This window comes from Salmo trutta, unplaced genomic scaffold (genome assembly GCF_901001165.1).
Source record: "Salmo trutta unplaced genomic scaffold, fSalTru1.1, whole genome shotgun sequence".
NCBI classification, from domain to species: Eukaryota; Metazoa; Chordata; class Actinopteri; order Salmoniformes; family Salmonidae; genus Salmo; species Salmo trutta.
Genome location: NW_021822872.1, coordinates 28,802 through 99,928, shown reverse-complemented (window position 1 = coordinate 99,928; position 71,127 = coordinate 28,802). Strand labels below are relative to the sequence as shown.

Below are 71,127 nucleotides of genomic sequence, written 5' to 3'. Positions count from 1 at the left end.
TATTATGTTGTCACTATGTTGTCACTATGTTGTCACTATGTTGTTATTATGTTGTTATTATGTTGTCACTATGTTGTCATTATGTTGTAACTATGTTGTTATTATGTTGTCACTATGTTGTCACTATGTTGTCAGTATGTTGTTATTATGTTGTCACTATGTTGTTATTATGTTGTCATTATGTTGTCATTATGTTGTCACTATGTTGTAACTATGTTGTCACTATGTTGTAACTATGTTGTCACTATGTTGTTATTATGTTGTTACTATGTTGTCAGTATGTTGTAACTATGTAGTTATTATGTTGTCACTATGTTGTCAGTATGTTGTAACTATGTAGTTATTATGTTGTCACTATGTTGTAACTATGTAGTTATTATGTTGTCACTATGTTGTCACTATGTTGTCACTATGTTGTTATTATGTTGTCACTATGTTGTCACTATGTTGTCATTATGTTGTAACTATGTTGTTATTATGTTGTAACTATGTTGTCAGTATGTTGTAACTATGTTGTCAGTATGTTGTTATTATGTTGTCACTATGTTGTCACTATGTTGTCACTATGTTGTTATTATGTTGTCACTATGTTGTCACTATGTTGTCACTATGTTGTTATTATGTTGTAACTATGTTGTTATTATGTTGTCATTATGTTGTTATTATGTTGTCACTATGTTGTCACTATGTTGTCACTATGTTGTTATTATGTTGTCACTATGTTGTCACTATGTTGTCATTATGTTGTCACTATGTTGTTATTATGTTGTTATTATGTTGTCACTATGTTGTCATTATGTTGTCATTATGTTGTCACTATGTTGTCATTATGTTGTTATTATGTTGTCATTATGTTGTTATTATGTTGTCACTATGTTGTTATTATGTTGTCATTATGTTGTCACTATGTTGTCATTATGTTGTCACTATGTTGTCACTATGTTGTCATTATGTTGTCACTATGTTGTCACTATGTTGTAACTATGTTGTAACTATGTTGTCACTATGTTGTTAATATGTTGTCACTACGCTGTCACTACGCTGTCACTATCTAAAGGCAGAGGCTGAACCGTGTGACTGACCTCTTTCAGCTGGTCGGTGCTCCCGCAGGAGGCCGACCTCTTGTGGCTCCCCCGCCTCCTCTCATCCGCCCAGGCCCTGGGGGTCTGACACCACAGAGAGAGACAGGTGAGACGCATACAAACCACACACACTCATACACACACTCACCTGAGTGGCCTTGTCCCTCATGCAGGGAGTGTGGTGGGCGTGGCTTCCGTCCTGAGGCCGGGGACCAATCAGGTAAGAGCCAGGGAGCGTGCCCAGTAGGGGCCACAGCTGGGAGGAGCCAGAGGATGTGGGAGGAGCTGAATCAGCTGCTCTCTGCAGAAAGACAGGAGGAGAAGAAGAGAGGGGGAATATAAGAACATTTCATTCTAACAAATTAGCAAAGAGTTGTTTGTAAACAGCCCTTGTGTAAGTAAACAAACATTAGCTATGTCAACAGAAAGCCTATCTACCCAGGGCCCAGAGCGACCCTATGAGCATCTGTTGGCTGGGGATAGGGTCTGGGCCAGATAGACAAATGGTTTGACCCTCTGTCTGTCTGTCCAATCCCTAACCATCCACAGGCCTATGGTAAAGCTCATTCTACTGTGAGATGCTCAGACTGAGGCAGGTGCCCCACTGATGTACACCATCAATACAATACACACTAACCATCAAACCCAGCCATATAAACCCTTAGCCATCATACAGACCATCCAATCCCAGCCATATAAACCCTTACCCATCATACAGACCATCCAGCCCAGCCATATAAACCCTTAGCCATCATACAGACCATCCAACCAGCCATATAAACCCTTAGCCATCATACAGACCATCCAACCAGCCATATAAACCCTAACCCATCATACAGACCATCCAACCCAGCCATATAAACCCTAACCCATCATACAGACCATCAAACCCAGCCATATAAACCCTTAGCCATCATACAGACCATCCAACCCAGCCATATAAACCCTTAGCCATCATACAGACCCTCCAACCCAGCCATATAAACCCTTAGCCATCATACAGACCATCCAACCAGCCATATAAACCCTTAGCCATCATACAGACCATCCAACCAGCCATATAAACCCTTAGCCATCATACAGACCATCCAACCCAGCCATATAAACCCTTAGCCATCATACAGACCATCCAACCCGCCATATAAACCCTTAGCCATCATACAGACCCTCCAACCCAGCCATATAAACCCTTAGCCATCATACAGACCATCCAACCCAGCCATATAAACCCTTAGCCATCATACAGACCATCCAACCCAGCCATATAAACCCTTAGCCATTATACAGACCATCCAACCCAGCCATATAAACCCTTAGCCATCATACAGACCATCCAACCCAGCCATATAAACCCTTAGCCATCATACAGACCATCCAACCCAGCCATATAAACCCTTACCCATCATACAGACCATCCAACCCAGCCATATAAACCCTTAGCCATCATACATACCATCCAACCCAGCCATATAAACCCTTAGCCATCATACAGACCATCCAACCCAGACATATAAACCCTTAGCCATCATACAGACCATCTAACCCAGCCGTATAAACCCTAACCCATCATACAGACCATCCAACCAGACATATAAACCCTTAGCCATCATACAGACCATCCAACCAGCCATATAAACCCTTAGCCATCATACAGACCATCCAAACAGCCATATAAACCCTTAGTCATCATACAGACCATCCAACCCAGCCATATAAACCCTTAGCCATCATACAGACCATCCAACCCAGCTATATAAACCCTTAGCCATCATACAGACCATCCAACCCAGCCATATAAACCCTTAGCCATCATACAGACCATCCAACCCAGCCATATAAACCCTTAGCCATCATACAGACCAAATAACCCAGCCGTATAAACCCTAACCCATCATACAGACCATCCAACCAGCCATATAAACCCTTAGCCATCATACAGACCATCCAACCCAGCCATATAAACCCTTAGCCATCATACAGATCATCCAGCCCAGCCATATAAAACCCTTAGCCATCATACAGACCATCCAACCCAGCCATATAAACCCTTAGCCATCATACAGACCATCCAACCCAGCCATATAAACCCTTAGCCATCATACAGACCCTCCAACCCAGCCATATAAACCCTTAGCCATCATACAGACCATCCAACCCAGCCATATAAACCCTTAGCCATCATACAGACCATCCAACCAGCCATATAAACCCTTAGCCATCATACAGACCATCCAACCCAGCCGTATAAACCCTAACCCATCATACAGACCATCCAACCCAGCCATATAAACCCTAACCCATCATACAGACCATCCAACCAGCCATATAAACCCTTAGCCATCATACAGACCATCCAGCCCAGCCATATAAACCCTTACCCATCATACAGACCATCCAACCCAGCCATATAAACCCTAACCCATCATACAGACCATCCAACCAGCCATATAAACCCTTAGCCATCATACAGACCATCCAGCCCAGCCATATAAACCCTTAGCCATCATACAGACCATCCAACCAGCCATATAAACCCTTAGCCATCATACAGACCATCCAACCCAGCCATATAAACCCTAACCCATCATACAGACCATCCAACCCAGCCATATAAACCCTTTGCCATCATACAGACCCTCCAACCCAGCCATATAAACCCTTAGCCATCATACAGACCATCCAACCCAGCCATATAAACCCTTAGCCATCATACAGACCATCCAACCCAGCCATATAAACCCTTAGCCATCATACAGACCATCCAACCAGCCATATAAACCCTTAGCCATCATACAGACCATCCAACCCAGCCATATAAACCCTTAGCCATCATACAGACCATCCAACCAGCCATATAAACCCTAACCCATCATACAGACCATCCAACCAGCCATATAAACCCTTAGCCATCATACAGACCATCCAACCAGCCATATAAACCCTTAGCCATCATACAGACCATCCAACCCAGCCATATTAACCCTTACCCATCATACAGACCATCCAACCCAGCCATATAAACCCTTAGCCATCATACAGACCATCCAACCCAGCCATATAAACCCTTAGCCATCATACAGACCATCCAACCCAGCCATATAAACCCTTAGCCATCATACAGACCATCCAACCCAGCCATATAAACCCTTAGCCATCATACAGACCATCCAACCAGCCATAAAACCCTAACCCATCATACAGACCATCCAACCCAGCCTCTCTACCCCCTGTCCCCAGATATCCTCCTGTCCCCAGATATCCTCCTGTCCCCAGATATCCTCCTGTCCCCAGATATCCCCTGTCCCCAGATATCCCCCTGTCCCCAGATATCCCCCTGTCCCCAGATATCCTCCTGTCCCCAGATATCCTCCTGTCCCCAGATATCCCCTGTCCCCAGATATCCTCCTGTCCCCAGATATCCTCCTGTCCCCAGATATCCCCCTGTCCCCAGATATCCTCCTGTCCCCAGATATCCTCCTGTCCCCAGATATCCTCCTGTCCCCAGATATCCTCCTGTCTCCTCTACCCCCTGTCCCCAGATATCCTCCTGTCCCCAGATATCCTCCTGTCCCCAGATATCCCCCTGTCCCCAGATATCTTCCTGTCTCCTCTACCACCCCGTCCCCAGATATCCCCCTGTCCCCAGATATCCTCCTGTCCCCAATATCCTCCTGTCCCCAGATATCCTCCTGTCCCCAGATATCCCCTGTCCCCAGATATCCTCCTGTCTCCCTACCCCTGTCCCCAGATATCCCCTGTCCCCAGATATTCTCCTGTCCCCAGACCCCTCTACCCCCTGTCCCTCTACCCCCTGTCCCCTCTACCCCCTGTCTCCTCTACCCCCTGTCTCCTCTACCCCCTGTCCCCAGATATCCTTCTGTCCCTCTACCCCCTGTCCCCTCTACCCCTGTCCCCAGATATCCCCCTGTCCCCTCTACCCCCTGTCCCTCTACCCCCTGTCCCCTCTACCCCCTGTCCCTCTACCCCCTGTCCCCTCTACCCTGTTTAGATGAAGAAACAAGCTGGGTCTGCTATGATTGTCATGCTGCTCAGATGAACCCGAACACAAGAGAGAGAGAGCTGGTCCAGCAGAGAAGCTATATTTGGCAGTAGAGCCCTCCCTTTCCCTCAGAACCAAGCATCACTGTTGCTATGGGACTAGGGCACTTCATACTGCATATCTGGATCCAAACACAAACCAGATGCCAACAATGTGCTCTCTCTTTCTCTCTCTCCCCTCTTTCTCCCCCTCTCTCTCTCTGCAGGACCACACTCTTAAACATGGGACAACAACATGATACAGTAGTCATCACTATTAAGAACACACAGCCATGATCAAGAGAAGATAAATGATAAATGTATGATCAATGCCGAGCCGTGCATTCATTACCGGTAGTATTATCCGGTTGATAATCCGGTCCAGTGATTGGCTCACCTGTGAAGAGGCCTTGTGATGGAGGGTACGTGCCCAGCAGCGAGGCGAGAGATGAGACCTGCCGCTAATCTGGAGACGAGACTGGGGGGGATCAGGGGAGAGGAACCGGGAGAGGAACCGGGAGAGGGACCGGGAGAGGAACCGGGAGAGGGACCGGGAGAGGAACCGGGAGAGGGCGACAGCGGAGCAGAGATGTCGGAGACGGAGACGATAGACACAAACAAGCAGTAATGAACAGATGGCTCGTGGATGCGCATAGAGAGGTTGCTATGGGCGTTGCTGTAGCCTGCCGTCCTGAAACGCGCGGTGTTGTTGATCGATGAGCAGTCCGTTTTTGTCGTGATGGTGAAATATATCATCCGATGAAAATGATGTAAATATTTCAGATAGCGAGGATCCACGTTGCAGATTAGCGCGGAGAATATCAGGGAAATAACAGGGCTGGAAGATCCTTTGCTTTGCAGAGCGGAGAGAGACCGTCACAGCGGATCCCGTGCGTGGCTTTTGTCGTAGCGAGTCACCGCGCGGCTCGTGCTGATGCTGCAGTTGCTAGGGCGCGTGGTGCAGATGATCTGCACCGACCAAGGCGCGCGTGTGCGGGGCGAGATTTACCGTATAAATAACAGTGCGGTGGTTTCCATGCGGACTGGGGCTGCGTTTCAGACCGTCTATAAAACCCACCGGTCTATACGGGTTTAACAGTCACGGAAACGGATTATTTTCCGTTACAGAACAAAAACAATGCCTGAAATCAAATAGACTTTGAGGCAGTTGTCAGCAACACACAATATAACGTGTAAAGTCCATGATCCAGGGTCAGGCTCACTTGGGGAGACGATTTCTCATAGTGATGTTTTTGAAGCTCTATGTGCCTTAGAGTTGTGAAGTGTATGACAGCAGTGTAGCGATAGTAGTATGTATGTAATAACGCGTAGTTTTATCCCTCCATCGCATACATCTGTCCCATAGGGATTTCACCAGAGGACAGGAACAAAAGGAAAAACACTGTTACGTTTTAAACCAAGTTTGACGAGAGGTTGTGAAAGGTCATGAAATTACCTTTCAAATGATATATAATATAACCCGACGGTGAAAGCACCAGCTACAACGAGCCTAGTGTTTAAACATCGCCCATATTGTGCCTTTGGCATTAGAAGGTTGGAAGGTTAACCACAGAATTCCATGTAATGTGTTTGGATTGTAACTTCCGCGATAGAGGCACCACGTTAAAACAAGCACAGCTGTGTGTTTGGATTGTAACTTCCGCGATAGAGGCACCACGTTAAAACAAGCACAGCTGTGTGCTGGGATTGTAACTTCCGCGATAGAGGCACCACGTTAAAACAAGCACAGCTGTGTGTTTGGATTGTAACTTCCGCGATAGAGGCACCACGTTAAAACAAGCACAGCTGTGTGTTTGGATTGTAACTTCCGCGATAGAGGCACCACGTTAAAACAAGCACAGCTGTGTGTTTGGATTGTAACTTCCGCGATAGAGGCACCACGTTAAAACAAGCACAGCTGTGTGCTGGGATTGTAACTTCCGCGATAGAGGCACCACGTTAAAACAAGCACAGCTGTGTGTTTGGATTGTAACTTCCGCGATAGAGGCACCACGTTAAAACAAGCACAGCTGTGTGTTTGGATTGTAACTTCCGCGATAGAGGCACCACGTTAAAACAAGCACAGCTGTGTGTTTGGATTGTAACTTCCGCGATAGAGGCACCACGTTAAAACAAGCACCTGTGTGCTGGGATTGTAACTTCCGCGATAGAGGCACCACGTTCAAACAAGCACAGCTGTGTGTTTGGATTGTAACTTCCACGATAGAGGCACCACGTTAAAACAAGCACAGCTAGAACAGGGTTTAGATTTGCAGATACAGGGTCATCACGGAATCCACTCGTTAATGCCCAGTTCATGTGCTACTCAGAAACTAGGAACCTCCGAGTTGGAATGAATAGTTATTTGTGTAGAGCTTCCTATTGGTTAACTCTGATACTTCCCAAGTGGGAAACTGGGGATCACACTGGATATCTGTATCTACATTGTTCAGGATATCTGACGTTTGATTAGATATGAGGAATAGACAGACATGCTCCAGATACACACGTCCTTCATTTCATACGGATTACAACCCAGCTACGAGCTGTCCAGTGGCAAGAGCCTACCAGACTAGCTAAATATCAAATCAAATGTATTTATATAGCCCTTCTTACATCAGCTGATATCTCAAAGTGCTGTACAGAAACCCAGCCTAAAACCCCAAACAGCTAGCAATGCAGGTGTAGAAGCACAGTGGCTAGGAAAAACTCCCTAGAAAGGCCAGAACCTAGGAAGAAACCTAGAGAGGAACCAGGCTATGAGGGGTGGCCAGTCCTCTTCTGGCTGTGCCGGGTGGAGATTAGAAACCTAGAGAGGAACCAGGCTATGAGGGGTGGCCAGTCCTCTTCTGGCTGTGCCGGGTGGAGATTATAACAGAACATGGCCAAGATGTTCAAATGTTCATAAATGACCAGCAGGGTCAAATAATAATAATCACAGTGAACAGGTCAGGGTTCCATAGCTGGGGACACGCAGGGCCTGGGTTAGCCTCCACATCACCCGGGGAACAGAGGATGAGGGTACGGCTAAAGGCTAACAAAAGACCTGCCTTGTTGTTTGTGTTGTTAAGGCAGAGCATCGGTTTATTATAGACAGACTTCTCCCCATTTTAGCGACTACTGCATCAACATGTTTTGACCAAGACAGTTTACAATCTAGTGTTACTCCAAGCAGTTTAGTCATCTCCACTTGCTCAATAAATGAAGGAGCTGAGTTGGCTAAGGTGCCCCAAAGCTTTTCATTCTTTATATAATTAATCTTTGTTCCATAGTGGAGTCTTTTATTTAGTTTAGTCACATGGTTTCTCAATTTGCAGTACGTTTACCAATCGGTTGTGCAGCCAGACCTATATGCCATTCCTTTTGCCTCATCCCTCTCAACCATAAAATGTTTCAATCCCTCATCAATCCACGGGGATTTAACCGTTTTTACAGTCATTTTCTTAATGGGTGCTTATTAGTAACTGGAATCAATTTCATAAATGTGTCCAGTGCAGCGTCTGGTTGCTCCTCATTACACACCACAGACCAGCACATATTCTTCACATCATCAACATATGAACTTATTGTATGACCTCTTATACACTATATTAGGCCCAGCCTTTGGAACTTTGGTTTTCCTAGATATGGCTACTATATTGTGATCACTACATCCTATGGATTTGGATACTGCTTTAAAGCAAATATCTGCAGAGTTAGTAAATATGTGATCAATACATGTTGATGATTTCATTCCTGTGCTTTTTGTAACTACCCTGGTAGGTTGACTGATATCCAGGTTGCAGGCTCTGGTTACAGTTTGAAGTGTTTTCCTGAGTGGGGCAGCTTGATGAGAGCCAGTCAATATTTAAATCACCCAGAAAATATACTTCTCTGTTGATATCACATACATTATCAAGCATTTCCAAGGGTTTAGGGCTAACCCTCCAAGGGGTTAGGATTGGGGCTAACCCTCCAAGGGGTTAGGATTGGGGCTAACCCTCCAAGGGGTTAGGATTGGGGCTAACCCTCCAAGGGGTTAGGATTGGGGCTAACCCTCCAAGGGGTTAGGATTGGGGCTAACGCTCTAAGGGGTTAGGGTTAAGGTTGGGACTAACGCTCCAAGTGGTTAGGATTAGGATTAACCGTCCAAGGGGTTAGGATTAACTCTCCAAGGGGTTAGGGTTAAGGGCTAACCCTCCAAGGGGTTAGGGCTAACCCTCCAAGGTGTTAGGATTGGGGCTAACCCTCCAAGGGGTTAGGGCTAACCTTTCAAGGTGTTAGGTTTGGGGCTAACCCTCCAAGGGGTTAAGGGCTAACCCTCCAAGGGGTTAAGGGCTAACCCTCCAAGGTGTTAGGTTAAGGGCTAACCCTCCAAGGGGTTAGGATTGGGGCTAACCCTCCAAGGGGTTAATATTGGGGCTAACCCTCCAAGGGGTTAAGGTTAAGGGCTAACCCTCCAAGGGGTTAGGGCTAACCTTTCAAGGTGTTAGATTTGGGGCTAACCCTCCAAGGGGTTAGGGCTAACCCTCCAAGGTGTTAAGTTTGGGGCTAACCCTCCAAGGGGTTAAGGTTAAGGGCTAACCCTCCAAGGTGTTAAGTTTGGGGCTAACCCTCCAAGGGGTTAAGGTTGGGGCTAACCCTCCAAGGGGTTAGGATTGGGGCTAACCCTCCAAGGGGTTAGGGCTAACCTTTCAAGGTGTTAGGTTTGGGGCTAACTCTCCAAGGGGTTAGGATTAACTCTCCAAGGAGTTAGGATTAACTCTCCAAGTGGTTAGGGTTAGGATTAACTCTCTAAGGGGTTAGGGTTAGTATTAACTCTCCAAGGGGTTAGGGTTAGGATTAACTCTCCAAGGGGTTAGGGTTAGGATTAACTCTCCAAGGGGTTAGGATTAACTCTCCAAGGAGTTAGGATTAGGATTAACTCTCCAAGGGGTTAGGGTTAGGATTAACTCTCCAAGGGGTTAGGGTTAGGATTAACTCTCCAAGGGGTTAGGATTAACTCTCCAAGGGGTTAGGGTTAGGATTAACCCTCCAAGGGGTTAGGATTAACTCTCCAAGGGGTTAGGGTTAACCTTCCAAGGAGTTAGGGTTAGGATTAACTCTCCAAGGGGTTAGGATTAACTCTCCAAGAGGTTAGGATTAACTCTCCAAGGGGTTAGGATTAACTCTCCAAGGGGTTAGGGTTAACTCTCCAAGGGGTTAGGGTTAACCTTCCAAGGAGTTAGGGTTAGGATTAACTCTCCAAGGGGTTAGGATTAACTCTCCAAGAGGTTAGGATTAACTCTCCAAGGGGTTAGGGTTAACCTTCCAAGGAGTTAGGGTTAGGATTAACTCTCCAAGGGGTTAGGATTAACTCTCCAAGAGGTTAGGATTAACTCTCCAAGGGGTTAGGATTAACTCTCCAAGGGGTTAGGGTTAACCCTCCAAGGGGTTAGGATTAACCCTCCAAGGGGTTAGGATTAACTCTCCAAGGGGTTAGGGTTAACCCTCCAAGAGGTACTATAGACACACACATCAAACGTTCAATGTATAATTTGTCCATTATGTGAGACATTCTAGTTGTGCAAATGTAATGTTCATAATGCTGTAACCGCCCTGGCTAGCTACCACCTTCTAACAGGGGAAGGGAGAGGAGATACCTAATCACCTTCTAACAGGGGAAGGGAGAGGAGATACCTAATCACCTTCTAACAGGGAAATAATTTATTTTATGATCATTTATTACCTATATAACTATAACTATACCACTATAACTATACCACTATAACTATACCACTGTGTTTATACATTTATTACCACTATAACTATACCACTATAACTATACCACTATATCTATACCACTATAACTATACCACTATAACTATACCACTATATCTATACCACTATAACTATACCACTATATCTATACCACTATAACTATATAACTATAACTATACCACTATAACTATACCACTATATCTATACCACTATAACTATACCACTATATCTATACCACTATATCTATACCACTATATCTATACCACTATAACTATACCACTATATCTATACCACTATAACTATAACTATATAACTATAACTATACCACTATAACTATACCACTATATCTATACCACTATATCTATACCACTATAACTATACCACTATATCTATACCACTATATCTATACCACTATAACTATACCACTATAACTATATAACTATAACTATACCACTATAACTATACCACTATATCTATACCACTATAACTATACCACTATAACTATACCACTATATCTATACCACTATATCTATACCACTATAACTATACCACTATAACTATACCACTATAACTATACCACTATATCTATACCACTATAACTATACCACTATAACTATACCACTGTGTTTATACATTTATTACCTATATAACTATACCACTATAACTATACCACTATAACTATACCACTATATCTATACCACTATAACTATACCACTATAACTATACCACTATAACTATACCACTATATCTATACCACTATAACTATACCACTATAACTATACCACTATATCTATACCACTATAACTATACCACTATAACTATACCACTGGGTTTATACATTTATTACCTATATAACTATTCCACTATAACTATTCCACTATAACTATACCACTATAACTATACCACTATAACTATACCACTATAACTATACCACTATTCCACTATATCTATACCACTATAACTATACCACTATATCTATACCACTATATCTATACCACTATAACTATACCACTATAACTATACCACTATAACTATACCACTATATCTATACCACTATAACTATACCACTATAACTATACCACTGTGTTTATACATTTATTACCTATATAACTATACCACTATAACTATACCACTATAACTATACCACTATATCTATACCACTATAACTATACCACTATAACTATACCACTATAACTATACCACTATATCTATACCACTATTACTATACCACTATAACTATACCACTATAACTATACCACTATAACTATACTACTATAACTATACCACTATAACTATACCACTGGGTTTATACATTTATTACCTATATAACTATACCACTATAACTATACCACTGCTATAACTATACCACCATAACTATACCACTATAACTATACCACTGGGTTTATACATTTATTACCTATATAACTATACCACTATAACTATACCACTATAACTATACCACTATAACTATATAACTATATATACCACTATATCTATACCACTATAACTATACCACTGTAACTATACCACTACAACTATACCACTATAACTATACCACTATAACTATACCACTATAACTATACCACTATATCTATACCACTATAACTATACCACTATAACTATACCACTATAACTATACCACTATAACTATATAACTATAACTATACCACTATACCTATACCACTATAACTATACCACTGGGTTTATACATTTATCACCTATATAACTATACCACTATAACTATACAGGGTTAGGGTTACCAGGCATTACCACTATAACTATACCACTATAACTATACCACTGGAAGTTAGGGTTACCAGGTATTGTGAGGGTTAGGGTTACCAGGTATTGTGTGGCTTAGGGTTACCAGGTATTAACTGTGAGGGTTAGGGTTACCAGGTAGTGGTTGGTGTGAGGGTTAGGGTTACCAGGTATTACCGAACCCTGAGTTCTTAATAAATACACCATTGTGTTTTGATACATTTATTAAAATGTTTTTGTTTTGTGTCAAACCTGTAGTGTTCATCATATTAACAGAGGTCAGAGTTCACCCTTACAGAGAATAGCAGAGGTCAGAGTTCACCCTTACAGAGGTCAGAGTTCACCCTTACAGAGCATAGCAGAGGTCAGAGTTCAACCTTACAGAGAATAGTAGAGGTCAGAGTTCACCCTTACAGAGAATAGTAGAGGTCAGAGTTCACCCTTACAGAGAATAGCAGAGGTCAGAGTTCACCCTTACAGAGAATAGCAGAGGTCACCCTTACAGAGGTCAGAGTTCACCCTTACAGAACACTGAAACTGACAGTCCCTGACACACACTTCAGGGCCTGCATGGCACACACACACACACACACACATCCACATGGTACAGATTCACAAGACAGGGTAAAAACAGTTCCAGCATGATTCAGAAGGTTTGCTTTAAAAGACAGAGTTGGATTCCGAGCAGACAGAATTGTGGGAATCGGAGTTTCTCTGCTGAAAGAGTGAGGTGTTCGTCCATTTCTGAACAGATCCATCCTGCTTCTTTTGATGTTGTCCCAGAATCCCAGTGTTCTCTGGCGATTAATCCCTCGGTCCTGTCTGGCGATTAATCCCCCGGTCCTGTCTGGCGATTAGTCCCCCGGTCCTGTCTGGCGATTAGTCCCTCGGTCCTGTCTGGCGATTAGTCCCTCGGTCCTGTCTGGCGATTAGTCCCTCGGTCCTGTCTGGCGATTAGTCCCTCGGTCCTGTCTGGCGATTAGTCCCTCGGTCCTGTCTGGCGATTAGTCCCTCGGTCCTGTCTGGCGATTAGTCCCTCTGTCCTGTCTGGCGATTAGTCCCCGTCCTGTCTGGTGATTGTAGTCCCCCCAGTCCTGTCTGGTGATTGTAGTCCCCCCCAGACCTGTCTGGTGATTGTAGTCCCCCCCTGTCTGGTGATTGTAGTCCCCCCAGTCCTGTCTGGTGATTGTAGTCCCCCCCAGTCCTGTCTGGTGATTGTAGTCCCCCCCAGTCCTGTCTGGTGATTGTAGTCCCCCCAGTCCTGTCTGGTGATTGTAGTCCCCCCAGTCCTGTCTGGTGATTGTAGTCCCCCAGTCCTGTCTGGTGATTGTAGTCCCCCCAGTCCTGTCTGGTGATTGTAGTCCCCCCAGTCCTGTCTGGTGATTGTTGTCCCCCCCAGTCCTGTCTGGTGATTGTTGTCCCCCCCAGTCCTGTCTGGTGATTGTAGTCCCCCCAGTGCTGTCTGGTGATTGTAGTCCCAGTCCTGTCTGGTGATTGTAGTCCCAGTCCTGTCTGGTGATTGTATCCTCCATCCCTGTCTGGTGATTGTAGTCCCCCCAGTCCTGTCTGGTGATGTAGTATCCCCCAGTCCTGTCCTGTGATTGTAGTCCCCCAGTCCTGTCTGGTGATTAATAGTCTGTCCGGTCTGGTGATTGTTAGTCCAGTCCTGTACTGGTGATTGTATCGTCCCAGTCCTGTCTGGTGATTGTAGTCCCCCCAGTCCTGTCTGTGATTGTAGTCTCCCCAGTCCCTGTCTGGTGATTGTAGTCCACCCCCAGTCCTGTCTGTGTGATTGTAGTCGCCCCCAGTCCTGTCTGGGGATTGTAGTCCAGTCCTGTCTGGTGATTGTAGTCCCCCCAGTCCTGTACTGGTGATTGTAGTCCCAGTCCTGTCTGGTGATTGTAGTCCCCCAGTCCTGTCTGTGATTGTAGTCCCCCCAGTCCTGTCTGGTGATTGTAGTCCCCCCAGTCCTGTCTGGTGATTGTAGTCCCAGTCCTGTCTGGTGATTGTAGTATCCCCAGTCTTGTCTGGTGATTGATTTGAGGAGAGGGTTGTTGTCCGATAGATTCCTCTACTAAATAGACTGTTTACAGACTGAATAAAATATTGACTTGGTGTCCATTTATAAGTGCAACACAGAGATTATATTAAAAAATGAAACAAGAAAACAACAGAAGTGTTAAAAACATATGAAAGCACCTAAAAGCTGCATCCTATTGCACAATTTAAATCATGATACAAAAAAGGGGGGGAAACATAATCAAATACACAAACGAACAGAGAATGAAAAAAGTGGATAATTGAGTCTTTAAGACCATAGTTTCATTTCTGAAGCAAACTCCTTCTGTTGCTGAAAGACAGAAAATACAATGATTGTTTAACGTTCCCAGAGCAGCCTCCCTCATGGTCTCAGACTGGGATTAACTGGAGTAGACGACTAAACCCCAATAAACACACAGACTAATGGAACGACTAAACCCCAGTAAACACAGACAAATGGAACGACTAAACCCCAGTAAACACACAGACAAATGGAAACACGACTAAACCCCAGTAAACACACAGACAAATGGAACGACTAAACCCCAGTAAACACACAGACAAATGGAACAACTAAACCCCACTAAACACACAGACAAATGGAACGACTAAACCCCAGTAAACACACAGACAAATGGAAACACGACTAAACCCCAGTAAACACACAGACAAATGGAACGACTAAACCCAGTAAACACACAGACAAATGGAAACACGACTAAACCCCAATAAACACACAGACAAATGGAACGACTAAACCCCTGTAAACACACCAAAATGGAACGACTAAACCCCAGTAAACACACAGACAAATGGAAACACGACTAAACCCCAGTAAACACAGACAAATGGAACGACTAAACCCCAGTAAACACACAGACAAATGGAAACACGACTAAACCCCAGTAAACACACAGACAAATGGAAACACGACTAAACCCCAGTAAACACACAGACAAATGGAACGACTAAACCCCAGTAAACACACAGACAAATAGAAGGACGACTAAACCCCAGTAAACACACAGACAAATGGAACGACTAAACCCCAGTAAACACACAGACAAATAGAAGGACGACTAAACCCCAGTAAACACACAGACAAATGGAAACACGACTAAACCCCAGTAAACACAGACAAATGGAACAACTAAACCCCAATAAACACACAGACAAATGGAACGACTAAACCCCAGTAAACACACAGACAAATGGAACGACTAAACCCCAATAAACACACAGACAAATAGAACGACTAAACCCCAGTAAACACACAGACAAATGGAACGACTAAACCCAGTAAACACACAGACAAATGGAAACACGACTAAACCCCAATAAACACACAGACAAATGGAACGACTAAACCCCTGTAAACACAGACAAATGGAACGACTAAACCCCAGTAAACACACAGACAAATGGAAACACGACTAAACCCCAGTAAACACAGACAAATGGAACGACTAAACCCCAGTAAACACACAGACAAATGGAAACACGACTAAACCCCAGTAAACACACAGACAAATGGAAACACGACTAAACCCCAGTAAACACACAGACAAATGGAACGACTAAACCCCAGTAAACACACAGACAAATAGAAGGACGACTAAACCCCAGTAAACACACAGACAAATGGAAACACGACTAAACCCCAGTAAACACAGACAAATGGAACAACTAAACCCCAATAAACACACAGACAAATGGAACGACTAAACCCCAGTAAACACACAGACAAATGGAACGACTAAACCCCAATAAACACACAGACAAATAGAACGACTAAACCCCAGTAAACACACAGACAAATGGAACGACTAAACCCCAGTAAACACACAGACAAATAGAACGACGACTAAACCCCAGTAAACACACAGACAAATAGAACGACGACTAAACCCCAGTAAACACACAGACAAATAGAACGACGACTAAACCCCAGTAAACACACAGACAAATGGAACGAATAAACCCCAGTAAACACACAGACAAATGGAACGACGACTAAACCCCCGTAAACACACAGACAAATGGAACGACGACTAAACCCCAGTAAACACACAGACAAATGGAACGACGACTAAACCCCAGTAAACACACAGACAAATGGAACGACTAAACCCCAGTAAACACACAGACAAATGGAACGGCTAAACCCCAGTAAACACACAGACAAATGGAAACACGACTAAACCCCAGTAAACACACAGACAAATGGAACGACTAAACCCCAGTAAACACACAGACAAATGGAAACACGACTAAACCCCAGTAAACACACAGACAAATGGAACGACTAAACCCCAGTAAACACACAGACTAATGGAACCACGACTAAACACCAGTAAACACACAGACAAATGGAACGACGACTAAACCCCAGTAAACACACAGACAAATGGAACGACTAAACCCCAGTAAACACACAGACAAATGGAACCAGGAGGAAGGGACGGCTGCATAGCTGGATTCAATTTAAAGCGAATGTCATCAAAAGACGCAAAGCGAGAGACAGAAACTGGACTGGACACAACCGACTGCTGTTACAACACTCTGGATCGCTTCCTGCTGCCGTTACCCCGGAAACACTTCGCTTTCTGTTGTCATAACAACACGACTGTCTGTGTTGTCCCTCCGAAAGGTCAGAGTTCAGAGGCGGGTGTCGCTGGGTTCAGAGGTCAGATAGACAGCGGAGCTGGACTTGGGTCGGGCCTGACCTTCTCCCCTGTTGTTGTTCACCTCTGACCCCCTGGTATCCGTGGAGATGACCCAGGTGGCTGGTCGCCAGCGCTTCAGGGAGTACGGAGTCTTCACACGCTTCTTAATCTTCTCCCCTGTTCCCTGGTTCTGGACCAACACCTCCCCTGGAACACAAACACAGGGTTAAGGTCAGGCCGTGAGGGTTAAGGTTCAGGCGTGAGGGTTAGGGTCAAGCCGAGAGGGTTTAGGGCGTGAGGGTTAGGTCAGGCCGAGAGGGTTCAGGTCGGACCGTGAGGGTAAGGTCAGGCCGTGAGGGTTAAGGTCAGGCCGAGAGGGTTAGGGTCAGCCGAGAGGTTAGGGTCAGGCCGTGAGGGTGAAGGTCAGGCCGTGAGGTTGGGTCAGGCCGAGAGGGTTAGTGTCAAGCCGAGAGGGTTAGGGTCAGACCGTGAGGTTAGGTCAGGCCGTGAGGGTTAGGTCAGGCCGGAGGGTTAGGGTCAGGCCGTGAGGGTTAGGGTCAGACGTGAGGGTTAGGTCAGGCCGTGGAGGGTTAGGGTCAGGCCGTGAGGGTTAGGGTCAGGCCGTGAGGGTTAGGGTCAGGACCGTGAGGGTTTAGGGTCAGGCCGTGAGGGTTTAGGGTCAGACCGTGAGGGTTAGGGTCAGACCGTGAGGGTTAGGGTCAGGGCCGTGAGGGTTAGGGTCAGGCCCGTGAGGGTTAGGGTCAGGCCGTGAGGGTTAGGGTCAGGCCGTGAGGGTTAGGGTCAGGCCGTGAGGGTTAGGGTCAGCCGTGAGGGTTAGGGTCAGCCGTGAGGGTTAGGGTCAGGCCGTGAGGGTTAGGGTCAGGAGGCCGTGAGGGTTAGGGTCAGACCGTGAGGGTTAGGGTTAGGCCGTGAGGGTGTAGGGTCAGACCGTGAGGGTTAGGGTCAGACCGTGAGGGTTAGGGTCAGACCGTGAGGGTTAGGGTCAGGCCGTGAGGGTTAGGGTCAGGCCGTGAGAGGTTAGGGTCAGGCCGAGAGGGTTAGGGGTCAGGCCGTGAGGGTTAGGGTCAAGACGTGAGGGGTTAGGGTCAGGCCGTGAGGGTTAAGGGTCAGGCGAGAGGGTGCTCTGCTCACCCAGTGAGACCAGGTCTCTGGTGGTGAAGGACAGGTCCAGGGAGTTGGGTCCTCTCCGGCCGCCGGCCTCCTTTAGGCTCCCTGAGCAGGGCTTCACCTCTCATGGGGACATGGTTGGTCTCAGGTCCAGACAAGGGAACCAGACACAGAGCTCTCCCCAGGGAGCAGGGGGTCTCTCCACTGGTACTTCCTCCTGCTCCCTCCTCCTCTTCCTCTCCTCCCCCCATCACTCTCCCCCTCTCCCTCCCCCAGCACCAGTCCATTGTTGTTGTTGTTGTTGTTGTTGGGCCGTGCGTTAGAGGAGTGGACATCTGGTTGTCCCGTCTCTCTGCTCAGCAGGGGTTGGTGTTCGTCTTGGGCTGGCAGTGATCAGCCCCAGCTGTCCGTCCTCAGAGCTCTGAGTTAGAGCGAGCCCCCGCCGCGCCGCTGGCGCCCCCTGCTGGCGAGGACCCGGCCGCGTGCCGTTCACGGAGAGGTCCCGTAGGACCAGCGGTTGTTGGTAGCGCTGACCCTGTGGGGCTCGGAGACGGCGTTGGGTCTTAGCTCCGCCCTCTACCTGTCCGTAGGTTGGACTTGCCCGTGGCGACACGAATTTAAACCTCAGAGAGGATGAGTCTTTCTTCGGCGGCTTGGTGCGGAGCAAGCAGGCTGGAGGGTCCGTTTGGGGAGGTTCTGCTGCTTGGGGAGAGGGAACGCGACGGGGAGAACGCCTCGGCAGCCATCTTGATGAAGGGGAGGAGCAGGGAGGAGGAGGCGGGGCTCAGCAGGTCCGGACAACAGAACTGTTTCTGGCTGTGTTCCATCAGGTTCTCATCAGAACTCTCCTTCAGGTTCTTATCCACCTCCCTGGGGTCCAGCTTGGTTGGTCTCCAGATCCTCCTGGGTCAGGGTCAGGTGGAGGTTGGGGTCATGACCCTGGCTGGACTCTGAGATGAAGGTCATGGTGGTGAGGGCAGAGGAGGTTCCAGCGGAGGGGCTGCTGGGTAGACGGGCGTGAGCCGCCTGCTGCCGCTCGTAGTTTATCGAGTTCCTGTTCTTCTCTCCCGCCACGCCTCCATCTCTCGTCCGGCCAATCAAAGCGGAGGAGGCGTCGCTCTGTGTGTTCTTAGCCGTGCCTGCCTGCTCCTCGATGTAGGACGAGGCGGGGTCAGGGCCGGACTTTGGCCCCATGCGGTTTCTGTTGGGGCCACAGACGCGTTAAAAACACAACATGTACTTACTACCAAGGAGGACTACAAGGTGGGTGTCGTTGTGGAGTGAGGTGCAGCTGGTATTAGTAGGTATGAGTGTAAGGTTAGGGGTGTGTGTGGTTTGTGTGTGTGTGTGTGTGTGTGTGTGTGTGTGTGTGTGTGGGTGTCGTTGTGCAGTGAGGTGCAGCTGGTATTAGTAGGTATGAGTGTAAGGTTAGGGTGTGTGTGTGTGTGTGTGTGTGTGTGTGTGAGGGAGTAAACAACAGGTGGAGACTAACCTATCATTATACAGTGAGGTCCAGCTGCTACCAGTAGGGCTGAGTGGAGGGTGTATAGTCTATACCTATCATTATACAGTGAGGTCCAGCTGCTACCAGTAGGGCTGAGTGGAGGGTGTATAGTCTATACCTATCATTATACAGTGAGGTCCAGCTGCTACCAGTAGGGCTGAGTGGAGGGTGTATAGTCTATACCTATCATTATACAGTGAGGTCCAGCTGCTACCAGTGGGCTGAGTGGAGGGTGTATAGTCTATACCTATCATTATACAGTGAGGTCCAGCTGCTACCAGTGGGGCTGAGTGGAGGGTGTATAGTCTATACCTATCATTATACAGTGAGGTCCAGCTGCTACCAGTAGGGCTGAGTGGAGGGTGTATAGTCTATACCTATCATTATACAGTGAGGTCCAGCTGCTACCAGTAGGGCTGAGTGGAGGGTGTATAGTCTATACCTATCATTATACAGTGAGGTCCAGCTGCTACCAGTGGGGCTGAGTGGAGGGTGTATAGTCTATACCTATCATTATACAGTGAGGTCCAGCTGCTACCAGTAGGGCTGAGTGGAGGGTGTATAGTCTATACCTATCATTATACAGTGAGGTCCAGCTGCTACCAGTGGGGCTGAGTGGAGGGTGTATAGTCTATACCTATCATTATACAGTGAGGTACAGCTGCTACCAGTAGGGTTGACCGTGGGGCTGACGGACTTGGTCTGGTCCCAGATCAGCAGGAGTTCAGCCATTCGCTCCTCTGCACACTGAGCCGTCAGCCTGGCCTCAGCATCCTGGTCCCAACAGTCCTCCATGGTCTCCTTCAGGGAACGAACTGCCTGGGAGGTTACAGAGGTTAATATACACAACACCACAATACACCACACCACACCACAATACACCACACCACAATACACCACAATACACCACACCACAATACACCACACCACAATACACCATACCACAATACACCACAATACACCACACCACATTACACCACACCACAATACACCACACCACACTACACTACACCACACCACAATACACCATACCACAATACACCACACCACACCACAATACACCACACCACAATACACCACACCACACCACAATACACCACACCACAATACACCACACCATAATACACCACACCACAATACACCATACCACAATACACCACACCACACCACAATACACCTCACTACACTACACTACACCACACCACAATACACCACACCACACTACACCACACCATAATACACCACACCACACCACAATACACCACACCACACCTCACCACACCACACCACAATACACACCACAATACACCACACCACACCACAATACACACCACAATACACCACACCACAATACACCACAATACACCACACCACAATACACCACAATACACACCACACCACACCACAATACACACCACACCACAATACACACCACACCACAATACACACCACACCACACCACAATACACCACAACACACACCACAATACACCACACCACACCACAATACACCCACAACACACCACAATACACACCACACCACACACACCATACCACAATACACCACAATACACACCACAACACACACCACAATACACACACCACAACACACACCACACACACCACAACACACACCATACCACAATACACCACACCACAATACACACCACAATACACCACACCACAATACACCACAATACACCACACCACAATACACCACAATACACACCACACCACAATACACACCACACCACAATACACACCACACCACAATACACCACAATACACACCACAATACACCACACCACAATACACACCACAACACACCACAATACACACCACACCACACACACCATACCACAATACACCACAATACACACCACAACACACACCACACCACAACACACACCACACACACCACACCACAACACACACCACACCACACACACACCACACCACACCACAATACACCACACCACACCACAGGTCTCACCAGGCTGTTCTCCTTCCAGGCCTCGGGGAACTTGGGTCTCTGCTTCTCTCTGGACACCAGGACCTGCATGTCCTCAAAGGAAGGATGGTTCCCTGCCTCGGCCTGGAACGCTACCTGGAAGTCTGGAACTGATTCTCCTGGAGAGGAACGAGGAACCGAAGCAGAGCGAACGTTAAGGTGGACGTTCAATACTGTGATTTGACAACGAGGAACCCAAGCAGAGAGAACATTAAGTTAGATTCCAGGCTGTATCACAGCGGTGTAAGATCGGTCTGTCACTACAGACCCTGGTTAGATTTCAGGCTGTATCACAGCGGTCTAAGATCGGTCCGTCACTACAGACCCTGGTTAGATTCCAGGCTGTATCACAGCGGTCTAAGATCGGTCTGTCACTACAGACCCTGGTTAGATTCCAGGCTGTATCACAGCGGTCTAAGATCGGTCTGTCACTACAGACCCTGGTTAGATTCCAGGCTGTATCACAGCGGTCTAAGGCACTGCATCTCAGTGCTAGAGGCATCACTACAGACCCTGGTTAGATTCCAGGCTGTATCACATCCGGACGTGACTTGGACTCCCATAGGGCGGCGCCCAGCGTCGTCCGGGTTTGGCCGGGGGAGGCCGTCATTGTAAATAAGAATTTGTTCTTAACTGACTTGACCAGTTAAATAAAGGTTCAATTAAAAAAAAAATCCAGGGAAGAGGTCAGTTCAACCTCATCTCCCAGTAGATGAGGCCCAGGGTTATTACCTGGGTTATTACCTGGGTTATTACCTGGGTTATTACCTGGGAAGAGGTCAGTACACCTCATGAAGGTCTCCCAGGATTAGAGATCAGGGTTATTACCTGGGTTATTACCTGGGTTATTACCTGGGTTATTACCTGGGAACAGGTCAGTACACCTCATGAAGGTCTCCCAGTAGATGAGGCCCAGGGAGTACATGTCCACCTGCTTCAGAGCCGACTCACAGTCCCTCAGGTTCACCGCCCCTTCCAGAACCTCTGGGGCCATGTATCGGACCGTACCCACCTGGAGAGAGACAGAACCAGGGTTATAATACTACACTAACCCTCCAGAACCATGTAGTGGACTGGACCCACCTGGAGAGAGACAGAACCAGGGTTATAACACTACACTAACCCTCCAGAACCTCTGGGGCCATGTATCGGACCGTACCCACCTGGAGAGAGACAGAACCAGGGTTACAATACTACACTAACCCTCCAGAACCTCTGGGACCATGTAGTGGACTGGACCCACCTGGAGAGAGACAGAACCAGGGTTATAATACTACACTAACCCTCCAGAACCATGTAGTGGACTGGACCCACCTGGAGAGAGACAGAACCAGTGTTATAATACTACACTAACCCTCCAGAACCATGTAGTGGACCGTACCCACCTGGAGAGAGACAGAACCAGGGTTACAATACTACACTAACCCTCCAGAACCTCTGGGACCATGTAGTGGACTGGACCCACCTGGAGAGAGACAGAACCAGGGTTATAATACTACACTAACCCTCCAGAACCATGTAGTGGGCTGTACCCACCTGGAGAGAGACAGAACCAGGGTTATAATACTACACTAACCCTCCAGAACCATGTAGTGGACTGGACCCACCTGGAGAGAGACAGAACCAGTGTTATAATACTACACTAACCCTCCAGAACCATGTAGTGGACTGGACCTACCTGGAGAGAGACAGAACCAGGGTTATAATACTACACTAACCCTCCAGAACCATGTAGTGGACTGGACCCACCTGGAGAGAGACAGAACCAGGGTTATAATACTACACTAACCCTCCAGAACCATGTAGTGGACTGGACCCACCTGGAGAGAGACAGAACCAGGGTTATAATACTACACTAACCCTCCAGAACCTCTGGGACCATGTAGTGGACTGGACCCACCTGGAGAGAGACAGAACCAGTGTTATAACACTGCACTAACCCTCCAGAACCATGTAGTGGACTGGACCCACCTGGAGAGAGACAGAACCAGGGTTATAACACTACACTAACCCTCCAGAACCATGTAGTGGACTGTACCCACCTGGAGAGAGACAGAACCAGTGTTATAATACTACACAAACCCTCCAGAACCATGTAGTGGACTGGACCCACCTGGAGAGAGACAGAACCAGGGTTATAACACTACACTAACCCTCCAGAACCATGTAGTGGACTGGACCCACCTGGAGAGAGACAGAACCAGGGTTATAATACTACACTAACCCTCCAGAACCATGTAGTGGACTGGACCCACCTGGAGAGAGACAGAACCAGTGTTATAATACTACACTAACCCTCCAGAACCTCTGGGACCATGTAGTGGACTGGACCCACCTGGAGAGAGACAGAACCAGTGTTATAATACTACACTAACCCTCCAGAACCATGTAGTGGACTGGACCCACCTGGAGAGAGACAGAACCAGGGTTATAATACTACACTAACCCTCCAGAACCATGTAGTGGACTGGACCCACCTGGAGAGAGACAGAACCAGGGTTATAATACTACACTAACCCTCCAGAACCTCTGGGACCATGTAGTGGACTGGACCCACCTGGAGAGAGACAGAACCAGGGTTATAATACTACACTAACCCTCCAGAACCATGTAGTGGACTGGACCCACCTGGAGAGAGACAGAACCAGGGTTACAATACTACACTAACCCTCCAGAACCTCTGGGCCCATGTAGTGGACTGTACCCACCTGGAGAGAGACAGAACCAGGGTTATAATACTACACTAACCCTCCAGAACCATGTAGTGGACCGTACCCACCTGGAGAGAGACAGAACCAGGGTTATAATACTACACTAACCCTCCAGAACCATGTAGTGGACTGGACCCACCTGGAGAGAGACAGAACCAGGGTTATAATACTACACTAACCCTCCAGAACCATGTAGTGGACTAGACCCACCTGGAGAGAGACAGAACCAGGGTTATAATACTACACTAACCCTCCAGAACCTCTGGGCCCATGTAGTGGACTGGACCCACCTGGAGAGAGACAGAACCAGTGTTATAATACTACACTAACCCTCCAGAACCATGTAGTGGACTGGACTCACCTGGAGAGAGACAGAACCAGTGTTATAATACTACACTAACCCTCCAGAACCATGTAGTGGACTGGACCCACCTGGAGAGAGACAGAACCAGTGTTATAATACTACACTAACCCTCCAGAACCATGTAGTGGACTGGACCCACCTGGAGAGAGACAGAACCAGGGTTATAATACTATGGTCTCACTGATGACATGGTTTCCAAAGGGTTCTATGGTCTCCCCTCACCTCACTGATGACATGGGTTCCAAAGGGTTCTATGGTCTCACCTCACTGATGACATGGGTTCAAAGGGTTCTATAGTCTCCTCACTGATGACATGGGTTCCAAAGGGTTCTATAGTCTCCCCTCACTGATGACATGAGTTCCAAAGGGTTCTATGGTCTCCCCCTCACTGATGACATGGGTTCCAAAGGGTTCTATAGTCTCCCCTCCCCTCACTGATGACATGGGTTCCAAAGGGTTCTATGGTCTCCCCTCACCTCACTGATGACATGGGTTCCAAAGGGTTCTATGGTCTTCCCTAACTGATGACGTGGGTTCCAAAGGGTTCTATAGTCTCACCTCACTGATGACATGGGTTCCAAAGGCTTCTATGGTCTCCCCTCACTGATGACATGGGTTCCAAAGGGTTCTATGGTCTCCCCTCACCTCACTGATGACATGGGTTCCAAAGGGTTCTATGGTCTCCCCTCACCTCACTGATGACATGGGTTCCAAAGGGTTCTATGGTCTCACCTAACTGATGACATGGGTTCCAAAGGGTTCTATAGTCTCACCTCACTGATGACATGGGTTCCAAAGGGTTCTATGGTCTCCCCTCCCCTCACTGATGACATGGGTTCCAAAGGGTTCTATGGTCTCCCCTCACTGATGACATGGGTTCCAAAGGGTTCTATGGTCTCCCCTCACTGATGACATGGGTTCCAAAGGGTTCTATGGTCTCCCCTCCCTGATGACATGGGTTCCAAAGGGTTCTATAGTCTCCTCACTGATGACATGGGTTCCGAAGGGTTCTATGGTCTCCCCTCACCTCACTGATGACATGGGTTCCAAAGGAATCTATGGTCTCCCCTCACTGATGACATGGGTTCCAAAGGGTTCTATAGTCTCCCCTCACTGATGACATGGGTTCAAAGGGTTCTATAGTCTCCTCACTGATGACATGGGTTCCAAAGGGTTCTATAGTCTCCCCTCACTGATGACATGGGTTCCAAAGGGTTCTATGGTCTCCCCTCACCTCACTGATGACATGGGTTCCAAAGGGTTCTATAGTCTCCGCTCACTGATGACATGGGTTCCAAAGGGTTCTATAGTCTCCGCTCACTGATGACATGGGTTCCAAAGGGTTCTATAGTCTCCTCATTGATGACATGGGTTCCAAAGGGTTCTATAGTCTCCTCACTGATGACATGGGTTCAAAGGGTTCTATGGTCTCCCCTCACTGATGACATGGGTTCCAAAGGGTTCTATAGTCTCCTCACTGATGACATGGGTTCAAAGGGTTCTATGGTCTCCCCTCACTGATGACATGGGTTCCAAAGGGTTCTATAGTCTCCCCTCACCTCACTGATGACATGGGTTCCAAAGGGTTCTATGGTCTCCCCTCACCTCACTGATGACATGGGTTCCAAAGGGTTCTATAGTCTCCCCTCACTGATGACATGGGTTCCAAATGGTTCTATGGTCTCCCCTCACCTCACTGATGACATGGGTTCGAAAGGGTTCTATAGTCTCCCCTCACTGATGACATGGGTTCCAAAGGGTTCTATGGTCTCCCCTCACCTCACTGATGACATGGGTTCCAAAGGGTTCTATAGTCTCACCTCACTGATGACATGGGTTCCAAAGGGTTCTATAGTCTCCCCTCACTGATGACATGGGTTCCAAAGGGTTCTATGGTCTCCCCTCACTGATGACATGGGTTCCAAAGGGTTCTATAGTCTCCCCTCACTGATGACATGGGTTCCAAAGGGTTCTATAGTCTCCCCTCACTGATGATATGGGTTCCAAAGGGTTCTATGGTCTCCCCTCACCTCACTGATGACATGGGTTCCAAAGGGTTCTATAGTCTCACCTCACTGATGACATGGGTTCCAAAGGGTTCTATAGTCTCCCCTCACTGATGACATGGGTTCCAAAGGGTTCTATAGTCTCACCTCACTGATGGCAGCGTTCTCCTCCTCTCCCTGCCGTACCGGCCGGTTCCCCGTCAACTTCATGGAGAGGCCAAAGTCGATGATGACACACGTTCCGTCGTTCTTCACCAGAATGTTCCGACTGTTCAGATCTCTGTGAGACACAGCTGGCTTGTAGAAGTCTGCAGGAGAAAGGGAGAGAGGAGGAGGAGGACGAGGAGGAGGAGGACGAGGAGGAGGAAGAGGAAGGGAGAGAGGAGGAGGAGGAGGAGGAGGAGAAAGGGAGAGAGGAGGAGGAGGAGGGGGGAAAGGAGGAGGAAGAGAGAGAGGAGGACGAGGAGGAGAAAGGGAGAGAGGAGGAGGACGAGGAGGAGGAGGAGGAAGGGAGAGAGGAGGAGGACGAGGAGGGGGGGAAAAGAGGAGGACGAGGAGGGGGGGAAAGAGGAGGAAGGGAGAGAGGAGAGAGGAGGAGGACGAGGAGGAGGAGGAGAAAGGGAGAGAGGAGGAGGACGAGGAGAGGGGAAAGGAGGAGGAAGGGAGAGAGGAGGAGGACAAGGAGGAGGAAGGGAGAGAGGAGGAGGAGGAGGGGGGAAAGGAGGAGGAAGGGAGAAAGAGAAGAGAGGATGATGAGGGAGAAGAGAGGAGGGGGAGGAAGAGAGGAGTGGGAGGAGGGAGAAAGAGGGAGAAAGGAGTTACCAGATAATATTTATAACCGGGGTCGTTCTAATAGATGAGGAGAACTGATCCTCTACCAGTTATTACTGACAACCAGGGCCCAGGCAGACCTCTATTGGCTTGGTGCAGTATCACAGTATCCACCAGAGGGCAGTGAGAGTCCTGGACAACAGAGATAATATTTAGAACTAGGACCAGGGTGTGGAGGTCAGGGTGTGGAGGTCAGGAGGTCAGGGTGTGGAGGTCAGGAGGTCAGCGTGTGGAGGTCAGGGTGTGGAGGTCAGGAGGTCAGCGTGTGGAGGTCAGGGTGTGGAGGACAGGAGGTCAGGGTGTGGAGGTCAGGGTGTGGAGGTCAGGAGGTCAGCGTGTGGAGGTCAGGGTGTGGAGGTCAGGGTGTGGAGGTCAGGAGGTCAGCGTGTGGAGGTCAGGGTGTGGAGGTCAGGAGGTCAGCGTGTGGAGGTCAGGGTGTGGAGGACAGGAGGTCAGGGTGTGGAGGTCAGGGTGTGGAGGTCAGGGTGTGGAGGTCAGGGTGCGGAGGTCAGGGTGTGGAGGACAGGGTGTGGAGGTCAGGGTGTGGAGGTCAGGGTGTGGAGGTCAGGGTGTGGAGGACAGGGTGTGGAGGTCAGGAGGTCAGGGTGTGGAGGTCAGGGTGTGGAGATCAGGGTGTGGAGGACAGGAGGTCAGGGTGTGGAGGTCAGGGTGTGGAGGACAGGGTGTGGAGGTCAGGAGGTCAGGGTGTGGAGGACAGGGTGTGGAGATCAGGGTGTGGAGGTCAGGAGGTCAGGGTGTGGAGGTCAGGGTGTGGAGGACAGGGTGTGGAGGTCAGGGTGTGGAGGTCAGGGTGTGGAGGTCAGGGTGTGGAGGTCAGGGTGTGGAGGTCAGGAGGTCAGGGTGTGGAGGTCAGGGTGTGGAGGTCAGGAGGTCAGGGTGTGGAGGTCAGGAGGTCAGGGTGTGGAGGTCAGGGTGTGGAGGTCAGGAGGTCAGGGTGTGGAGGTCAGGGTGTCAGGGTGTGGAGGTCAGGGTGTGGAGGTCAGGGTGTGGAGGTCAGGAGGTCAGGGTGTGGAGGACAGGTGTATGTCTCACCTCCTTTAAGCAGCTCAGTATGCAGGTAGGCCAGGCCTCTGGTGATGGAATGGGCCAGACGACAGCTACTCATCCAGTCTCCTGTCTGTAGCCCCAGGTAGCGATACAACGAGCCCTGAGAAAGAGAGATACTGTATTAATACACCATAATACACCAGGACACAGAGAAAGAGAGATACTGTATTAATACACCATAATACACCAGGACACAGAGAGAGAGAGATACTGTATTAATACATCATAATACACCAGGACACAGAGAGAGAGATATATACTGTATTAATACACCATAATACACCAGGACACAGAGAGAGAGAGATACTGTACTAATACACCATAATACACCAGGACACAGAGAGAGATACTGTATTAATACATCATAATACACCAGGACACAGAGAGAGAGAGATACTGTATTAATACACCATAATACACCAGGACACAGAGAGAGAGAGATACTGTATTAATACACCATAATACACCAGGACACAGAGAGAGAGAGATACTGTATTAATACATCATAATACACCAGGACACAGAGAGAGAGAGATACTGTATTAATACACCATAATACACCAGGACACAGAGAGAGATACTGTATTAATACATCATAATACACCAGGACACAGAGAGAGAGAGATACTGTATTAATACACCATAATACACCAGGACACAGAGAGCGAGAGATACTGTATTAATACACCATAATACACCAGGACACAGAGAGAGATACTGTATTAATACACCATAATACACCAGAACACAGAGAGAGATACTGTATTAATACATCATAATACACCAGGACACAGAGAGAGAGAGATACTGTATTAATACATCATAATACACCAGGACACAGAGAGAGAGAGATACTGTATTAATACACCATAATACACCAGGACACAGAGAGAGAGAGATACTGTATTAATACATCATAATACACCAGGATACAGAGAGAGATACTGTATTAATACACCATAATACACCAGGACACAGAGAGAGAGAGATACTGTATTAATACATCATAATACACCAGGACACAGAGAGAGATACTGTATTAATACGTCATAATACACCAGGATACAGAGAGAGATACTGTATTAATACACCATAATACACCAGGACACAGAGAGAGAGAGATACTGTATTAATACACCATAATACACCAGGACACAGAGAGAGAGAGAGAGATACTGTATTAATACACCATAATACACCAGGACACAGAGAGAGATACTGTAATAATACACCATAATACACCAGGACACAGAGAGAAAGATACTGTATTAATACATCATAATACACCAGGACACAGAGAGAGAGAAATACTGTATTAATACATCATAATACACCAGGACACAGAGAGAGATACTGTATTAATACATCATAATACACCAGGACACAGAGAGAGAGAGAGATACTGTATTAATACATCATAATACACCAGGACACAGAGAGAGAGAGAGAGAGAGATACTGTATTAATACATCATAATACACATAATACATATTCCACTCAGCCCCCAGCCATCTGGAACCAGCAGAACCCAGTAGAAGGTACTCCACTCGGCCCCCAGCCGTCTGGAACCAGCAGAACCCAGTAGAAGGTACTCCACCCAGCCCCCAGCCGTCTGGAACCAGCAGAACCCAGTAGAAGGTACTCCACTCAGCCCCCAGCCGTCTGGAACCAGCAGAACCCAGTAGAAGGTACTCCACCCAGCCCCCAGCCATCTGGAACCAGCAGAACCCAGTAGAAGGTACTCCACTCGGCCCCCAGCCGTCTGGAACCAGCAGAACCCAGTAGAAGGTACTCCACTCGGCCCCCAGCCGTCTGGAACCAGCAGAACCCAGTAGAAGGTACTCCACCCAGCCCCCAGCCGTCTGGAACCAGCAGAACCCAGTAGAAGGTACTCCACCCAGCCCCCAGCCGTCTGGAACCAGCAGAACCCAGTAGAAGGTACTCCACCCAGCCCCCAGCCGTCTGGAACCAGCAGAACCCAGTAGAAGGTACTCCACTCAGCCCCCAGCCGTCTGGTACCAGCAGAACCCAGTAGAAGGTACTCCACTCGGCCCCCAGCCATCTGGAACCAGCAGAACCCAGTAGAAGGTACTCCACTCGGCCCCCAGCCATCTGGAACCAGCAGAACCCAGTAGAAGGTACTCCACTCGGCCCCCAGCCGTCTGGAACCAGCAGAACCCAGTAGAAGGTACTCCACCCAGCCCCCAGCCGTCTGGAACCAGCAGAAGGTACTCCACTCAGCCCCCAGCCGTCTGGAACCAGCAGAACCCAGTAGAAGGTATTCCACTCGGCCCCCAGCCGTCTGGAACCAGCAGAACCCAGTAGAAGGTACTCCACTCGCACCCCAGCCATCTGGAACCAGCAGAACCCAGTAGAAGGTACTCCACCCAGCCCCCAGCCATCTGGAACCAGCAGAAGGTACTCCACTCAGCCCCCAGCCATCTGGAACCAGCAGAACCCAGTAGAAGGTACTCCACTCGGCCCCCAGCCGTCTGGAACCAGCAGAACCCAGTAGAAGGTACTCCACCCAGCCCCCAGCCGTCTGGAACCAGCAGAAGGTACTCCACCCAGCCCCCAGCCGTCTGGAACCAGCAGAACCCAGTAGAAGGTACTCCACTCAGCCCCCAGCCGTCTGGAACCAGCAGAACCCAGTAGAAGGTACTCCACCCAGCCCCCAGCCGTCTGGAACCAGCAGAACCCAGTAGAAGGTACTCCACCCAGCCCCCAGCCGTCTGGAACCAGCAGAACCCAGTAGAAGGTACTCCACTCGCACCCCAGCCATCTGGAAACAGCAGAACCCATAGAAGGTACTCCACTCAGCCCCCAGCCGTCTGGAACCAGCAGAACCCAGTAGAAGGTACTCCACTCGGCCCCCAGCCGTCTGGAACCAGCAGAACCCAGTAGAAGGTACTCCACTCAGCCCCCAGCCATCTGGAACCAGCAGAACCCATAGAAGGTACTTACGTGGGGGTAGTACTCCATGACCAGAAGGTACTCCACTCGGCCCCCAGCCGTCTGGAACCAGCAGAACCTAGTAGAAGGTACTCCACCCAGCCCCCAGCCGTCTGGAACCAGCAGAACCCAGTAGAAGGTACTTACGTGGGGGTAGTACTCCATGACCAGAAGGTACTCCACTCGGCCCTCTGCCCCCAGCCGTTCGTCGGCAGCGATGAAGTGTGCAATGTTGTCGTGCTCCAGCAGGGGGAGACAATAAATGGAACACTCGTTCAGGAAGTTCTGCCGATTGGCTGAGCTGAACACCTTCACAGCCACCTGTCGCTCGTCCAACGAACCACAGAACACCGAGCCGTACCGGCCTCGACCTATCAGCTGACAGAGAGAAAGAGGGAGAAGAAAGGTTGAGAAAAGACGACTGGATCTCAATTCCATTTTGGTCCGATTCTCTGAAACCGATTCTCTCTATGCTGTAGCAGCTGGGGTAGTTGTAGATGTGTAGTAGGTAGAATAGCCGTAGCAGCTGGGGTAGTTGTAGATGTGTAGTAGGTAGAATAGCTGTAGTAGTTGTAGATGTGTAGTAGGTAGAATAGCTGTAGCAGCTGGGGTAGTTGTAGATGTGTAGTAGGTAGAATAGCTGTAGTAGTTGTAGATGTGTAGTAGGTAGAATAGCCGTAGCAGCTGTAGTAGTTGTAGATGTGTAGTAGGTAGAATAGCTGTAGTAGCTGTAGATGTGTAGTAGGTAGAATAGCTGTAGCAGCTGTAGTAGTTGTAGATGTGTAGTAGGTAGAATAGCAGTAGCAGCTGTAGTAGTTGTAGATGTGTAGTAGGTAGAATAGCTGTAGTAGCTGTAGATGTGTAGTAGGTAGAATAGCTGTAGTAGTTGTAGATGTGTAGTAGGTAGAATAGCTGTAGCAGCTGGGGTAGTTGTAGATGTGTAGTAGGTAGAATAGCTGTAGTAGTTGTAGATGTGTAGTAGGTAGAATAGCTGTAGCAGCTGTAGTAGTTGTAGATGTGTAGTAGGTAGAATAGCTGTAGATGTGTAGTAGGTAGAATAGCTGGGGTAGTTGTAGATGTGTCGTATGTAGAATAGCCGTAGCAGCTGGGGTAGTTGTAGATGTGTAGTAGGTAGAATAGCCGTAGCAGCTGGGGTAGTTGTAGATGTGTAGTAGGTAGAATAGCTGTAGCAGCTGGGGTAGTTGTAATAACTGTAGTAGGTAGAATAGCTGTAGCAGCTGGGGTAATTGTAGATGTGTAGTAGGTAGAAAAGCTGTAGCAGCTGGGGTAGTTGTAGATGTGTAGTAGGTAGAATAACTGTAACAGCTGGGGTAGTTGTAACAGCTGTAATAACTAATAAATGTGGCAGCTGTAATAACTGTAATAGCTGTAATAACTGTAGTAGCTGTAATAACTGTAGTAGCTGTTTTAACTGTAATAGTTGTACAAACTGTAGCAGCTGTAATAACTGTAATAGCTGTAATAACTGTAGCAGCTGTAATAACTGTAATAACTGTAGCAGTTGTAATAACTGTGGTCGCTGTAATAACTGTAATAGATGTAATAACTGTAGTAGCTGTGATAACTGTGGTCGCTGTAATAACTGTAATAACTGTAGTAGCTGTAATAACTGTAGCAGCTATAATAACTATTGTAGCTGTAATAACTGTAATAACTGTAGTAGCTGTAACAGCTGTAATACCTGTAATAAATGTAATAACTGTAGCAGCTGTAATAACTGTAATAACTGTAATAACTGTAGTAGTTGTAACAGCTGTAAAAACTAATAAATGTGGCAGCTGTAATAACTGTAATAGCTGTAATAACTGTAGTAGCTGTAATAACTGTAGTAGCTGTTTTAACTGTAATAGTTGTACAAACTGTAGCAGCTGTAATAACTGTACTAACTGTAGTAGCTGTAATAACTGTAGTAGCTGTAATAACTGTAGCAGCTGTAATAACTGTAGTAGCTGTAATAACTGTAGTAGCTGTAATAATTGTAGTAGCTGCAATAACTGTAATAACTGTAACAGCTGTAATAACTGTAGCAGCTGTAATAACTGTAGCAGCTGTAATAACTGTAGCAGCTGTAATAACTGTAGCAGCTGTAATAACTGTAGTAGCTGTAATAACTGTAGCAGCTGTAATAACTGTAGCAGCTGTAATAACTGTAGCAACTGTAATAACTGTAGTAGCTCTAATAACTGTAGCAGCTGTAATAACTGTAGCAGCTGTAATAACTGTAGCAGCTGTAATAACTGTAGTAGCTGTAATAATTGTAGTAGCTGTAATAACTGTAGCAGCTGTAGCAGCTGTAATAACTGTAGTAGCTGTAATAACTGTAGCAGCTGTAATAACTGTAGTGGCTGTAATAACTGTAGCAGCTGTAATAACTGTAGTAGCTGTAATAATTGTAGTAACTGTAATAACTGTAGCAGCTGTAGCAGCTGTAATAACTGTAGTAGCTGTAATAACTGTAGCAGCTGTAATAACTGTAGCAGCTGTAATAACTGTAGTGGCTGTAATAACTGTAGCAGCTGTAATAATTGTAGTAGCTGTAATAACTTTAGCAGCTGTAATAACTGTAATAACTGTAGTAGCTGTAATAACTGTAGCAGCTGTAATAACTGTAGTGGCTGTAATAACTGTAGCAGCTGTAATAACTGTAGCAGATGTAATAACTGTAATAACTGTAGTAGCTGTAATAACTGTAGTAGTTGTAATAACTGAAATAACTGTAATAGCTGTAAAACTGTAGTAGCTGTAATAACGGTAGTAGCTGTAATAACTGTAGCAGATGAAATAACTGTAATAACTGTAGTAGCTGTAATAACTGTAATAACTGTAATAGCTGTAAAAATGTAGTAGCTGTAATAACTGTAGTAGCTGTAATAACTGTAATAACTGTAATAGCTGTAATAACTGCAACAACTGTAATAACTGTAGTAGCTGTAATAACTGTAGTAGCTGTAATAACTGTAGCAGCTGTAATAACTGTAGTAGCTGTAATAACTGTAGCAGCTGTAATAACTGTAGTAGCTGTAATAACTGTAGTAGCTCTAATAACTGTAGCAGCTGTAATAACTGTAGCAGCTGTAATAACTGTAGCAGCTGTAATAACTGTAGCAGCTGTAATAACTGTAGTAGCTGTAATAATTGTAGTAGCTGTAATAACTGTAGCAGCTGTAGCAGCTGTAATAACTGTAGTAGCTGTAATAACTGTAGCAGCTGTAATAACTGTAGTGGCTGTAATAACTGTAGCAGCTGTAATAACTGTAGTAGCTGTAATAATTGTAGTAACTGTAATAACTGTAGCAGCTGTAATAACTGTAGTAGCTGTAATAACTGTAGCAGCTGTAATAACTGTAGCAGCTGTAATAACTGTAGTGGCTGTAATAACTGTAGCAGCTGTAATAATTGTAGTAGCTGTAATAACTTTAGCAGCTGTAATAACTGTAATAACTGTAGTAGCTGTAATAACTGTAGCAGCTGTAATAACTGTAGTGGCTGTAATAACTGTAGCAGCTGTAATAACTGTAGCAGATGTAATAACTGTAATAACTGTAGTAGCTGTAATAACTGTAGTAGTTGTAATAACTGAAATAACTGTAATAGCTGTAAAACTGTAGTAGCTGTAATAACGGTAGTAGCTGTAATAACTGTAGCAGATGTAATAACTGTAATAACTGTAGTAGCTGTAATAACTGTAATAACTGTAATAGCTGTAAAAATGTAGTAGCTGTAATAACTGTAGTAGCTGTAATAACTGTAATAACTGTAATAGCTGTAATAACTGCAACAACTGTAATAACTGTAGTAGCTGTAATAACTGTAGTAGCTGTAATAACTGTAGCAGCTGTAATAACTGTAGTAGCTGTAATAACTGTAGCAGCTGTAATAACTGTAGTAGCTGTAATAACTGTAGCAGCTGTAATAACTGTAGCAGCTGTAATAACTGTAGCAGCTGTAATAACTGTCGAAGCTGTAATAACTGTAATAACTGTAATAACTGTAGCAGCTGTAATAACTGTAGCAGCTGTAATAACTGTAGTAGCTGTAATAACTGTAGTAGCTGTAATAACTGTAGTAGTTGTAATAGCTGTAATAACTGTAATAACTGTAGTAGCTGTAATAACTGTAGTAGCTGTAATAACTGTAGTAGTTGTAATAACTGTAATAGCTGTAATAACTGTAATAACTGTAGCAGCTGTAATAACTGTAGCAGCTGTAATAACTTTAGTAGATGTAATAGCTGTAATAACTGTAATACCTGTAGTAGCTGTAATAACTGTAATAACTGTAATAACTGTAGTAGCTGTAATAACTGTAATAACTGTAATAACTGTAGTAGTTGTAGCCGTCTGACCTCCAGTTGTTTGAGGTTATCCAGGTCCAGAGAGCTCTCAGAACCAGCTCCCTCCATCATGTTGAGGTTATGAAGGCCCTGTTTACCACCTCCTGAGAACACACACACAGTCAGAGACACAGTCTACAGACAGACAGAGACTTAGGGCACGGGGATAAACAGAGGCTTAGTGCACGGGGATAAACAGAGGCTTAGGGCACGGGGATAAACAGAGGCTTAGTGCACGGGGATAAACAGAGGCTTAGGGCACGGGGATAAACAGAGGCTTAGTGCACGGGGATAAACAGAGGCTTAGGGCACGGGGATAAACAGAGGCTTAGTGCACGGGGATAAACAGAGGCTTAGGGCACGGTGATAAACAGAGGCTTAGGGCACGGGGATAAACAGAGGCTTAGGGCACGAGGATAAACAGAGGCTTAGGGCACGGGGATAAACAGAGGCTTAGGGCACGGGGATAAACAGAGGCTTAGGGCACGGGGATAAACAGAGGCTTAGGGCACGGGGATAAACATAATTATTAATTATTAATAAATAAATAATTATTGTCTAGTCATCGCCATGGTTACTCACTGTGCATCATGCGGTAACCGAAGAAGGCAGCGAAGATGATGACAGCCAGGACAGAGACAACAGCCAAGGAGATGACTACGGTCTCTTCACACTGCAACTGGTGGTCTACAGCGGGACATAAACAACCTGTTAGTCTCTGTCTCTAACCTAGTAGTATTCTGGTGGTCTACAGCAGGACATAAACAACCTGTTAGTCTCTGTCTCTAACCTAGTAGTATTCTGGTGGTCTACAGCAGGACATAAACAACCTGTTAGTCTCTAACCTAGTAGTATTCTGGTGGTCTACAGCAGGACATAAACAACCTGTTAGTCTCTAACCTAGTAGTATTCTGGTGGTCTACAGCGGGACATAAACAACCTGTTAGTCTCTAACCTAGTAGTATTCTGGTGGTCTACAGCAGGACATAAACAACCTGTTAGTCTCTGTCTCTAACCTAGTAGTATTCTGGTGGTCTACAGCAGGACATAAACAACTTGTTAGTCTCTAACCTAGTAGTATTCTGGTGGTCTACAGCGGGACATAAACAACCTGTTAGTCTCTAACCTAGTAGTATTCTGGTGGTCTACAGCAGGACATAAACAACCTGTTAGTCTCTGTCTCTAACCTAGTAGTATTCTGGTGGTCTACAGCAGGACATAAACAACCTGTTAGTCTCTGTCTCTAACCTAGTAGTATTCTGGTGGTCTACAGCAGGACATAAACAACCTGTTAGTCTCTGTCTCTAACCTAGTAGTATTCTGGTGGTCTACAGCAGGACATAAACAACCTGTTAGTCTCTAACCTAGTAGTATTCTGGTGGTCTACAGCAGGACATAAACAACCTGTTAGTCTCTGTCTCTAACCTAGTAGTATTCTGGTGGTCTACAGCAGGACATAAACAACCTGTTAGTCTCTGTCTCTAACCTAGTAGTATTCTGGTGGTCTACAGCAGGATATAAACAACCTGTTAGTCTCTGTCTCTAACCTAGTAGTATTCTGGTGGTCTACAGCAGGACATAAACAACCTGTTAGTCTCTGTCGCTAACCTAGTAGTATTCTGGTGGTCTACAGCAGGACATAAACAACCTGTTAGTCTCTAACCTAGTAGTATTCTGGTGGTCTACAGCAGGACATAAACAACCTGTTAGTCTCTGTCTCTAACCTAGTAGTATTCTGGTGGTCTACAGCAGGACATAAACAACCTGTTAGTCTCTGTCTCTAACCTAGTAGTATTCTGGTGGTCTACAGCAGGACATAAACAACCTGTTAGTCTCTGTCTCTCTGTCTCTAACCTAGTAGTATTCTGGTGGTCTACAGCAGGACATAAACAACCTGTTAGTCTCTAACCTAGTAGTATTCTGGTGGTCTACAGCGGGACATAAACAACCTGTTAGTCTCTGTCTCTAACCTAGTAGTATTCTGGTGGTCTACAGCAGGACATAAACAACCTGTTAGTCTCTAACCTAGTAGTATTCTGGTGGTCTACAGCAGGACATAAACAACCTGTTAGTCTCTGTCTCTAACCTAGTAGTATTCTGGTGGTCTACAGCAGGACATAAACAACCTGTTAGTCTCTGTCTCTAACCTAGTAGTATTCTGGTGGTCTACAGCAGGACATAAACAACCTGTTAGTCTCTGTCTCTAACCTAGTAGTATTCTGGTGGTCTACAGCAGGACATAAACAACCTGTTAGTCTCTGTCTCTAACCTAGTAGTATTCTGGTGGTCTACAGCAGGACATAAACAACCTGTTAGTCTCTAACCTAGTAGTATTCTGGTGGTCTACAGCAGGACATAAACAACCTGTTAGTCTCTGTCTCTAACCTAGTAGTATTCTGGTGGTCTACAGCAGGACATAAACAACCTGTTAGTCTCTGTCTCTAACCTAGTAGTATTCTGATGGTCTACAGCAGGACATAAACAACCTGTTAGTCTCTGTCTCTAACCTAGTAGTATTCTGGTGGTCTACAGCAGGACATAAACAACCTGTTAGTCTCTAACCTAGTAGTATTCTGGTGGTCTACAGCGGGACATAAACAACCTGTTAGTCTCTAACCTAGTAGTATTCTGGTGGTCTACAGCAGGACATAAACAACCTGTTAGTCTCTAACCTAGTAGTATTCTGGTGGTCTACAGCGGGACATAAACAACCTGTTAGTCTCTAACCTAGTAGTATTCTGGTGGTCTACAGCAGGACATAAACAACCTGTTAGTCTCTGTCTCTAACCTAGTAGTATTCTGGTGGTCTACAGCGGGACATAAACAACCTGTTAGTCTCTGTCTCTAACCTAGTAGTATTCTGGTGGTCTACAGCGGGACATAAACAACCTGTTAGTCTCTGTCTCTAACCTAGTAGTATTCTGGTGGTCTACAGCAGGACATAAACAACCTGTTAGTCTCTGTCTCTAACCTAGTAGTATTCTGGTGGTCTACAGCAGGACATAAACAACCTGTTAGTCTCTGTCTCTAACCTAGTAGTATTCTGTATTATATAATATAATGTAATAATGTAATATAATGTAATATAATATAATATAATATGTCTGTCTGGGTAATGAAGGAGAGTCTGGAAATAATGATTTATATAGAGACTCACAAAGTGACTGGGCTGTAGTGGGACTGGGCTGTAGTGGGACTGGGCTGTAGTGGGACTGGGCAGGGGGGAATGGTTAGGGTCAGAGGTTAACTTACATAGCGGCTGGGCTGTAGTGGGACTGGGCAGGGGGGGAACGGTTAGGGTCAGAGGTTAACTTACATAGCGGCTGGGCTGTAGTGGGACTGGGCAGGGGGGAACGGTTAGGGTCAGAGGTTAACTTACATAGCGGCTGGGCTGTAGTGGGACTGGGCAGGGGGGAACGGTTAGGGTCAGAGGTTAACTTACATAGCGGCTGGGCTGTAGTGGGACTGGGCTGTAGTGGGACTGGGCTGTAGTGGGACTGGGCAGGGGGGAACGGTTAGGGTCAGAGGTTAACTTACATAGCGGCTGGGCTGTAGTGGGACTGGGCAGGGGGGAACGGTTAGGGTCAGAGGTTTACTTACATAGCGGCTGGGCTGTAGTGGGACTGGGCAGGGGGGGAACGGTTAGGGTCAGAGGTTAACTTACATAGCGGCTGGGCTGTAGTGGGACTGGGCAGGGGGGAACGGTTAGGGTCAGAGGTTAACTTACATAGCGGCTGGGCTGTAGTGGGACTGGGCAGGGGGGGAACGGTTAGGGTCAGAGGTTAACTTACATAGCGGCTGGGCTGTAGTGGGACTGGGCAGGGGGAAGTCCTCTGTGAAGTTGACGTTACACATGTCAGTACTGCAGCAGCAGAAGTGATACGTCCCATTCTGGATCTGAGGAGGCAGGTTGGTTACCACGCAACGGTCGTCACGACACTCCTGCTGGTCGCCAAGGTGAGTCCAACAACCTGGAGGTGACAGGAAGGAGGGAAGATGAAGTGCTGGGGAGAAAGAGAGGCAGTATTTCTGGGCTTCAGCGGACCTTGCTGATCCAGCAGGTAGATGTCCACTACCAGTCAAAAATCTGGACACACCTACTTATTCAAGGGGTTTTCTTTATTTTTACTATTTTCTACATTGTAGACTAGTACTCAAGACATCAGAACTATGAAATAACACATAGAATCATGTAGTAACCACAAAAAGTGTTAAACAAATCAAAATATATGTTATATTTGAGATTCTTTCAAGTAGCCACCCTTTGCCTTGATGACAGCTTTGCACACTCTTGGCATTCTCTCAACCAGCTTCATGAGGTAGTCATCTGGAATGCATTTACCACTTTTTATGGTTACCACATGATTCCATATGTGTTAGTTCGTAGTTTTGATGTCTTCACTATTATTCTACAATGTAGAAAATATAGAAAATAGTAAAAATAAAGAAAACTCTTTGAATGAGTAGGTGTTCTGAAACTTTTGACTGGTAGTGTATGATAATCAGAGTAGCAGCAGCTACATAGGGGACTATATACAGGGTCAGTAGATACAGTATGTATAGGGGTCAGGGGACTATATACAGGGTCAGTAGATACAGTATGTATAGGGGTCAGGGGACTATATACAGGGTCAGTAGATACAGTATGTATAGGGACCAGGGGACTATATACAGGGTCAGTAGATACAGTATGTATAGGGGTCAGGGGACTATATACAGGGTCAGTAGATACAGTATGTATAGGGGTCAGGGGACTATATACAGGGTCAGTAGACACAGTATGTATAGGGGCCAGGGGACTAGACAGTAGATACAGTATGTATAGGGGTAAGGGGACTATATACAGGGTCAGTAGATGCAGATTTATAGGGACCAGGGGACTATATACAGGGTCAGTAGATACAGTATGTATAGGGGTAAGGGGACTATATACAGGGTCAGTAGATGCAGATTTATAGGGACCAGGGGACTATATACAGGGTCAGTAGATACAGTATGTATAGGGACCAGGGGACTATATACAGGGTCAGTAGATACAGTATGTATAGGGACCAGGGGACTATATACAGGGTCAGTAGATACAGTATGTATAGGGACCAGGGGACTAGACAGTAGATACAGTATGTATAGGGGCCAGGGGACTAGACAGTAGATACAGTATGTATAGGGACCAGGGGACTATATACAGGGTCAGTAGATACAGTATGTATAGGGGCCAGGGGACTATATACAGGGTCAGTAGATACAGTACGTATAGGGACCAGGGGACTATATACAGGGTCAGTAGATACAGTATGTATAAGGGTCAGGGGACTATATACAGGGTCAGTAGATACAGTATGTATAGGGGTCAGGGGACTATATACAGGGTCAGTAGATACAGTATGTATAGGGGTCAGGGGACTATATACAGGGTCAGTAGATGCAGATCTATAGGGACCAGGGGACTATATACAGGGTCAGTAGATACAGTATGTATAGGGACCAGGGGACTATATACAGGGTCAGTAGATACAGTATGTATAGGGACCAGGGGACTATATACAGGGTCAGTAGATACAGTATGTATAGGGACCAGGGGACTATATACAGGGTCAGTAGATACAGTATGTATAGGGGTCAGGGGACTATATACAGGGTCAGTAGATACAGTATGTATATGGGTCAGGATACTATATACAGGGTCAGTAGATACAGTATGTATAGGGACCAGGGGACTATATACAGGGTCAGTAGATACAGTATGTATAGGGACCAGGGGACTATATACAGGCTCAGTAAATACAGTATGTATAGGGGCCAGGGGACTAGACAGTAGATACAGTATGTATAGGGACCAGGGGACTATATACAGGGTCAGTAGATACAGTATGTATAGGGGCCAGGGGACTATATACAGGGTCAGTAGATACAGTATGTATATGGGTCAGGGGACTATATACAGGGTCAGTAGATACAGTATGTATAGGGGTCAGGGGACTATATACAGGGCCAGTAGATACAGTATGTATAGGGGTCAGGGGACTATATACAGGGTCAGTAGATACAGTATGTATAGGGACCAGGGGACTATATACAGGGTCAGTAGATACAGTATGTATAGGGACCAGGGGACTAGACAGTAGATACAGTATGTATAGGGACCAGGGGACTAGACAGTAGATACAGTATGTATAGGGGTCAGGGGACTATATACAGGGTCAGTAGATACAGTATGTATAGGGGTCAGGGGACTATATACATGGTCAGTAGATACAGTATGTATAGGGGTCAGGGGACTATATACAGGGTCAGTAGATACAGTATGTATAGGGACCAGGGGACTATATACAGGAACCAGGGGACTATATACAGGGTCAGTAGATACAGTATGTATAGGGACCAGGGGACTAGACATTTTAGGGTTAGGAGCTAGGGTTAGTTTTAGAATTAGGAGTTAGGAGCTAGGGTTAGGAGCTAGGGTTAGTTTTAGAATTAGGAGTTAGGAGCTAGGGTTAGGAGCTAGGGTTAGGAGCTAGGGTTAGGAGCTAGGGTTAGGAGCTAGGGTTAGTTTTAGAATTAGGAGTTAGGAGCTAGGGTTAGGGTCCCCCCACAAGGTTGGCTGTACCAGACCGTGTGTGGTGGTGCCGTCACCTTGTTTGACCAGCCTGACGTCTCCAGGAGGACTCTTCTCCCAGAGGCCGAAGCAGTGAGATCCTTTAGAGCAGTGGATAGTGGTGTTCTCAGGAGAAACCCGTCCTTCTCCCATCGCCACGCGCTCCATCTCCCACTGCTGCTCAGTGAAGGCACATTCCCTCTCCTTCTGCTGGTCAGCTGAGAGGAGGAAGACCAGTGGTCATTCTACATTCAGCAAACAGGGATGGATCTCAAGAAACACCAGACAGTGTGCAATCAGACCGCTACAGCCTCCCCACTACAGCCTCCCCCCTACAGCCCTCCCCGCTACAGCCTCCCCGCTACAGCCTCCCCGCTACAGCCTCCCCGCTACAGCCTCCCCGCTACAGCCTCCCCACTACAGCCGCCCCCCCCCTACAGCCTCTCCACTACAGCCCCCCCTACAGCCTCCCCCGCTACAGCCTCCCCACTACAGCCTCTCCACTACAGCCTCCCCCTCTACAGCCTCTCCACTACAGCCTCCCCCCTACAGCCTCCCCCCTGACCTCACCCCTACAGCCTCCACTCTACAGCCTCCACTCTACAGCCTCCCCACTACAGCCTCCCCACTACAGCCTCCCCCCCTACAGCCTCCCCCCTACAGCCTCCCCACTACAGCCTCCCACTACAGCCTCCCAGTACAGCCTCCCCACTACAGCCTCCCCACTACAGCCTCCCCACTACAGCCTCCCCCTACAGCCTCCCCACTACAGCCTCCCACTACAACCTCCCCCTACAGCCTCCCCACTACAGCCTCCCCCTACAGCCTCCCCACTACAGCCTCCCCCACTACAGCCTCCCCCCCCTACAGCTTCCCCCCTACAGCCTCCCCCCTACAGCCTCCCCCCCTACAGCCTCCCCCCCTACAGCCTCCCCACTACAGCCTCCCCCCTACAGCCTCCCCACTACAGCCTCCCCCCTACAGCCTCCCCACTACAGCCTCCCCTGACCTCCCCACTACAGCCTCCCCCCTACAGCCTCCCCCCCTACAGCCTCCCCACTACAGCCTCCCCCCTACAGCCTCCCCCCTACAGCCTCCCCCCTACAGCCTCCCCACTACAGCCTCCCCCCTACAGCCTCCCCCCTACAGCCTCCCCCCTACAGCATCCCCTACCACCAACCCACCAGGTGTTGAACCTGAAAACTGAGCAGAGTTCTCATCTCCATGTAGAGAGCTGAGATAGAGGAACACAAGCAATTAACTAATTACTACATTAACCCTGGTCTACTGTCTGTCTGTCTGTCTGTCTGTCTGTCTGTCTGTCTGTCTGTCTGTCAAGCAATTAACAGACGGCCAGACTCTCCCCCCCTACAGCCTCCCCCCCTACAGCCCCCCCTCTACAGCCTCCCCCTACAGCCTCCCCACTACAGCCTCCCACTACAACCTCCCCCTACAGCCTCCCCACTACAGGCTCCCCCCTACAGCCTCCCCCCTACAGCCTCCCCACTACAGCCTCCCCCTGACCTCCCCACTACAGCCTCCCCACTACAGCCTCCCCCCTACAGCCTCCCCCCTACAGCCTCCCCCCCTACAGCCTCCCCACTACAGCCTCCCCCTGACCTCCCCACTACAGCCTCCCCACTACAGCATCCCGCCTACAGCCTCCCCCCCTACAGCCTCCCCCCCTACAGCTTCCCCACTACAGCCTCCCCCCTACAGCCTCCCCCCTACAGCCTCCCCCCCTACAGCCTCCCCCCATACAGACTCCCCCCCTACAGCCGCCCCTCTACAGCCTCCCCCTACAGCCTCCCCACTACAACCTCCCCCTACAGCCTCCCCACTACAGCCTCCCCCCTACAGCCTCCCCACTACAGCCTCCCCCCTACAGCCTCCCCACTACAGCCTCCCCCTGACCTCCCCACTACAGCCTCCCCACTACAGCCTCCCCCCTACAGCCTCCCCTACCACCAACCCACCAGGTGTTGAACCTGAAAACTGAGCACAGAGTCCTCATCTCCATGTAGAGAGCTGAGATAGAGGAACACAAGCAATTAACTAATTACTACATTAACCCTGGTCTACTGTCTGTCTGTCTGTCTGTCTGTCTGTCTGTCTGTCTGTCTGTCTGTCTGTCTGTCTGTCTGTCTGTCTGTCTGTCTGTCTGTCTGTCTGTCAAGCAATTAACTAACGGCCAGACTCTGTGTGTGTGTGTGTGTGTCTGTGTGTGTGTGTGTCTGTGTGTCTGTGTGTGTGTGTGTGTGTCTGTGGTCTACTGTATTCCAGACCCACTACTACATTAACCCTGGTCTACTGTATTCCAGACCCACCACTACATTAACCCTGGTCTACTCTATTCAAGACCCACTACTACATTAACCCTGGTCTACTGGTCTACTGGTATACTGGTCTACTGTATTCCAGACCCACTACTACATTAACACTGGTCTACTGTAATCCAGACCCACTACTACATTAACACTGGTCTACTGTATTTCAGACGCACTACTACATTAACCCTGGTCTACTGTATTCCAGACCCACTACTATATTAACCCTGGTCTACTGTAATCCAGACCCACTACTACATTAACCCTGGTCTACTGTATTCCAGACCCACTACTACATTAACCCTGGTCTACTGGTATACTGGTCTACTGTATTCCAGACCCACTACTACATTAACCCTGGTCTACTGTATTCCAGACCCACTACTACATTAACCCTGGTCTACTGTAATCCAGACCCACTACTACATTAACCCTGGTCTACTGTATTCCAGACCCACTACTACATTAACCCTGGTCTACTGTATTCCAGACGCACTACTACATTAACCCTAGTCTACTGTAATCCAGACCCACTACTACATTAACCCTGGTCTACTGTATTCCAGATCCACTACTACATTAACCCTGGTCTACTGTATTCCAGACCCACTACTACATTAACCCTGGTCTACTGTAATCCAGACCCACTACTACATTAACCCTGGTCTACTGTATTCCAGACCCACTACTACATTAACCCTGGTCTACTGTATTCCAGACGCACTACTACATTAACCCTAGTCTACTGTAATCCAGACCCACTACTACATTAACCCTGGTCTACTGTATTCCAGATCCACTACTACATTAACCCTGGTCTACTGTATTCCAGATCCACTACTACATTAACCCTGGTCTACTGTAATCCAGACCCACTACTACATCAACCCTGGTCTACTGTATTCCAGACCCACTACTACATTAACCCTGGTCTACTGTATTCCAGACCCACTACTACATTAACCCTGGTCTACTGTATTCCAGACCCACCACTACATTAACCCTGGTCTACTGTATTCCAGACCCACTACTACATTAACCCTGGTCTACTGTATTCCAGACCCACTACTACATCAACCCTGGTCTACTGGTCTACTGTAATCCAGACCCACTACTACATCAACCCTGGTCTACTGGTCTACTGTATTCCAGACCCACTACTACATTAACCCTGGTCTACTGGATTCCAGACCCACTACTACATTAACCCTGGTCTACTGGTCTACTGGTCTACTGTAATCCAGACCCACTACTACATTAACCCTGGTCTACTGTATTCCAGACCCACTACTACATTAACCCTGGTCTACTGGTCTACTGTATTCCAGACCCACTACTACATTAACCCTGGTCTACTGGATTCCAGACCCACTACTACATTAACCCTGGTCTACTGGTCTACTGTAATCCAGACCCACTACTACATTAACCCTGGTCTACTGTATTCCAGACCCACTACTACATCAACCCTAGTCTACTGTATTCCAGACCCACCACTACATTAACCCTGGTCTACTGTATTCCAGACCCACTACTACATTAACCCTGGTCTACTGTATTCCAGACCCACTACTACATTAACCCTGGTCTACTGTATTCCAGACCCACTACTACATTAACCCTGGTCTACTGTATTCCAGACCCACTACTACATTAACCCTGGTCTACTGTAATCCAGACCCACTACTACATTAACCCTGGTCTACTGTATTCCAGACCCACTACTACATTAACCCTGGTCTACTGGTCTACTGTAATCCAGACCCACTACTACATTAACCCTGGTCTACTGTATTCCAGACCCACTACTACATTAACCCTGGTCTACTGTAATCCAGACCCACTACTACATTAACCCTGGTCTACTGTATTCCAGACCCACCACTACATTAACCCTGGTCTACTGTATTCCAGACCCACTACTACATTAACCCTGGTCTACTGTATTCCAGACCCACTACTACATTAACCCTGGTCTACTGGTCTACTGTAATCCAGACCCACTACTACATTAACCCTGGTCTACTGTATTCCAGACCCACCACTACATTAACCCTGGTCTATTGTATTCCAGACCCACTACATTAACCCTGGTCTACTGTAATCCAGACCCACTACTACATTAACCCTGGTCTACTGTATTTCAGACCCACTACCACATTAACCCTGGTTTACTGTATTCCAGACCCACTACTACATTAAGGTCTACTGGTCTACTGTATTCCAGACCCACTACTAAATTAACCCTGGTCTACTGTATTCCAGACCCACAACTACATTAACCCTGGTCTACTGTATTCCAGACCCACTGCTACATTAACCCTGGTCTACTGGTCTACTGTATTCCAGACCCACTACTACATTAACCCTGGTCTACTGTATTCCAGACCCACTACTACATTAACCCTGGTCTACTGGTCTACTGTATTCCAGACCCACTACTACATTAACCCTGGTCTACTGGATTCCAGACCCACTACTACATTAACCCTGGTCTACTGGTCTACTGTAATCCAGACCCACTACTACATTAACCCTGGTCTACTGTATTCCAGACCCACTACTACATCAACCCTGGTCTACTGTATTCCAGACCCACCACTACATTAACCCTGGTCTACTGTATTCCAGACCCACTACTACATTAACCCTGGTCTACTGGTCTACTGTATTCCAGACCCACTACTACATTAACCCTGGTCTACTGTATTCCAGACCCACTACTACATTAACCCTGGTCTACTGTATTCCAGACCCACTACTACATTAACCCTGGTCTACTGTATTCCAGACCCACCACTACATTAACCCTGGTCTACTGTATTCCAGACCCACTACTACATTAACCCTGGTCTACTGTATTCCAGACCCACCACTACATTAACCCTGGTCTACTGTATTCCAGACCCACTACTACATTAACCCTGGTCTACTGTATTCCAAACCCACTACTACATTAACCCTGGTCTACTGGTCTACTATAATCCAGACCCACTACTACATTAACCCTGGTCTACTGTATTCCAGACCCACCACTACATTAACCCTGGTCTACTGTATTCCAGACCCACTACATTAACCCTGGTCTACTGTAATCCAGACCCACTACCACATTAACCCTGGTTTACTGTATTCCAGACCCACTACTACATTAAGGTCTACTGGTCTACTGTATTCCAGACCCACTACTACATTAACCCTGGTCTACTGTATTCCAGACCCACAACTACATTAACCCTGGTCTACTGTATTCCAGACCCACCACTACATTAACCCTGGTCTACTGTATTCCAGACCCACTGCTACATTAACCCTGGTCTACTGGTCTACTGTATTCCAGACCCACTACTACATTAACCCTGGTCTACTGTATTCCAGACCCACTACTACATTAACCCTGGTCTACTGTATTCCAGACCCACTACTACATTAACCCTGGTCTACTGTATTCCAGACCCACTACTACATTAACCCTGGTCTACTGTATTCCAGACCCACTACTACATCAACCCTGGTCTACTGTATTCCAGACCCACCACTACATTAACCCTGGTCTACTGTATTCCAGACCCACTACTACATTAACCCTGGTCTACTGGTCTACTGTATTCCAGACCCCTACTACATTAACCCTGGTCTACTGTATTCCAGACCCACTACTACATTAACCCTGGTCTACTGTATTCCAGACCCACTACTACATTAACCCTGGTCTACTGTATTCCAGACCCACTACTACATTAACCCTGGTCTACTGTATTCCAGACCCACCACTACATTAACCCTGGTCTACTGTATTCCAGACCCACTACTACATTAACCCTGGTCTACTGTATTCCAGACCCACCACTACATTAACCCTGGTCTACTGTATTCCAGACCCACTACTACATTAACCCTGGTCTACTGTATTCCAAACCCACTACTACATTAACCCTGGTCTACTGGTCTACTATAATCCAGACCCACTACTACATTAACCCTGGTCTACTGTATTCCAGACCCACCACTACATTAACCCTGGTCTACTGTATTCCAGACCCACTACATTAACCCTGGTCTACTGTAATCCAGACCCACTACCACATTAACCCTGGTTTACTGTATTCCAGACCCACTACTACATTAAGGTCTACTGGTCTACTGTATTCCAGACCCACTACTACATTAACCCTGGTCTACTGTATTCCAGACCCACAACTACATTAACCCTGGTCTACTGTATTCCAGACCCACCACTACATTAACCCTGGTCTACTGTATTCCAGACCCACTGCTACATTAACCCTGGTCTACTGGTCTACTGTATTCCAGACCCACTACTACATTAACCCTGGTCTACTGTATTCCAGACCCACTACTACATTAACCCTGGTCTACTGTATTCCAGACCCACTACTACATTAACCCTGGTCTACTGTATTCCAGACCCACTACTACATTAACCCTGGTCTACTGTATTCCAGACCCACTACTACATTAACCCTGGTCTACTGTATTCCAGACCCACCACTACATTAACCCTGGTCTACTGTATTCCAGACCCACTACTACATTAACCCTGGTCTACTGGTCTACTGTATTCCAGACCCCTACTACATTAACCCTGGTCTACTGTATTCCAGACCCACTACTACATTAACCCTGGTCTACTGTATTCCAGACCCACTACTACATTAACCCTGGTCTACTGTAATCCAGACCCACTACTACATTAACCCTGGTCTACTGTATTCCAGACCCACTACTACATTAACCCTGGTCTACTGGTCTACTGTAATCCAGACCCACTACTACATTAACCCTGGTCTACTGTATTCCAGACCCACTACTACATTAACCCTGGTCTACTGTAATCCAGACCCACTACTACATTAACCCTGGTCTACTGTATTCCAGACCCACCACTACATTAACCCTGGTCTACTGTATTCCAGACCCACTACTACATTAACCCTGGTCTACTGTATTCCAGACCCACTACTACATTAACCCTGGTCTACTGGTCTACTGTAATCCAGACCCACTACTACATTAACCCTGGTCTACTGTATTCCAGACCCACCACTACATTAACCCTGGTCTACTGTATTCCAGACCCACCACTACATTAACCCTGGTCTACTGTATTCCAGACCCACTGCTACATTAACCCTGGTCTACTGGTCTACTGTATTCCAGACCCACTACTACATTAACCCTGGTCTACTGTATTCCAGACCCACTACTACATTAACCCTGGTCTACTGTATTCCAGACCCACTACTACATTAACCCTGGTCTACTGTATTCCAGACCCACTACTACATTAACCCTGGTCTACTGGTCTACTGGTATACTGGTCTACTGTATTCCAGACCCACTACTACATTAACCCTGGTCTACTGTATTCCAGACCCACCACTACATTAACCCAGGGTTAGAGACAGGGTCAGGGTTAGAGACAGGGTCAGGGTTAGAAACAGGGTTAGAGACAGGGTTAGGGTTAGAGACAGGGTTAGAGACAGGGTCAGGGTCAGAGACAAAAGAGACAGGGTCAGGGTTAGAGACAGGGTTAGGGTTAGAGACAGGGCCAGGGTTAGAGACAGGGTTAGAGACAGGGTTAGAGACAGGGTCAGGGTCAGAGACAAAAGAGACAGGGTCAGGGTTAGAGACAGGGTTAGGGTTAGAGACAGGGCCAGGGTTAGAGACAGGGTTAGAGACAGGGTTAGAGACAGGGTCAGGGTTAGAGACAGGGTCAGGGTTAGAGACAGGGTTAGAGACAGGGTCAGGGTTAGAGACAGGGTTAGAAACAGGGTTAGAGACAGGGTTAGGGTTAGAGACAGGGTTAGAGACAGGGTCAGGGTTAGAGACAGGGTCAGGTTTAGAGACAGGGTTAGGGTTAGAGACAGGGTTAGAGACAGGGTTAGAGACAGGGTTAGAGACAGGGTTAGGGTTAGAGACAGGGTTAGGGTTAGAGACAGGGTTAGAGACAGGGTCAGGGTTAGAAACAGGGTTAGAGACAGGGTTAGAGACAGGGTTAGGGTTAGAGACAGGGTTAGAGACAGGGTCAGGGTTAGAGACAGGGTTAGAGACAGGGTCAGGGTTAGAAACAGGGTTAGAGACAGGGTTAGAGACAGGGTTAGGGTTAGAGACAGGGTTAGAGACAGGGCCAGGGTTAGAGACAGGGTTAGGGTTAGAGACAGGGTTAGAGACAGGGTCAGGGTCAGAGACAAAAGAGACAGGGTCAGGGTTAGAGACAGGGTTAGGGTTAGAGACAGGGCCAGGGTTAGAGACAGGGTTAGAGACAGGGTTAGAGACAGGGTCAGGGTTAGAGACAGGGTTAGGGTTAGAGACAGGGTTAGAGACAGGGTCAGGGTTAGAAACAGGGTTAGAGACAGGGTTAGAGACAGGGTTAGGGTTAGAGACAGGGTTAGAGACAGGGTCAGGGTTAGAGACAGGGTTAGAGACAGGGTCAGGGTTAGAAACAGGGTTAGAGACAGGGTTAGAGACAGGGTTAGGGTTAGAGACAGGGTTAGAGACAGGGCCAGGGTTAGAGACAGGGTTAGGGTTAGAGACAGGGTTAGAGACAGGGTCAGGGTCAGAGACAAAAGAGACAGGGTCAGGGTTAGAGACAGGGTTAGGGTTAGAGACAGGGCCAGGGTTAGAGACAGGGTTAGAGACAGGGTTAGAGACAGGGTCAGGGTCAGAGACAAAAGAGACAGGGTCAGGGTTAGAGACAGGGTTAGGGTTAGAGACAGGGCCAGGGTTAGAGACAGGGTTAGAGACAGGGTTAGAGACAGGGTCAGGGTTAGAGACAGGGTCAGGGTTAGAGACAGGGTTAGAGACAGGGTCAGGGTTAGAGACAGGGTTAGAAACAGGGTTAGAGACAGGGTTAGGGTTAGAGACAGGGTTAGAGACAGGGTCAGGGTTAGAGACAGGGTCAGGTTTAGAGACAGGGTTAGGGTTAGAGACAGGGTTAGAGACAGGGTTAGAGACAGGGTTAGAGACAGGGTTAGAGACAGGGTTAGGGTTAGAGACAGGGTTAGAGACAGGGTCAGGGTTAGAAACAGGGTTAGAGACAGGGTTAGAGACAGGGTTAGGGTTAGAGACAGGGTTAGAGACAGGGTCAGGGTTAGAGACAGGGTTAGAGACAGGGTTGGAGACAGGGTCAGGGTTAGAGACAGGGTCAGGGTTAGAGACAGGGTTAGAGACAGGGTCAGGGTTAGAGACAGGGTCAGGGTTAGGGACAGGGTCTGGGTCAGGGTTAGAGACAGGGTCAGGGTTAGAGACAGGGTTAGAGACAGGGTCAGATACAGGGTCAGGGTTAGAGACAGGGTCTGGGTTAGAGACAGGGTCAGGGTTAGAGACAGGGCAGAGACAGGGTTAGAGACAGGGTCAGGGTTAGAGACAGGGTTAGGGTTAGAGACAGGGTTAGAGACAGGGTTAGGGTTAGAGACAGGGTCAGAGACAGGGTCAGGGTTAGAGACAGGGTCTGGGTTAGAGACAGGGTTAGAGACAGGGTTAGGGTTAGAGACAGGGTTAGAGACAGGGTTAGGGTTAGAGACAGGGTCAGACACAGGGTCAGAGACAGGGTCAGGGTTAGAGACAGAGTCAGAGACAGGGTCAGGGTTAGAGACAGGGTTAGAGACAGGGTTAGAGACAGGGTCAGAGACAGGGTTAGAGACAGGGTTAGAGACAGGGACAGGGTTAGAGACAGGGTTAGAGACAGGGTTGGAGACAGGGACAGGGTTAGAGACAGGGACAGGGTTAGAGACAGGGTTAGAGACAGGGCCAGGGTTAGAGACAGGGTTAGAGACAGGGCCAGGGTTAGAGACAGGGTTAGAGACAGGGTTAGGGTTAGAGACAGGGTCAGAGACAGGGTTAGAGACAGGGACAGGGTTAGAGACAGGGACAGGGTTAGAGACAGGGTTAGAGACAGGGTTAGAGACAGGGTTAGAGACAGGGTCAGGGTCAGAGACAGGGTCAGGGTTAGAGACAGGGTTAGGGTCAGGGTTAGAGACAGGGTTAGAGACAGGGTTAGAGACAGGGTCAGGGTTAGAGACAGGGTCTGAGTGAGGGGAGTGTCCCTCTATGGGTCAGGATGTTCATTGGACCAGAGCAGCGGTGTGTTTACCCATGGCCCAGTTATTTGCTAATCTCTCCCCCGTCCCCCTCCTCCCCCATCGCTACCCCCCCCCGTCCCGTCCCCCTCCCCACCCCGGCTTCACCAGCGAAAAACAACAACAGCCTGGTTTCTGTTTTGTTTCTCCCTCGCTCAGAGATGGACGTCCTGTGTTCTACAGTCAGAAGGAAACAGCGCTCAGCCAGACTCTCCTCTTGCTGCTCTCCTCTCCAAGGCTCCACACTGGAAATACATATTATAGACCCCTGAAATGTCCTACTGGAAATACATCCCATTGTAGACCCCTGAAATGTCCTACTGGAAATACATCCCATTATAGACCCCTGAAATGTGCTACTGGAAATACATATCATAGACCCCTGAAATGTCCTACTGGAAATACATCCCATTATAGACCCCTGAAATGTCCTACTTGAAATACATCCCATTATAGACCCCTGACATGTCCTACTGGAAATACATATCATAGACCCCTGAAATGTCCTACTGGAAATACATCCTATTATAGACCCCTGAAATGTCCTACTGGAAATACATATTATAGACCCCTGAAATGTCCTACTGGAAATACATCCCATTATAGACCCCTGAAATGTCCTATTGGAAATACATCCCATTATAGACCCCTGAAATGTCCTACTGGAAATACATCACATTATGGACCTCTGAAATGTCCTACTGGAAATACATCCCATTATGGACCCCTGAAATGTCCTACTGGAAATACATCACATTATAGACCCCTGAAATGTCCAACTGGAAATACATCCCATTATAGACCCCTGAAATGTCCTACTGGAAATACATATTATAGACCCCTGAAATGTCCTACTGGAAATACATATTATAGACCCCTGAAATGTCCTACTGGAAATACATCCCATTATAGAGCCCTGAAATGTCCTACTGGAAATACATCCCATTATAGACCCCTGAAATGTCCTACTGGAAATACATATTATAGACCCCTGAAATGTCCTACTGGAAATACATATTATAGACCCCTGAAATGTCCTGGGATGGTGGGGGAGAGGGGGAGAGGGGATAATGGTAGGGGAGAGGGGGAGAGGGGGAGAGGGGCATAATGGTAGGGGAGAGGGGGAGAAGGGGAGAGGGGCATAATGGTAGGGGAGAGGGGGAGAGGGGGATAGTGGTAGGGGGGAGGGGGAGAGGGGGATAATGGTAGGGGAGAGGGGATAATGGTAGGGGAGAGGGGGATAACGGTAGGGGAGAGGGGGACAGGGGGAGAGGGGGATAATGGTAGGGGAGAGGGGGAGAGGGGGATAATGGTAGGGGAGAGGGGGAGAGGGGGAGAGGGGGATAATGGTAGGGGGAGAGGGGGATAATGGTAGGGGAGAGGGGGATAATGGTAGGGGAGAGGAGGAGAGGGGGAGAGGGGGATAATGGTAGGGGAGAGGGGGAGAGGGGGAGAGGGGGATAATGGTAGGGGAGAGGGGGATAATGGTAGGGGAGAGGAGGAGAGGGGGAGAGGGGGATAATGGTAGGGGCGAAGGGCTGGGTGTTTAATCTGTCCCTCCCCATCTGGCCCTCTGCTCTGCTCTCTCTAGGGTCTGTCTGGGTTCAGGCTGTCCTGCAGACACGATAATCCTCCTGATTAAAGCCAGAATCGACCTAAACCAGACTGAGCCTCTCAGAGTTACATTACCAGGGAAAACTGGGATCCTTCACGTTAACAAAAATCCCCAACCAAAAAAAATGAAAGAAAAAAAGACGCATTAAGTAAATAGCAGAGTGGGTCAATCTGGACACCAACTAAGAGGCTCCACTTCCCTGCTGTTTTGGTTCCCCCACAACCACGGCGTCTCTAACCCCCACGGCGTCTCTAACCCCCACGGCGTCTCTAACCCCCACGGCGTCTCTAACCCCGACCCCCACGGCGTCTCTAACCCCAACCCCCACGGCGTCTCTAACCCCCACGGCGTCTCTAACCCCGACCCCCACGGCGTCTCTAACCCCCACGGCGTCTCTAACCCCCACGGTGTCTCTAACCCCCACGGCCCCACAGCGTCTCTAACCCCGACCCCCACGGCGTCTCTAACCCCCACCCCCACGGCGTCTCTAACCCCCACCCCCACGGCCCCACGCCGTCTCTAACCCCAACCCCCACGGCGTCTCTAACCCCGACCCCCACGGCGTCTCTAACCCCGACCCCCACGGCGTCTCTAACCCCGACCCCCACGGCGTCTCTAACCCCCACGGCGTCTCTAACCCCGACCCCCACGGCGTCTCTAACCCCCACGGCGTCTCTAACCCCCACGGCGTCTCTAACCCCGACCCCCACGGCGTCTCTAACCCTGACCCCCACGGCGTCTCTAACCCCGACCCCCACGGTGTCTCTAACCCCGACCCCCACGGCCCCACGGCGTCTCTAACCCCGACCCCCACATCGTCTCTAACCTCGACCCCCACGGCGTCTCTAACCCCCACGGTGTCTCTAACCCCGACCCCCACGGCGTCTCTAACCCCCACGGCGTCTCTAACCCCGACCCCCACGGCGTCTCTAACCCCCACGGTGTCTCTAACCCCGACCCCCACGGACCGTCAGAACTGAACACTATCTATCAGTACAGGCAGGTCGGCCAGCAGGCAGGTCGGCCAGCAGGCAGGTCGGCCGTCTCTCTCTGAGTAGTTCTTCATCATGTAACCTGCTGAGTGAGTAGCTCTCTTCCAGGACTCTACAAACAGTCACCATTTCATTTGATTTCCAGTCGGGCTAATTTTACTACTAGACCATGAAGACAGAATATGTATGATAACAGACTAGGGGACAGGGTAGGACAGTGGAGACAGACAGGGGGACAGGGTAGGACAGTGGAGACAGACAGGGGGACAGGGTAGGACAGTGGAGACAGACAGGGTACGGTAGTGGAGACAGACAGGGTACGGTAGTGAAGAGACAGACAGGGTACGGTAGTGGAGACAGACAGGGTACGGTGGTGGAGACAGACAGGGTACGGTAGTGGAGACAGACAGGGTACGGTAGTGGAGACATACAGGGTACGGTAGTGGAGACAGACAGGGTACGGCGGTGGAGACAGACAGGGCACGGTAGTGTAGAGACAGACAGGGTACGGTGGTGGAGACAGACAGGGTACGGTAGTGGAGACAGACAGGGTACGGTGGTGGAGACAGACAGGGTACGGTAGTGTAGAGACAGACAGGGTACGGCGGTGGAGACAGACAGGGTACGGTAGTGGAGACAGACAGGGTACGGTAGTGGAGACAGACAGGGTACGGTAGTGGAGACATACAGGGTACGGCAGTGGAGACAGACAGGGTACGGCGGTGGAGACAGACAGGGCACGGTAGTGTAGAGACAGACAGGGTACGGTGGTGGAGACAGACAGGGTACGGTAGTGGAGACAGACAGGGTACGGTGGTGGAGACAGACAGGGTACGGTGGTGGAGACAGACAGGGTACGGTAGTGGAGACAGACAGGGTACGGTAGTGGAGACAGACAGGGTAGGGTAGTGGAGACAGACAGGGTACGTAGTGGAGAGACAGACAGGGTACGGTAGTGGAGAGACAGACAGGGTACGGTAGTGGAGACAGACAGGGTACAGTAGTGGAGACAGACAGGGTACGGCGGTGGAGACAGACAGGGTACGGTAGTGGAGACAGACAGGGTACGGTAGTGGAGACAGACAGGGTACGGCGGTGGAGACAGACAGGGTACGGCGGTGGAGACAGACAGGGTACGGTAGTGTAGAGACAGACAGGGTACGGTAGTGGAGACAGACAGGGTACGGTAGTGGAGACAGACAGGGTACGGTAGTGGAGACAGACAGGGTACGGTAGTGGAGACAGACAGGGTACGGTAGTGGAGACAGACAGGGTACGGTAGTGGAGACAGACAGGGTACGGTGGTGGAGACAGACAGGGTACGGTGGTGGAGACAGACAGGGTACGGTAGTGGAGACAGACAGGGTACGGTAGTGGAGACAGACAGGGTACGGTAGTGGAGACAGACAGGGTACGGTAGTGGAGACAGACAGGGTACGGTAGTGTAGAGACAGACAGGGTACGGTAGTGGAGACAGACAGGGTACGGTAGTGGAGACAGACAGGGTACGGTAGTGGAGACAGACAGGGTACGGTAGTGGAGACAGACAGGGTACGGTAGTGGAGACAGACAGGGTACGGCAGTGGAGACAGACAGGGTACGGTAGTGTAGAGACAGACAGGGTACGGTAGTGTAGAGACAGACAGGGTACGGTAGTGGAGACAGACAGGGTACGGTAGTGGAGACAGACAGTGTACGGTATGGAGACAGACAGGGGGACAAGGTAGGACAGTGGAGACAGACAGGGGGACAGGGTAGGACAGTGGAGACAGACAGGGTACGGTAGTGGAGACAGACAGGGTACGGTAGTGAAGAGACAGACAGGGTACGGTAGTGGAGACAGACAGGGTACGGTAGTGGAGACAGACAGGGTAGGGTAGTGGAGACAGACAGGGTACGGTAGTGGAGACAGACTGGGTACGGTAGTGGAGACAGACAGGGTACGGTAGTGTAGAGACAGACAGGGTACGGTAGTGGAGACAGACAGGGTACGGTAGTGGAGACAGACAGGGTACGGTAGTGGAGACAGACAGGGTACGGTAGTGGAGACAGACAGGGTACGGTAGTGGAGACAGACAGGGTACGGTAGTGGAGACAGACAGGGTACGGTAGTGGAGACAGACAGGGTACGGTAGTGGAGACAGACAGGGTACGGCGGTGGAGACAGACAGGGTACGGTAGTGTAGAGACAGACAGGGTACGGTAGTGGAGACAGACAGGGTACGGTAGTGGAGACAGACAGGGTACGGTATGGAGACAGACAGGGTACGGTAGTGGAGACAGACAGGGTACGGTATGGAGACAGACAGGGTACGGTAGTGGAGACAGACAGGGTATGGTAGTGGAGACAGACAGGGTACGGTAGTGGAGACAGACAGGGTACGGCGGTGGAGACAGACAGGGTACGGTAGTGTAGAGACAGACAGGGTACGGTAGTGGAGACAGACAGGGTATGGTAGTGGAGACAGACAGGGTACGGTAGTGGAGACAGACAGGGTACGGTAGTGTAGAGACAGACAGGGTACGGCGGTGGAGACAGACAGGGTACGGTAGTGTAGAGACAGACAGGGTACGGTAGTGGAGACAGACAGGGTACGGTAGTGTGGAGACAGACAGGGTATGGTAGTGGAGACAGACAGGGTATGGTAGTGGAGACAGACAGGGTATTGTAGTGTAAAACCTGCAGAACGAGACAATGGGCCCTGGAGGCACTTCAAGGTAATGTACTGTTGGGTTTACATAGTCATAGGCAAATCAGTGCAATGCACACACACACACACACACACACACACACACACACACACTCACACACACACCGCTGTCATCCTCCCACGCTTCATCAAAGAGCAGGCTAAATTACAGGACAGGAAATGGGAGGAGCAGACAGCTAGACATTCTGAGAGTTTTCCATCACCTGACCACCACTCCATTCTTAAACTAGTTTTATATTTCTCATTTCCTCTCTCGATGCTTACGCTTTCCCATCCACTCTCTCCCTCTCTGTCTCTCTTTCCCATCTGCTCTCTCCCTCTCTGTCTCTCTTTCCCATCCACTCTCTCCCTCTCTGTCTCTCTTTCCCATCCACTCTCTCCCTCTCTGTCTCTCTTATCTGTCAAGGTGTTTCAGAAGCTTTCCTCTCTTATCTGTCAAGGTGTTTCAGAAGCTTTCCTCTCTTATCTGTCAAGGTGTTTCAGAAGCTTTCCTCTCTTATCTGTCAAGGTGTTTCAGAAGCTGGGCATCAACCCAAAGTCTAGAGCAGGGAAGACAGTCCTAGTGTGTTTCTACAAGCAACCCATTAGGAGAACACAGGGTGTCCTGTAGGTCTACAATAGCAGATTGTAACACCAGATAATAATGCAATTTAACCAAAGATGTTTTGGTTTCCGTTACTGGGATTACAGGATAGCTACTGTTTTGGTGCAGTAGAGAATTTACGATCAACTTTAACTTGGCGATAGTATCTTCGTTCTTGATTTGGCCAAACACCTATCTTCTAAAATGTCTGTCCAGTTGCAGAGTTTGAATTTAGAAAAATTCTCAGTTAAAAACATATATTTTTTTTGCTCCATGAAGTAATCCAACAATGTGTAAACCGCCATCTTGTCTATTTAAAATCTTCTCTCATCGATCGAGACATGGGGGTATATTCATTACGCCAATTCTGTTGCGAAACGTTTTGTCTGTTTTAAAACATTTTTTTGCAACAGAAACCGTGGAGTCCAAACCCTCTTCAACATGACATCAAAGCTGTTGGTTGTTAAACGAAAGGTGTCGTTCATTTAAACTGTATGGATTCCACGTGTTGCGATTACAATCTGAACAGTCTGCAAAGTGTTTGGCACAAAGCTGCACAACTATAAATGATAGATTATGCTCTGCTCTAAAGTGGAGGGAAGTCTGCATGGTTACTTCCAACTTCTTACAGATGCTTGTTTATTTATTTTTTAATATAGAGACACGATTGAACTACGATTTACGTTTAAGAACAGAACGGAACTCAACAGCGTTTGAAGTAAATGGTTTCGTAATGAATACACCCCCAGGTGTTATTATGACCTGCGGCACCGTCGGGGTGGACACAGCCGTCTCAAGCAAGAGACAAGATTTGAAATAGACCAGATTGTGTCGTGGAGCAAAAAAATATATATATATTGATTTATTTTAATAATGGAGAATATTCTCAAATAAAATAGACCACCTGCAACTGGACATTTTTTTTTAGAAGATATACGTTTGGCCGAATCGAGAATGAAGATTGTATCGCCAAGTTAAGGTTAGTCTAAAAGTATCTGTACTACATCAAACACAACCTATCGTGTAAACTCCCAGTAATAAAAAGTATCTGTTTAATAAATCCACATGATGTGGTGGAACAACCTGTAGCGAGACAGACCAGTATAGCTGATATGGTAGTGGAGACAGACCAGTATAGCTGATATGGTAGTGGAGACAGACCAGTATAGCTGATATGGTAGTGGAGACAGACCAGTATAGCTGATATGGTAGTGGAGACAGACCAGTATAGCTGATATGGTAGTGGAGACAGACCAGTATAGCTGATATGGTAGTGGAGACAGACCAGTATAGCTGATATGGTAGTGGAGAAAGACCAGTATAGCTGATATGGTAGTGGAGACAGACCAGTATAGCTGATATGGTAGTGGAGACAGACAGTATAGCTGATATGGTAGTAGAGACAGACCAGTATAGCTGATATGGTAGTGGAGACAGACCAGTATAGCTGATATGGTAGTGGAGACAGACCAGTATAGCTGATATGGTAGTGGAGACAGACCAGTATAGCTGATATGGTAGTGGAGACAGACCAGTATAGCTGATATGGTAGTGGAGACAGACCAGTATAGCTGATATGGTAGTGGAGACAGACCAGTATAGCTGATATGGTAGTGGAGACAGACCAGTATAGCTGATATGGTAGTGGAGACAGACCAGTATAGCTGATATGGTAGTGGAGACAGACCAGTATAGCTGATATGGTAGTGGAGACAGACCAGTATAGCTGATATGGTAGTGGAGACAGACCAGTATAGCTGATATGGTAGTGGAGAAAGACAGATAGCTGATATGGTAGTGGAGACAACCATTATAGCTGTATGGTAGTGGAGGACAGACCAGTATAGCTGATATGGTAGTGGAGACAGACCAGTATAGCTGATATGGTAGTGGAGACAGACCAGTATAGCTGATATGGTAGTGGAGACAGACCATATAGCTGATATGGTAGTGGAGACAGACCAGTATAGCTGATATGGTAGTGGAGACAGACCAGTATAGCTGATATGGTAGTGGAGACAGACCAGTATAGCTGATATGGTAGTGGAGACAGACCAGTATAGCTGATATGGTAGTGGAGACAGACCAGTATAGCTGATATGGTAGTGGAGACAGACCAGTATAGCTGATATGGTAGTGGAGACAGACCAGTATAGCTGATATGGTAGTGGAGACAGACCAGTATAGCTGATATGGTAGTGGAGACAGACCAGTATAGCTGATATGGTAGTGGAGACAGACCAGTATAGCTGATATGGTAGTGGAGACAGACCAGTATAGCTGATATGGTAGTGGAGACAGACCAGTATAGCTGATATGGTAGTGGAGACAGACCAGTATAGCTGATATGGTAGTGGAGACAGACCAGTATAGCTGATATGGTAGTGGAGACAGACCAGTATAGCTGATATGGTAGTGGAGACAGACCAGTATAGCTGATATGGTAGTGGAGACAGACCAGTATAGCTGATATGGTAGTGGAGACAGACCAGTATAGCTGATATGGTAAGTGGAGACAGACCAGTATAGCTGATATGGTAATGGAGACAGACCAGTATAGCTGATATGGTAGTGGAGACAGACCAGTATAGCTGATATGGTAGTGGAGACAGGACCCAGTATAGCTGATATGGTAGTGGAGACAGACCAGTATAGCTGATATGGTAGTGGAGACAGACCAGTATAGCTGATATGGTAGTGGAGACAGACCAGTATAGCTGATATGGTAGTGGAGACAGACCAGTATAGCTGATATGGTAGTGGAGACAGACCAGTATAGCTGATATGGTAATGGAGACAGACCAGTATAGCTGATATGGTAGTGGAGACAGACCAGTATAGCTGATATGGTAGTGGAGACAGACCAGTATAGCTGATATGGTAGTGGAGACAGACCAGTATAGCTGATATGGTAGTGGAGACAGACCAGTATAGCTGATATGGTAGTGGAGACAGACCAGTATAGCTGATATGGACCCCCAGTGTACTGTCTGTATCCCAGCTAATAGGACTGTTGTACTAGTTAACTATCCAGAAGAGACACAACAGGTCCAACAACAACAACAACAGGTCCAACAACAACAACAGGTCCAACAACAACAACAACAACAACAGGTCCAACAACAACAACAGGTCCAACAACAACAACAACAGGTCCAACAACAACAACAACAGGTCCAACAACAACAGGTCCAACAACAACAGGTCCAACAACAACAACAGGTCCAACAACAACAACAGGTCCAACAACAACAGGTCCAACAACAACAACAACAGGTCCAACAACAACAACAACAGGTCCAACAACAACAACAGGTCCAACAACAACAACAACAGGTTCAACAACAACAACAACAACAGGTCCAACAACAACAACAGGTCCAACAACAACAACAAGTCCAACAACAACAGGTCCAACAACAGGTACAACAACAACAACAGGTCCAACAACAGGTCCAACAACAACAACAGGTCCAACAACAACAACAGGTCCAACAACAACAACAGGTCCAACAACAACAACAGGTCCAACAACAACAGGTCCAACAACAACAGGTCCAACAACAACAGGTCCAACAACAACAACAGGTCCAACAACAACAACAGGTCCAAGAGGTTGAAACCTTTATCTCATAGTGTTGTTTACTCACCGGTTACCGGACGGAGGACCATCCCGTACAGACACAACGACAGCATCGTGATTTGTTTCAGCAACGCCATTGACTTCACTCTGTTGTACATTTTTTTATTTAACTCCCAACAAAACAAAAAAACTGAACTTAATGTATTTATATGTCTTTCACGTCAGCTCAATAAGTTGAAGTGAAGTGTCCAGTATGGAAGAAGACATTGAAAAGTCAATGATCAGTGATGAGACGGCGTCAGATTGTCCTGCTAACAGCTAGCTAACACGACGGCTAACGTTAGCTAACACAACGTTAGCTGAAAATTACCTCACTAACATTAACAATACACTGGTAGCGTTACTACAGGTAGATAACTATGTTAAAAGAAACTTGTTGGGGAACAAACTCCGGTCTTTTGCCGACAGAAGTCCCAACTTTGCCTTATTTTTTTCTTCTTCCCCCTTTTCAAGGTAACTAGCTAACGTTAGCTAGCTAGCTTCTTTGCTAATGTTAGGCAGCCTTTGATAGCTAACCTTCCAAGCTAGCTAGCTAGCTAACGTTAGGTATTTATTATATACAAAAAGGTCCGTCAAATCCAAATTCCATGTTGACTATTTCCATTGCATAGGTCTTTGTCTTAACAACGTATCCATTCAGGGTTTATTTGGTCTATTCAGGGGTTTAGTAAATAGGTTTTAGTCCCGTCGGGGTGGATAGCCGTCTCTTTCTGCATTTGGCATTGACCGTGAAGGCACCGGACAGCGAGGCACCGGGCAGGACGGTGGCGGCAGGGGGGGAAACGCCTGGTTGTGTCTCCACTATCAGGTTTGGTGGATTTGTTTGGGTGGATGATGAACTGGAAGCTCCCTATCTGCAGACAGGGCTCACTACAACAATACATTCCTGATGGAAGCTGTTGTTCAACTGTATCGCCACCCTGTGGACATAACTCTACTCTACAGACAGCAGGTCCAGAAAAACACTTCTACTGAAATATATATATATACTCTACAGACAGCAGGTCCAGAAAAACACTTCTACTGAAATATATATATATATATATATACTCTACAGACAGCAGGTCCAGAAAAACACTTCTACTGAAATATATATATATACTCTACAGACAGCAGGTCCAGAAAAACACTTCTACTGGTGTATATATATATATACTCTCCAGACTGCAGGTCCAGAAAAACACTTCTACTGATATATATATATATACTCTACAGACAGCAGGTCCAGAAAAACACTTCTACTGAAATATATATATATACTCTACAGACAGCAGGTCCAGAAAAACACTTCTACTGAAATATATATATATATACTCTACAGACAGCAGGTCCAGAAAAACACTTCTACTGAAATATATATATATATATATATACTCTACAGACAGCAGGTCCAGAAAAACACTTCTACTGAAATATATATATACTCTACAGACAAGCAGGTCCAGAAAAACACTTCTACTGAAATATATAATATATACTCTCCAGGACTGCAGGTCCAGAAAAACACTTCTACTGATATATATATATATACTCTACAGACAGCAGGTCCAGAAAAACACTTCTACTGAAATATTATAATATATATACTCTACAGACAGCAGGTCCAGAAAAACACTTCTACTGAAATATATATATATACCTCTACAGGACAGCAGGTCCAGAAAAACACTTTACTGAAATATATATATATATAGTTGTCCATCAGATGGCAATATGTCTGGTGAAAGACCCGCTCACAGTTACATCAACTCATGTAACAACATGCCAAAACAATATTGGAATATGAGTCGCATTTTCCTAGTGGCTTGTTTTCTGCGTTTTCTTTTAGATTTTTAATGGACAATCCCATCATGATCCAGTGTTGTGATGTGTTGATGCAGACAAATTAATCCATGCTTTTGTCACTTCTAGGTTAGACTACTGCAATGCTCTACTTTCCGGCTACCCGGATAAAGCACGAAATAAACTTCAGTTAGTGCTAAATACGGCTGCTAGAATCCTGTCCTGTGTGAATTTAAGTATGCTCTCTCTAATTCTTTCTTTCCCTCTCTCTTGGGGGACCTATATAAATACATTTGATTTGTTTTAGAAAGGTGAACGGAGTTGAATAGTTGTAACGTTGTAGATGAATAGGCCGTTCTCCCCGTGTGATGTTCTTGGCCTGTAATGGGACAGCATAACATCCGGTTAGGGATGAATTCAACGGAAACAACTGTTCATTACTCTACAGATTATCAACTTTAGTTTCTCTGGGTAGGCTAAGTGAAAGGGAGGCGTGCCGAACGGTTTCGCCCCGGTAATAATACACGGGACATGGGTACTTTGAGGACTGGCTTCACGGAGATCTACGGTTAACAGACATGGGCACAATCTATTTGGAAAACAAGAGCTCTACTTATAGACTGAAACCTAACAGACTTGAGTCACTGCACAAAGTCATCAGTCACTGACGTTCATCTGACATGGCATGAAGGAACTCAGCCCCACGCCAGGGCTGCGTTCAGTACGTTTTTTTTTACGTTCAATTGGAAGGAAACGGTGCTGTACATAACAACCAGTTGAAAACGGGAGGTGTTGGGGAAACGCTGTCAGCATGGCCACTGCCCTTTTTAAACGCGTCACTCATTTGCTTCAAGCCACTGCCACAAAACAAGAGCAAATGTTTTATTTATTTATTTATTTCACCTTTATTTAACCAGGTAGGCAAGTTGAGAACAAGTTCTCATTTACAATTGCGACCTGGCCAAGATAAAGCAAAGCAGTTCGACAACATACAAAAACACAGAGTTACACATGGAGTAAAACAACATACAATCAATGATGCAGTAGAAAAAATAAAAATAAAATGTACCTCAATAGTCTGTTCAAATAATTTTTTTGGGGGGGGGAAACGTGTCGTTCGTTACAAACCGTTCCGCAACGTAGCAAACGTTCAAGCCGACTGAACTCTCCCCATCTGGCCGGTGATGCGCCGTTCTAACTAGCCCGGGGACAGAGAGAGAGAAACGGAGGCGGTTTGCATAGTTTCCATAAGGAGCGTCTCTCAGTCTACGGATGTTGATGCGTTATTCTGCACCAGATCTGATGAAAAGGTTGCACAGCGATATCTCTGGCCACGCATCCCGTTACGAGGAAGTTGACGCGAGCGCCGCGATAAACCGGGGACGGCGGAGGAGCTGCTGAGGCAGAGAGGACGTCGTGCTGGATGGTATGTAGCCTAGTAACCATATCACCATGGCGATACAGCAACGGCTTGTTCCTCCATATAGGTTATATATAGGTTATAATATATATAGGTTATAATATGTAGGTTATATAGGTTATAATATATAGGTTATAATATATAGATAATATATAGGTTATAATATATAGGTTATAATATATAAGTTATAATATATAGGTTATAATATATAGGTTATTATATATAGGTTATAATATATAGGTTATAATATAGAGGTTATAATATATAGGTTATTATATATAGGTTATAATATATAGGTTATAATATAGGTTATAATATATAGGTTATAATATATAGGTTAATATATAGGTTATAATATATAGGTTATAATATATAGGTTATAATATATAGGTTAAATATATAGGTTATATATAGGTTATTATATATAGGTTATAATATATAGGTTATAATATATAGGTTATAATATAGAGGTTATAATATATAGGTTAAAATATATAGGTTATATATAGGTTATTATATATAGGTTATAATATATAGGTTATAATATATAGGCTATAATATATAGGTTATATATAGGTTATATAGAGGTTATAATATATAGGTTATAATATATAGGTTATATATAGGTTATAATATAGAGGTTATAATATATAGGTTATAATATAGAGGTTATAATATATAGGTTATAATATAGAGGTTATAATATATAGGTTATATATAGGTTATAATATGGTTATATATAGGTATATATATAGGTTGTAATATATAGGTTATAATATATAGGTTATAATATATAGGTTATATATATAGGTTATATAGGTTATAATATATAGGTTATAATATATAGGTTATATATAGGTTATAATATATAGGTATATATAGGTTATAATATATAGGTTATTTATATGGGTTATATATAGGTTATTATATGGTTTATATATAGGTTATATATAGGTTATAATATATAGGTTATAATATATAGGTTATAATATATAGGTTATATATATAGGTTATATATAGGTTATAATTTATGGGTTATATAGGTTATTATATATAGGTTATTATATAGGTTATAATATAGGTTTAATATAGGTTATAATATAGTTATAATATATAGGTAATATATAGGTTATAATATATAGGTTATAATATATAGGTTATAATATATAGGTTAAAATATATAGGTTATATATAGGTATATATATAGGTTATAAGATATAGGTTTATAATATGATGGTTATAATATAGGGTTATAATATAGGTTAAAATATATAGTTATATATAGGTTATTATATATAGGTTATAATATATAGGTTATATATATAAGGCTTATAATATATAGGTTATATATAGGTTATATAGAGGTTATCATATAAGGTTATAATATAGGTTATATATAGTTATAATATAGAGGTTATAATATATAGGTTATAATATAGAGGTTATAATATATAGGTTAATAATATAGAGGTTATAATATATAGGTTATAAATATAGGTTATAATATATAGGTATATATAGGTTATTATATATAGGTTGTAATATATAGGTTATAATATATAGGTTATAATATATAGGTTATAATATATAGGTTATATATAGGTTATAATATATAGGTTATAATAATATGGTTATAATATATAGGTTATAATATATAGGTATATATAGGTTATAATATATAGGTTATTATATATGGGTTATATATAGGTTATATATATGGTTATAATATATAGGTTATATAGAGGTTATAATATATAGGTTATAATATATAGGTTATAATATATAGGTTATATATATAGGTTATAATATAGGTTATAATTTATGGGTTATATATAGGTTATTATATATGGGTTATAATATATAGGTTATAATATATAGGTTATAATATATAGGTTATAATATAGGTTATATATAGGTTATTATATATGGGTTATAATATATAGGTTATAATATATAGGTTATAATATATAGGTTATAATATATAGGTTATATATAGGTTATAATATATAGGTTATAATATATAGGTTATATATAGGTTATATAGAGGTTATAATATATAGGTTATAATATATAGGTTATATATAGGTTATAATATATAGGTTATAATATAGAGGTTATAATATATAGGTTATAATATATAGGTTATAATATAGAGGTTATAATATATAGGTTATAATATATAGGTTATAATATATAGGTTGTATATAGGTTATTATATATAGGTTATAATATATAGGTTATAATATATAGGTTATAATATAGGTAATATATAGGTTATAATATATAGGTTATTATATATGGGTTATATATAGGTTATTATATATGGGTTATAATATATAGGTTATATAGAGGTTATAATATATAGGTTATAATATATAGGTTATATATATAGGTTATAATATATAGGTTATATATATAGGTTATAATATATAGGTTATAATATATGGGTTATATATAGGTTATTATATATGGTTATAAATATATAGAGTATAATATATAGCGTATAATATATAGCGTATAATATATAGAGTATAATATATAGAGTATATATAGGTTATTATATATGGGTTATAATATATAGGTTATATATATAGCTTATAATATATAGCTTATAACTATATAGGTTATATATCGGGTATAATATATAGAGTATAATATATAGCATATAATATATAGGTTATATATAGGTTTTATCTATGGGTTATAATATATAGGTTATAATATATAGGTTATAATATATAGGTTATATATATAGGTTATATTATATAGGTTATAATATATGTTATAATATATAGGTTATAATATATAGGTTATAATATATGGGTTATATATAGGTTATTATATATGGGTTATAATATATAGGTTATAATATATAGGTTATAATATAGGTTATTATATATGGGTTATAATATATAGGTTATAATATAGAGGTTATAATATATAGGTTATATATAGGTTATTATATATGTGTTATAATATATAGGTTATAATATATAGGTTATAATATATAGCTTATAATATATAGGTTATATATAGGTTATAATATATAGGTTATAATATATAGGTTATAATATATAGATAATATATAGGTTATAATATATAGGTTATATATATAGGTTATAATGTATAGATAATATATAGGTTATAATATATAGGTTATAATATATAGATAATATATAGGTTATAATATATAGGTTATAATATATAGGTTATAATATATAGGTTTATTATATATAGGTTACAATATATAGGTTATAATATATAGGTTATAATATATAGAGATAATATAGGTTATAATAATAGGTTATATATATAGGTTATAATATATAGGTTATAATATATAGGTTATAATATATAGGTTATAATATATAGATAAATATTAGGTTTACATTTACATTTACATTTAAGTCATTTAGCAGACGCACTTATCCAGAGCGACTTACAAATTGGTCCATTCACCTTATGATATCCAGTGGACAACCACTTTACAATAGTGCATCTAAATCTTTAGGGGGGGGTTAGAAGGATTAATTTATCCTATCCCCAGGTATACCTTAAAGAGGTTGGGGTTTCAGGTGTCTCCAGAAGGTGGTGATTGACTCCGGCTGTCCCTGGCGTCGTGAGGGAGCTTGTTCCCACCATTGGGGTGCCAGAGCAGCGAACAGTTTTGACTGGGCTGAGCGGGAACTGTGCTTCCTCAGAGGTAGGGAGGCGAGCAGGCCAGAGGTGGATGAACGCAGTGCCCTTGTTTGGGTGTAGGGCCTGATCAGAGCCTGAAGGTACGGAGGTGCCGTTCCCCTCACAGCTCCGTAGGCGAGCACCATGGACTTGTAGCGGATGCGAGCTTCAACTGGAAGCCAGTGGAGAGAGCGGAGGAGCGGGTGACGTGAGAGAACTTGGGAAGGTTGAACACCAGACGGGCTGCGGCGTTCTGGATGAGTTGTAGGGGTTTAATGGCACAGACAGGGAGCCCAGCCAACAGCGAGTTGCAGTAATCCAGACGGGAGATGACAAGTGCCTGGACTAGGACCTGCGCCGCTTCCTGTGTGAGGCAGGGTCGTACTCTGCGAATGTTGTAGAGCATGAACCTACAGGATCGGGTCACCGCCTTGATGTTAGTGGAGAACGACAGGGTGTTGTCCAGGATCACGCCAAGGTTCTTAGCACTCTGGGAGGAGGACACAATGGAGTTGTCAACCGTGATGGCGAGATCATGGAACGGGCAGTCCTTCCCCGGGAGGAAGAGCAGCTCCGTCTTGCCGAGGTTCAGCTTGAGGTGGTGATCCGTCATCCACACTGATATGTCTGCCAGACATGCAGAGATGCGATTCGCCACCTGGTTTTTAGAAGGGGGAAAGGAGAAGATTAATTGTGTGTCGTCTGCGTAGCAATGATAGGAGAGACCATGTGAGGATATGACAGAGCCAAGTGACTTGGTGTATAGTGAGAATAGGAGAGGGCCTAGAACAGAGCCGTGGGGGACACCAGTGGTGAGAGCACGTGGTGCGGAGACAGATTCTCGCCACGCCACCTGGTAGGAGCGACTTGTCAGGTAGAGAGGAGGATCTGAGGGTTCACAGTATCAAAGGCAGCAGATAGGTCTAGAAGGATGAGAGCAGAGGAGAGAGAGTTAGCTTTAGCAGTGCGGAGAGCCTCCGTGACACAGAGAAGAGCAGTCTCAGTTGAATGCCCAGTCTTGAAACCTGACTGATTAGGATCAAGAAGGTCATTCTGAGAGAGATAGCAGGAGAGCTGGCCAAGGACGGCACGTTCAAGAGTTTTGGAGAGAAAAGAAAGAAGGGATACTGGTCTGTAGTTGTTGACATCGGAGGGATCGAGTGTAGGTTTTTTCAGAAGGGGTGCAACTCTCGCTCTCTTGAAGACGGAAGGGACGTAGCCAGCGGTCAAGGATGAGTTGATGAGCGAGGTGAGGTAGGGGAGAAGGTCTCCGGAAATGGTCTGGAGAAGAGAGGAGGGGATAGGGTCAAGTGGGCAGGTTGTTGGGCGGCCGGCCGTCACGAGACGCGAGATTTCATCTGGAGAGAGAGGGGAGAAAGAGGTCAAAGCACAGGGTAGGGCAGTGTGAGCAGGACCAGCGGTGTC

The 71,127-nt window shown here is 46.1% G+C and overlaps 3 long non-coding RNA genes and 1 pseudogene across 3 annotated transcripts; all 4 read right to left on the bottom strand.

The window, feature by feature from the left end:
• Positions 1-1,022: 1,022 nt before the first annotated feature.
• Positions 1,023-5,862, bottom strand: LOC115186221 (uncharacterized). The gene is made up of 3 exons (XR_003875652.1): positions 5,518-5,862; positions 1,231-1,383; positions 1,023-1,166 (listed from the first exon to the last, which is right to left on the bottom strand). It is a non-coding gene; the product is annotated as an uncharacterized LOC115186221 (long non-coding RNA).
• Positions 5,863-16,887: 11,025 nt separating this feature from the next.
• LOC115186218 (bone morphogenetic protein receptor type-2-like) lies at positions 16,888-63,705 on the bottom strand (annotated as a pseudogene).
• On the bottom strand, positions 19,797-20,166 carry LOC115186219 (uncharacterized). Its single transcript, XR_003875650.1, has 2 exons — positions 20,012-20,166; positions 19,797-19,946 (listed from the first exon to the last, which is right to left on the bottom strand). It is a non-coding gene; the product is annotated as an uncharacterized LOC115186219 (long non-coding RNA).
• Positions 37,338-37,768, bottom strand: LOC115186220 (uncharacterized). The gene is made up of 2 exons (XR_003875651.1): positions 37,659-37,768; positions 37,338-37,603 (listed from the first exon to the last, which is right to left on the bottom strand). It is a non-coding gene; the product is annotated as an uncharacterized LOC115186220 (long non-coding RNA).
• Positions 63,706-71,127: the final 7,422 nt, after the last annotated feature.